The 72,089-nt window shown below is 31.4% G+C and overlaps 3 protein-coding genes and 1 long non-coding RNA gene across 4 annotated transcripts; all 4 read left to right on the top strand.

Moving 5' to 3' along the window:
- The first annotated feature begins 19,342 nt into the window (after positions 1 to 19,342).
- Positions 19,343 to 22,071, top strand: LOC123196423 (zinc finger BED domain-containing protein RICESLEEPER 1-like). Its single transcript, XM_044610450.1, has 4 exons — positions 19,343 to 19,482; positions 19,558 to 19,692; positions 19,955 to 20,032; positions 20,244 to 22,071. The coding sequence occupies exons 1-4, from the start codon at positions 19,447 to 19,449 to the stop codon at positions 22,023 to 22,025; spliced, it is 2,031 nt and encodes a 676-aa protein (XP_044466385.1). The 5' UTR covers positions 19,343 to 19,446; the 3' UTR covers positions 22,026 to 22,071.
- A 172-nt stretch (positions 22,072 to 22,243) lies between these two features.
- Positions 22,244 to 44,248, top strand: LOC123196425. The gene is made up of 2 exons (XR_006497698.1): positions 22,244 to 22,351; positions 44,085 to 44,248. It is a non-coding gene; the product is annotated as an uncharacterized LOC123196425 (long non-coding RNA).
- A 9,380-nt stretch (positions 44,249 to 53,628) lies between these two features.
- On the top strand, positions 53,629 to 56,358 carry LOC123196424 (zinc finger BED domain-containing protein RICESLEEPER 1-like). Its single transcript, XM_044610451.1, has 4 exons — positions 53,629 to 53,758; positions 53,834 to 53,968; positions 54,242 to 54,319; positions 54,537 to 56,358. The coding sequence occupies exons 1-4, from the start codon at positions 53,723 to 53,725 to the stop codon at positions 56,310 to 56,312; spliced, it is 2,025 nt and encodes a 674-aa protein (XP_044466386.1). The 5' UTR covers positions 53,629 to 53,722; the 3' UTR covers positions 56,313 to 56,358.
- A 3,644-nt stretch (positions 56,359 to 60,002) lies between these two features.
- On the top strand, positions 60,003 to 62,787 carry LOC123195629 (zinc finger BED domain-containing protein RICESLEEPER 3-like). The gene is made up of 4 exons (XM_044609446.1): positions 60,003 to 60,200; positions 60,276 to 60,410; positions 60,672 to 60,749; positions 60,961 to 62,787. Exons 1-4 carry the CDS (start codon positions 60,165 to 60,167, stop codon positions 62,740 to 62,742), a joined length of 2,031 nt encoding a protein of 676 aa, XP_044465381.1. The 5' UTR covers positions 60,003 to 60,164; the 3' UTR covers positions 62,743 to 62,787.
- Positions 62,788 to 72,089: the final 9,302 nt, after the last annotated feature.

Here is a 72,089-nt window from a genome sequence, read left to right as displayed (position 1 = left end):
ATGCATGCCTTGGAATTTAGCCGATTCAATAGGAGAGCATTGTACACTGATTTGTTAGATTAATTAGGGGTATGCATTTAAACAAATTTTGATAATTGAGTGCTCGAGTTTGTTTGAAGTTAAGGTGAATTTAATTAACCCATGAGTTTTGAGCCAAAAAAGATTGAAACATTCATATCAATCTATGTTTTCTTTGATGAGTGATATTCTTCCATGTGAATATATCTCTAGAACTTGCTTTGAACCGTTTCGAGACCACATTGAAATATGCATGCATGAAAATGATAAAGGCATTCTTGTTTAAACCCTTTAGCTTAAAAAGCCAACCTATTTTAATTTCCCTAGTTAGCCCCTTGAGCCTTACAAAACCCTTGATTCTTTGTGTTAAAACCATATTACAAACCCAAGCCTTCAAGTAAAAATCCTCACCCAACCATGAAAATTAGCAGGGCATTTAAACTAAAAATTTGTTACTGGGTGAATTTGCTATCTTAAAGAATTTTAAGTGTGGGGGAAAAGGGGACTTAAATTCTCTTAGTTACTGCCTTATGTTGTTATTGTTACTGCCCTATGTTGCTAGCGTTATTATCAATTCTCTTAGTTATTCAAAAAAAAAAAATGTTGAAAAAGAAAAAAAAAAGAAAAAGAAAAAGAAAAGAAAACAGAGAAGAAAAAAGAAAAAGACAGAAAAGAAAAAAAAAAAAAAGAAGCTGAAAAAGAGAGAAGAGAAAGGCAATAACAAGTAGCAAAGACATGTGGTGAATGTGATGGCTTTAGCTTTACATTTTTGTTCCCCTTAGGTGTTTAAATGTTTTGTTAATATTCATGGTTTTAACCTTTTGTATCCATTAATCCTCACCTTTACCCAAAACCCCATTACAACCTAAAATAAAGTCCTTTTTATTTATGCATGTATATAATCTAAGTGGTGGAGATTTGGTGTATAAGCAAGCTTATAGTAGAATGTTTGCATTGGAAGAATTTGAGCAAAACACCAAACCATTAAACACATGAGTGATATGAGTGATAACTGTGAGGATGATTCACCAAAGCTTTATACATGTTTTAGAATGCGATTGTCTTGATTTGTCTTTGTGCATACTTCCTTGTAAAGTTTGATAATGATGTGTGTTGATGCTTGAATCTTGGTTGGGTTGAATCTTAAGGTATGCACACTTTTTGGTATCGTGAGAAAAGAGATTGATGGAACATTTTTGTGTTTGTTTTGTTTTGTTTTTGTTTTACTCGAGGACGAGCAAAAAAATAAGTGTGGGGGAATTTGATAAGGCCATTAATTGTTACTATTTTGACTTAGAATTCTCTTGTGTTGTGTGGAAATTTGATTTAATCTAATAGAATTACTTATCTTTTTGCTTTTAGGAAGCTTTGAGCAATTTTGGAATAAATAGGGCCAAAAAGATGAAAAACTGGAGCAGATCTATTAATCTGGAATTTTCGTAAAGCAGACTAGGCGTGGGCACGTGAAAGATGAGAGCAGAATCCGGAAAACAAATCTGAACGCCCAGATCAGCTGCAAGAGTCCAGAAAATATTAAGATTTGCTTCCTAGGAAAAGGATAATCACCAGCTGGAAAAGAGGATTAATTGAGCTAAATAAGGAATGATATTTTAGGAAGAAGGATATATATTAAAGATACATATCTTTTCCTTTCTTTTTGGGAAGATATGTATCACTTTGCTTGATTGGATTAGGAGATTAGGATTGATTTCAGTTTCTAGATTTTTAGTAGGAAGATAATATATATACTCTTATTTTTATTTGAGAATGATCAACCATTGTACTTAGAGAATTAGAGAGAAAAACATGGTCTACAGTGGCTGAATAATTTATCTTGGTTGAAGGGATCTGAAACCATAGAACTATAATGATTGTGAGATTTATTTTTGTTCTTTAATGCATCTTTTTATTTATTCGAGTATTGATTATCTTTCTGAATTATTTGTTTATGATTGTGTTGGTTGATTTCTAAGGCGCGCGATTAGTTTATCAATTAATATAATCTACGGCTAGTTTAGGTGCTGAATCCGTAATTGTTCAATCCATCTAATCGAAGTGGCAACTAAGTTTATCGTTTGCTGCGTCAGAAGCGATAATCCTAGGGAAATAATCAACTAGATTAAATGCAACGTCGTACGTTTGTGTTGTCTTGCTTCTTTGGTCTTTCTAATTCGTAATGCTATTGTTTAATTAAATTCGAGATCGTATCCGAATTATTAATCAATAAGGGTTAATTGAAATACATGTTTTTGGTTAACTAATCGTAAGGAAGGACGGGTTAATTTAATACCACAACGAATATTTGAATAATTAATTTGATATTTTGTTTCGATGATCGATCGTAGTTCCAATGGTGGATGTGACCGAAGACCAAGGTTTGTTAAATCGATTTATTCTTTTTAGATTATTTTACTGAATTTTTAATTAGTGTTTTTCATTATAATTTGCATTCACTTCAAAACCCCCCTTTTTATTTATTTGTTTCGATTTATTCATGACGACATACTAATCAAAGCTCTTCGAGGGAACGATCCCTACTTTCCTTTACTACATTTTTATTACAGGAATTTAGGATTTAATTTGGGTGTCACGACAGCACGTACCACCTATACCTGTAATTAGGAAAGAAAAGGAAGTGAGAGATAAGAACACTCAGTAAGGGGAAATAATTAAGTAAACTATCTCTTTTCTTGTTCTAACTCACTCTCGGGACTCAATCTCACTCATAACCCCCATAAGAACTCGAGGGGATAATCTAGTTCATGTTTTATTATTTGGGTCATACTTTGTCTCATCTGGTGTCTATTTGATACTTTTTAGAAGCTGACTGTAGAGATTTGACATTTTTCTAAGCTTGAGCTCTCTTCTTTTCTCTCACTACACCATTTCTGAATCTGAATTGAGCTCTACTATAAGCATGTTCTATTATGAGTAGACCCTACTATAGGTATATATCCTACTACAGACGTGCCCTACTGTGGGAGGTGTAATGTAAAGTGTCTCTTTATAGTTCATAGCATGCATACGTGCCTTATATCTTACTAATCTTGCTTCCATTTAAATCTATTCATAACTCACTAGACCATACTTTTGGGATGACCCATAAATCTTAAGCCCCTAATTCCTTTTCTTTTTTTTCTTCTTCTTTTCTTTTTCTCGCATTTCTTTCTTTTCCTTTCCTTTCTCTTCTTTCTTTTCTTTTTTTCTTCATGTCCTTTTTCCCCTCATTTTCTTTATTTCTTTCTTTCCAAAAACTGCGAAATACTGTTCACAGAACAGTCATTTGGCAGGGCAACCTTCTTTTTCATACAATTTAATAGCCCAAACGGTTTTTAATTCATACAAGTTATATATCGTTGAAAAGAGGATTCAAAGAGTTTTCCAAAAAGCTATAATAGCACCCATAATTCATAAGATAAGACAGTCAAAACATGGAACGAACTCAATGGTAAAATTGTAAATATTGTCCAACTCTTTGCCATAAACAAAATCACACATATAAACACCCCAAATGGCAAAACAACATTTCTCAACTTCAAAATCATCATTTATAACATAGATCCAAAGAACCAAAAGCTTAAAATATGCAACATATCAAGAATGATACCCCTTACCTTATTTCAAGACAATTTTTTTGCAAGTTGGCTTCCTTTTTCTTGTCTTGCTTCCTTTATCACCAAAATCACCTTAAATCAACACAAAAACATACAAGGCTTATAAAGTGCTTCCTTTTCTTTTCTTTCCTTACTTGTCTTCCAAAACTCTTTCAAATCCTTCTTTTTTCTTCAAAAAAACAAAGAAAAAGCATAAAGAAGGCTGGCTACTAGATGAGGTGGAGAAGATGATGGAAAAAGGGTAAAAGTTGCCTTTTTGACTTTTCTCCCTCTTTATATAATCCTTATCTCATTTTCTTTTTCTTTTTTCTTTTCTTTTTTTTTTAAATTTCTTTATGTATATCTATATATTTATATAGATATATATATATATATATATATATATATATATATATATATAAACACATACACACACATGCATGTGAACATATATATTTAAAACTGGAAATATCTCTAAATAAGGTCAAAAGACATAAATACCCCTAGAACATACCTAAGGGTATTACAACTCTTCCCCTCTCACAAGAATTCTGTCCTCGAAATTCACAAAAACAACTCTAGATGCTTCTCCTTCATGGTCTGCTCTATTTCCCAAGTGGCCTCCTTTACCTTTTGGTTTCTCTATAGGACCTTTACTAGAAGAATCTATCGATTCCTTAATTGTTTAATTCTCCTGTCAAGTATCTAAATTGGTCTTTCTTCATAACTAAGGCCTTCTGATAACTTAATATCATCTGTATTCATAACCTTGGAATGATCACCAAGGCACTTCCTTAACGATGAGTCATGAAATACATTATGAATCCTGTCCATACTCGTTGGTTAGCCAATCTGTAAGCCACTTTACCAACTCTCTTAATTATCTCATATGAACCAATAAATCTAGGAGCTAACTTTCCCTTCTTTCTGAATCTTATCAAATGCTTGAATAGAGCAACCTTTACAAATGCAAATTCACTTATATTGAATTCCAAGTCTCAGCGTCAATGATCTGCATAGCTTTTTCTGTCAATCCTAAGCCTATTTTATTCTCTGCCTTATCAATTGGGCATCATCAATCATTTTCTAAGTCAATTCGGGCTTGAGGAATCTGGATAACACATCTCTCTCTTCTATCTCATCCTAGTGAAGAGGAGAATGACACCTCTTACCATATAATGCCTCATAAGATGTTATATGAATAGTCGTCTGGTAGCTATTATTATAAGCAAACTCCACTAAAGGCAACATTTCTACCCATGTAGCTTTATGATCCAAGCAACAAGCTTTCAACATATCCTATAAAATTTGATTAACCTTCTCCGTTTGTCCATCTGTCTAAGGATGATAGGTTATACTAAATACCAAATTAGTACCCAAAGATCTTTAGAGACTCTTCCAAAAAGTTGATAAAAATCTTGTATCACGATCAGATACTATAGTCTTAGGTACACCATGTAATCTAATAATCCCCCTAACATATAATCTCCCCAGATGATCTGTGGTAATAGAATCTTTGATGCAATGCTATATGTAATCACCTAGATAGCATTGCATCTATTATGAACTCTAAAGAGTCGACTGATGAAGTTCATGAAAATATGCTCCTATTTCTATTTTGGAATAGACAGAGGCTGAAACAACCCTAAAGGTCTCTGGTGTTCGGCCTTAATTTATTGACAAGTGAAACATCTGGTAACAAACTTACCTATATCTTTTTTCATGTCTGACCACCAAAAATGTCTTTTTTAAATCCTGATACATCTTTACACCCCCATGGTGGACAGTGTAAAGAGAACTATGAGCCTCTGTAAGAATTCTCTGTCTCAATTTAGTTATCTGGGGAACATATACTTGATCTTTGAATTTGAGAATTCTATTCGATACTTGAAAATATGTCTCGAGACCCTCTTCCACTTTCTGAATATTTTGTTGACACCACTCATTTCTTGTCTGAGCCTCTCGAAACTTATTTATGAGAGTAGGCTAAATCTCTAATCTAGTGAGGGCTCAAATCACAAGCTCAATCTGCTCTTGCTCCATATCTCTCTGAATTTCTCTTTGGATCGTCAGTTGTGAATCATCACATTTCTACTGAGGGCATCTACAACCACATTAGCCTTGCCTAGATGGTACTTAATATCACAATCATAGTCTTTTACTAACTCAAGCTATCGCCTCTGTCTCATATTTAACTCTTTCTGAGTGAAGAAATATCTGAGACTCTTATTGTCAATATAAATATTACATCTTACCCCATACAAATAGTGTCTCCAGATTTTCAAAGAAAAAATTATTGCTGCTAACTCTAAATCATGAGTAGGATATCAGGTTTCGAATTCTTTCAATTGTCTTAAGGCATATGCTATCACCTTGTCTCGTTGCATCAATACTACTTCTAAACCACCATGTGAGGCATCAGTGTATAAATCATACTCAACTCCCTCATCTGGGAGTGCTAATATAGGAGCAGTAGTCAATCTTTTTTCCAATTCTTGGAAGCTTGTCTCACAAGCATCTGACCACTGAAATGGCATTGCTTTCTTTGTGAGGGTTGTAAGAGGTCTAGCTAATCTGGCAAATCCCTCCACAAACCTCTGGTAATACCCTGTCAAACCTAGGAAACTACGAATCGCCTTGACTGTCTTTGGTCTCTGTCATTCAACTATTGCCTTAATCTTACTAGGATCTACAGATATACCCTCTGCTGAAATCACATGCCCCAAAAAGGTAACTCTATCTAGCCAAAATTCACATTTCAAGAATTTGGCATACAATTTTTCCCTCTCAACCTCTGGAAGGTCAACCTCAAGTGCTGCTCATACTCCTCTCGACTATAAGAATACACTAAGATATCATCAATGAACACCATAATAAATTTATCTAGGTAGTCATGGAATACCCTATTCATCAATCCGAATGGTATCGCTACAAACTCAAAGTGGTCATACCTCATTCAGAAAGCTATCTTAGGTATATCCTTCTCTGCCACACTCACCTGGTGATAACTAGATCTCAAATCTATCTTGAAGAAGACCACGTATCCCTTCAACTAATCAAATAAATCATCAATCCAGGGTAACGGGTACTTGTTCTTAATTGTGACTTTATTTAGCTCTCTGTAATCAATGCATATCCTCATGGACCCATATTTCCTTCTCACAAATAGGATAGGAGCTCCCCAAGGAGAATGGCTCGGTCTGATAAAACCATGATCTAATAACTCTTGAAGTTGTGTCTTCAATTCTTGTAACTCAGTAGGGGTCATTTGATAGGGTGCTCTTGAAATAGGTGTTGTGTCAAGTGCTAACTCTATACTAAACTCAATCTCTCGCTCGAGAGCTAATCCTAGTAGCTCACTTGGAAACACATCTGGAAACTCACATACCACTAGCGTCTCATCAATAGTTGGGTCTGACTCAACCTTGCTCATTATATGAGTCAAATATCTTGTACACCCTTTTTTCAACATTTTACTAGCTTTCAACATATTGATCATCAAACTCTGGATATGACCCTCACCAAATTCGAATTGATTTTTAGCGTCCAGGTTAAATCTCATTTTCTTCTTTTTACAATCAATCTTAACTTCGTATCTCCCCAAAAATTTTATCCTTAAAATTATGTCAAAATATGGCATTTCAAACACAATCAAGTCCACTAGTAACTGTCGACCCTGAATCATAATACTCTGTCCTAGCAGCATCATCTCACTAATGACTGGCCCCCCATTAGGCAACTCAATCATAATCTTCTAGGCTATTCTAATGGGCTGTAACTTTAACCTCTCAAGTAAACTCTTGGCTACAAAATAATTAGTAGCCCCACAATCAACTTAAACATAAATAGGAGTATCAAGATAGAGAATCTGACCCGTGATTGATAATGGGTTAGCTTCTGCTAGTCTTTGGGTGATTGTATAAACTCTGGTTATAGCCCTTCTAATAGGTTGTTGCTGCTCTACTCTTATTGGGGTAGTTGTATAAAAACAAGCAATATGTCCAGGCTGACGACATCTAAAACAAGTTACCTGGTCTGTCAAACACTCTCCTCCATGTTGCTTCCCACATTTTTTATAAGCTGGTATCTTAGGTCTTCTTTGTTTCTTTACACTATTTTAATTCTTTTTCATGCCTCTGAACTGGAGAGGTCATTTACCTTTCTTGTCTCACTCTGAATGAGGGTCTCTCTATGTTGAAACTGAACCACTACTCATCGGGGCAACTGGTATGGCAGTAAAAGGTGTAACCTTTTGCCCTGTAGTCTGACCAAACTTTATCCTCACAAAAACCTCTGCTTTCAAAGCTCTATCGAGGGCCTCTACATAAGTCCTAGGTAGTTGCGCCCCATCTTGAGCTATCTCTGGATCTAGCCCGTACACAAACTTTTGCATATGTCTCATCTTTGTACTAGCTATCTCAGGGGCATACTAGGACAATAGATTAAACTTTATGGAATATTCTTTTACAGAATCTATCCCTTGCACTAGATTAATAAACTCTTCGGCCCTAATACAAGTAACATCGGTGCCCTTATACTCTACCTCAAATCGATGCTTGAACTCAGACATTGTCATCTCTGAGACATTGACCATCTCCCTGACTAAGTTTTACCATATTTTTGCCCCTAACTTGAAAAGGTAGGTGGCATATCTTACTTTCTCCTGATCGTCATATCAAATAGGGGCCATTACACTCTCTACTGATTCTAAACACTCTTCAGCTGCTCTTGGGTCCTTTGTACCATCAAAATTTTGAGGTTGGTGCATACTAGAGAGGTTAAAAATATGATGCAACTGAGTCCTCACTAGGGTTGTTGTAGATGTTGAAGTGACCTCCCTCATATCATGTCCTTAGATTAGTAGCGTATGCATCGTCTCACTTCCCTATGTAGGAGTACCTCTATGCTCTTTCATCATCTCTCTGAAAATATCTTGCATATCATGTGCACTGAGTGCCCCCTAGGGTACTTGGTGGACTATTCTTTCACTCTGGCTCTTCTAAAAGGGATCTACTGGTGTTTGACTCATAAGTCCTAAAAATGAACACATTAGTCCCATGAAACTCAGCAGGTATAAGTGAAAACTTAACTTATAGTGATCGGCTGCGAGGGTGATCAGCGTGGCTGAAGAGTATTCCATCTCTATGTTACTTTGATTACTTTATTTTGTTTTAGAAAACATCTTTTGGGTTCCCAAAAGCATGCTCTGATACCAACTTGTAACACCCCTCCCTAGAAGTACTACCCACCGAAGGAGAAATGTTACGAATTAATATCCAGAGCATCTATTTTTTTCTTTTAAAATACTTTAAAATAAACGCATCACTAAAAGTGTTTAGAAAGTATTCCAAGAAAACTAAAAATCTAGAAGCAAATAAAAGATGTATATACTCATATGAAAACTCATTTGAAAGTATCTAAAAATAAGGAGTAATCATTTACAATTGTACAATCATCTCAAAAAGGTCAAAAGTTGACAAGAGCATGTCACTGTATGCATGTAATATAAACCAGAGATAACTTGCTCCAGTCAGATCTATCTTCACTAACCTGACCCTGCCTCGCATCTACCTCGATCACTTGTACTTGCAATTAGGAAAGAAATGAAGTAAGAGATAAGAACATTCAGTAAGGGAAAATAATTAAGTAAACTATCTTTTTTCTTGTTCTAACTCACTCTCGGGACTCAACCTCACTCATAACCCCTATGAGAACTTGAGGGGATAATCTAGTTCATGTTTTACTATTTGGGTCATACTTTGTCCCATCTGGTGTCTATTTGATACTTTTTGGAAGTTGACTATAGGGATTAGCACTTTTCTAAGCTCAAGCTCTCTTCCTTTCTCTCACTACACCATTTCTGAATCTGAATTGAGTTCTACTACAAGCATGCTCTATTACGAGCAGACCCTACTGTAGGTCTATATCCTACTACGGACGTGCCCTACTGCAGGCGGTGTAGTGTAAAGTGCCTCCTCATAGTTCATAGCATGCATGCGTGTCTTATATCTTACTAATTTTGCTTTCATCTAAATCTATTCATAACTCACCAGACCATACTTTTGGGACAACCCCTAAATCTTAAGCCCCAAATTCCTTTTATTGTTTTTCTTTCTTTTCTTCTTCTTTTCTTTTTCTCTCATTTCTTTCCTTTCCTTTCCTTTCCTTTCTTTTCTTTCCTTTCCTTTCCTTTATTTTCTTTCTTTCTTCTTTTCCTTTTTCTCCTCCTTTTCTTTATTTCTTTCTTTCCAAAAACTGTGAAATACTGTTCACATAATAGTCATTTGGCAGGGCAGCCTTCTTTTTCATACAATATAACAGCCCAAATGGTTTATAATTTATACAAGCTATATATCATTAAAAAGAGGATTCAAAGAGCTTTCCAACAAGCTATAATAGCACCCATGATTCATAAGATAAAGCAGCCAAAACATGAGACGAACTCAGTGGTAAAACTGTAAATATTGTCCAACTCTTTGCCATTAACAAAATCACACACATAGACACCCCAAGTGGCAAAACAACATTTCTCAACTTCAAAATCATCATTTATAACATAAATCCAAGGAACCAAAAGCCTAAAATATGCAACATATCAAGGATGATACCCCTTACCTTATTTCAAGACAATTTTTTACAAGTTGGCTTCCTTTTTTTTGTCTTGCTTCCTTTATCACCAAAATCACCTTAAATCAACACCAAAACATACAAGGCTTCCAAAGTGCTTCCTTTTCTTTTCTTTCCTTGTCTTCCAAAACTCTTTCAAATCCTTCCTTTTTTTTTTCTTCAAAAAAACAAAGAAAAAACATGAAGAAGGCTGGCTGCTAGATGAGGCGGAGAAGATGATGGAAAAAGGGTAAAAGTTGCCTTTTTGACTTTTCTCCCTCTTTGTATAATCTTTATCTCATTTTCTTTTTCTTTTCTCTTTTCTTTCTTTCTTTTTTTTTTAAATTTCTTTATGTATATCTATATATTTATATAGATATATATATAAAAACACACACACACATGCATGTGAACATATATATTTTAAATTGGAAATATCTCGAAATAGGGTCAAAAGACATAAATACCCCTATAACATACCTGAGGGTATTACATAAATATTTAAGTCATACCATTTCATGATTATATTTTGCGTTTGGTCTGACGATTGGTCGAGTGAAGGAGCTTGGGCAATTTTCCTCTGTTAGTTGAAACCCTAACAAAGTTTGTCCCTCCTCCATACTTTGTTTCCCCATTGCCTTCTTTCTCTCGACACATTGTCTCATATGACGAGAAAGGCGTGTTTTTTAATATGTCTTTTGTAGTTTTAACTTTTTGTTATAGAACTTACATACGACAAATCATGTATCCCCTACTATTACAACCATGTCTTTGGGAAGACACTCCCAAATAGTAGATGTTTTTCTTTTCTTGCTGGGTGGGATAACTAGTTGAGTAGGCAAGCTAAATTTCCTCTTAGATATTATATCTTCCTACTCATCGACATCGTATTCATCTTCAACATCATTAGACTTTTCATAATCTTCTATGAATATAGTCTCTACTTTTGTATCATCTATTGAATCATGTAATCAAGGTTCATGAATTGCTATTCGCTTCCCCTTTAATAACCTTGAGGAACGGATTCATTTTTTTCGGGTTGCAGTTGAAATATGAGAGAAACCTCGACTAGTATTTCTTTGGTGCATCTGGATTACATAATGAAAAAATAAATATTAGTATGCAAAAAGCAAATTGATTATAAATTTATAATAGAATACATAATACATAAACAGGAATAGACAAGATATAATTATAATTATAATAGAAGATATAATTATAAACTACAATAGGAACAAGCAAGATATAAATTTATAATAGAAGACATAATACATGAACAGCCAAGTTCAGCATAGTGGCCTCCATTTACAAACCCTACAGAACATATTCAAATAGCATAAATTTTGTTTTAGCAGCCAACAATCACTAGATTTGGTAAACTTGAAGAATCTAACAAGCATAGCCAACCCCAATATAGTTAACTGAAACCAATTTTGTGGAAGGTCTTTGGCCTAAAAAGATGGTGATAGTACACTAAGAAAAGTTGTCCTAGCTAGGCTTGACCAGGACAGTCTGAAATTTGGTTTCTTCTATTATTTGTCAAAAATACAAGTATTGAAACAAAAACAACGAAAAGGTAACCACACATGGTTTTCCAAATTTAGTTACCAAACCAAACATTAGTATTAAGAATCTGGTGAATCACAAATGATATAGTAGGATACTTTTGGGCTTGTGCATAATTTTACAAATAGAAGATATGCCTATCACTGAGCAAGCATTAATATAGCTAACATAAAAGGTCAACCAGAAAATGAAGTTTCAAGTTTTGATAAGAAATCTTGACAGATCAGTCTTTTGATTAGCTCGAACATAGCTAATTCAACACAGCAAGTAAAGCATCGAACCCAGAAAAGCCGCATCCAACGTAAAGAAAATATAATGGTTTAAAAGAATTATCTATTAGCTTAGAGACAACTTCTTTGATGAGGGGTTTATGCGATTCAATGAAAGAATAGGTTTAACTAACATCTAAAACCTTAATAGCTAATCATGTAGAGTGGGAAAATCATCTCTATCAAACAAAAGGATCATCACAAGTTAACATCTAAAATGACCCAAAATTATAAATTTCCAATTTCAACAGAGAAAAAAAGTCCCAAATCAAACAAGGTATAAATCTCCTATTTCAAACACAGCAAGAAAAAATCGGTTGATTTACTTTGTTCACATCGCCGAATGAATAAAGGTTTGGCAGAGAATCATCGGAACAAATGCCAAAAGTTGTTGTACTCATGAACAACAGAACCAGATTACAACGAAGAACTGATGTGTCGTGAAAAGCAACAGAGGGCTTCGAAGTCGTGGTAGCTGAACAGAGGCAGTGTCAGCTAAAAGGATTATACAGTGGTAAGGATTTGATTGCAACGAATTAAGGCAGTCTTTTCAGTCCAAGGTTTAGTTAACTTTAGGTGTTTTTTTTTTAAATATTTTGAAGTGTTTGTAACGTGTAAGCGGAAGAAGGAAAGTGAAAACACATAAAGAAAGCGAGGTTGGTTAGATGCAATACCGTTTTTTGTAACTTTAATTTTGGCATTTAAGCAAGCCGGGCTCATGCTTGTCTTCTGTTTAAAATTTGAGCTTAAGTTTAGGCTCGTACTAATTTAGAAAACAAACTTGTTTTGAATCTACCCATACTTGCATCTCTTTGTACACATAAAGACATACAAAGAAGTCATACCAAGTCAAAACCATATAGTACACCTAAAAAAGAGCCATGTACACCCATGCCAAGGCAAATTTTAAGGCGTACAAGTCCTTGTACATAATAGTTACCTAGGGCTTTAGAATTTCAAAGCCCTATTCATATAAAGCCATGTACACCCATGTATAGTATTTTGCACACTTGTACATTTGTGTGGCATGAGGAAATTTTGGCCATTAGGAGGTATGATGGAGGTTAAATATTTATAAAAAGTTATCAAGTACACCATACAATTGGAACGTACATCTACACATATTTATATTTCAAGGGAAATAAGTCATTTTTGGATGTCAACAAATACTTTACCAAATCCAATGATCATATGAACCTTTCCAGTCATCCAAGGTTATAAATTCAAGCTTCTTTGAGTTTGAAAAGATTAGAGATCATTGATGTAAAATCCAAACTACTATTCTCTTTAAATTTCTCTCCAAAGCTTATCACTCATTTATTTGAGAGAAACCTTGTGCTTAATTTTTGTATTTGCCTCTATAGAGGAATTTTCATATCCCATCATTTGTAATCCATTTATTTAGGAAAAATCTTCTATCACTATAGTATTAGTCACAATCTTGGATCAACTAGTGTAATTGAGCAAAAATTATGGATAACTATTGTAATGAAGAGATTCTTTACAAGCGAAACTTCAAGTGAGTTGCTTAAAGAAGTGAAAATAAGAGGCTTGGGTTGAAGATCTCCGAACCATACTAAATCTTGAAAATTTCTTTTTTTTTCTCTTTACTTTAAGTTTATTCTTGTATTGTTTAATTTTGATCAATCTTATTTGTGTGAAAAGTTTTTAATTTGTATTAAGTTTTAAATAATCATATTCACCTCCTCTAGGATTATATTAGCCATTAAGGTGATTTTAGGAGCTCTATAGGATTAGCTATAGATAGAACAACACCAAGTTTAGTCACAAACTTCTTGATCCACAACGTTTCTTTTGCCGCATCTAACAAAGCAATGTACTCGGCCTCGGTTGTAGAATTAGTCATAATGTTTTGCTTAGAGTTTTTCCAACAATTACGCCACCATTCAAACAAAAAACAAATGCCTTTTGGGATTTAAACTCTCGCAATTAGTTTGGAAAATGGCATTACTATATCCTCTCATAGTGACCTTTTGCTCTCCTCAATAAACCAAAAACACATCCTTAGTTCTTCTCAAGTACTTTAGAATGTTATTGACAATTGTTCAATAACACTCACCAAAATCTAATTGATATCTACTACAAATGCTTAAAGCATATGAAATATCAACCCTCGTACATAGTACAACATATATGATTGATCCTATCAGTGATACATATGGTATTTGAGTTATCTTATCTCTCTCTTCTGATGTCCATGGACATATCTCTTTAAAAAGATATATGTCATGAGACATCGAAAGAAATCCTTTCTTAGATTCTCCCATGTTGAATCTCTTTAACACTTTATCTATGTACATGTTTTGATTTAGTCTAAGTAGCCTACATGCTCTATCACTATAGATTTTTATTCCAAGGATATAGGCTAATTCTCCTAAGTCTTTAATGGAGAAGTATTTGCATAACCAAGTCTTTATCAATTACAAGTTTGGTATATCATTTCAAATAATCAAGACTTCACTAAAATACAATATCATAAATATCATTTTACTCCGACTTACCTCCTTATATACATTTGACTCTTTTTTTTTTTTTTTATGAATTCAAATTTTATTATGATTTCATCAAAATGAATGTCCAACTCTTAGAAGCTTGCTTAAGTTCAAAAATGGATCTATGTTACTTGTATAATTTGTTCACTTGTCTATCAAGAATGAAATCGTTAGGTTGTGCCATATACACATCCTTAATGAGGTTTCCATTTAAGAAAGTTATTTTAAGATCCATCTGCCAAATTTTGTAATCGTAGTATGCAATAATCTCAAGCATATTTTGAATAGACTTCAACATTGCAATGGGCAAACAAGTTTCATCATAACCGATCTCAAGTTTTTGGGTGTGCAACCAACCATACTTTATAGGTATGCACATTACTTTCCATATCAATCTTTTTTCTGAATACCTATTTAAACCCCACAAGTTTTATCCCTTTAGGTGGATCAACTTATATCTATACTTGGATAAGGTAAACGAAGTCTATTTCAAATTTTATGGCTTCAAGCCATTTTGTGGCGTCGAGATCTGATACAACATCTTCGAAGTCATAGGCTCATCTTCATAGATGACTAGTACATCATCGTGTTTGAGTCAAGAGATAGTCAAATCTCTAGTGCTCGTGGCATACTCAGCTAAACCTACATGACTCATGTGTATTTTGAATCGATTATGGCATAACCTTCTCATAATGTTTGACAACTTCAAGTGGCACATATTCATGTCAAATATCTATTGTATCTTATGGTGTCAGAACTTCATTGAAAACTACATCCGTTCACTCATTCTTTTGGAAATGAGCTATTTTTCCAAAAAAAAGAATTCAATTCAAACAACAAAAACCTTTTGCTCATTCAGGTAGTGGAAGCAGTATCCTTTAGTTTCCTGTGGATACCTCACAAAGATATATGTTTTAGATTTGGAACTTAGTTTGTTGGAAGTCAATTTCTTGACAAAAGCTTCATTGTTCCAAAATTTTGGATATTGTAAAATGGGCTTTTGTCCAATCCATAACTTGTAAAGAGTTATGTCCACATATTTTGAAGGGCCACTGTTCAGTATGTAGACTATTGTTTCTATGGCGTAGCCTTAGAATGACATGGATAAGTCAATAAAGCTTATTATGTACCTGATCATATCTATCAAGGTTTGATACATCTATTTAAATACAGCATTATATTATGGTGTACCAAGAGAAGTAAATTGAGACACTTTTTTATGCTCCTTTACATATTCTTTGAGTTTAGAAGTAAGGTATTCACCTCCTCGATCACTTCAAAGGATCTTTATCCTTTTTCTTGACTGTTTTTCCATTACTTTCTTAAATTCTTTGAATTCTCAATGCATTTAGACTTATGTTTCATAAAAAACACATAGTCATATCTACTAAAGTTATTAGTAAATATGACGAAGTAAGAATTCTCATATTTGGCTTGCACTGTTAGGGAACCATGCACATCACTATGAATGATGTCTAACAATATAGTTGCTTTTTTATTTTGTTCAATGAAGGGTAACTTGGATATTTTTTCCAATAGACATGATTTGCATTCATCTTAAAACTAATGGTCAAATGATCGTAAAACTCTATCTTTATAGAGTTTTGAAATGTGTTTTAGTCCTATGTGATCAAGCCTATAATACCATAAATATGTAGTTTTTGAATCAAATTGTTTCATTCATTTATTATCAATACTAAGTAGTTTATTATCTAGATTAAGAACATACAAGTCATTAATAAATTTAGTAGTTCCATAAAGAATATTATTCAAACTAATAGCTATAACACCATTAGTAATCGAGAAATAATATATTTCCTTGTCTCATGTAAATACAAAAATTAAATTTCTAGAAACTAATAGAATATAATAACAATTCTTTAATTTTGACATAAGTACAATGGGCAAACTAATATAATAATATCCTATAGGTAATTTATGATGAATGTCCCATATGAGTCCAGAAAGGACTACAAGACAAGTTTAATCACCAAGTTATTGTCCATGATCACACCCAATGATGCTAACCTCTTAAAGCACCTACTACATGAGGGTCCACTTGGTCTCCCCCATCCATTTTGCACCAATACAATGTTGTAGGCACTTGATATTTCTCATATATTGCACAAGTTGTGAACATCTCATGGAGGTGAAGAAGAATGGATGGTGGATCCATATCCTTATGTTGCTTTTGTAATTCAAGTGTCATCAATGCTAACATAAGGCACTAGACATCGATAAAGTCATCCAGGTACTTATTAAAAACATCCTTTTGTTCTTAGGTGATATCTAAATCAAGCTCGAAAGGTAAAACTTCTTCAAGAATGTATAACCTTTTCTTTTGATGCAGTACAATCCAAAGATTTTGATACTAGTAACAGAAATTGTTGTCTTTAGTCCTGTTATCCTTTTCCAAAATCGTTTTAATGAATTATTCATTTAACATGGGCTTTGTTAAATAAATCGCTTACACTGCTTTCCTCAAGCCAACAACCCTTTCTATTAAACTCAACAAGTCTTATTGGACTTCCTAACGGGCTAAGATTCTATCGAATCAATTTTTCCTTTCACTCTGGTGAACAAGTTTGAATTGACCTAATTTTTTAGGTCAACAAACTAGTCACTAAAATCTATTATCTCAAGTTCAGCAATTATGCTTGAACAAATCATATGATGTCGATTGTGATTCTTGATTTTTAGTAAAGTGAATACTATATTTCAGCCATGCAACAACAATTGTATGTCCTTACTCAACCTATAATACACCTTCATCTTCAATTTAGCAAACAAGTTAGATTTACAAGTTAAGTTGGACCCAATACAAATAATCCTCAATTTTTCACTTGGTCAAAGTATATTTCACTTTGGCAAAAAATGTTTTAACAAATAGAAGCTTAATCGAGGCATTGTATTAGAAGGCTACGATATTTTTTCGATTGAAATTATCAAAATTAATTTTTTTCAATTAAAATGATAGAACTTTCAAATTTTTATCTTGAATAGACCAAACTTTTTTTTTTTTGGTGTTAAAAGAAACTAAACTTTTACTATTTTCTATAAAAGATCTCATAATAATTACCTTGTTTACAAAACAAATAATTGTATTTATTTGTTACCTTCAATAGGACATACTAATTAAAAGTTTAGTATTTCTATAGGAAAATTAGAAAGTCTGATTCTTTAAGTTCAATCTTTTCGATAGAAAATAAAAAGAATTGATAGTTCAATACATGTAGGTGTTGTCTTTTTGTATCTTTAAGCATTTTCTTGTTTCTCTCATTCTATGTTTTACCTAAAAAGGCAAAATCTTCATACCTCAAAGTGTTTTCACCTTATTCTCCCAACTGATAAAATGGAGGAAGAAAGAGAAGACAAGAATGAGTTTTAGTTATTTCAAGTGATAGGAATTTTTTTTTTTTATTTGGAAAATGTTATAATTGCTAGGATTGGATCCAAAACCTTGCAAGTGAAAATAGACATACTTACCAAGCCAAATTCAATTTTAATAAATGTAATCTAGATTTAATATTTATTGAATAAATAAGCAAAATTACATTGAATTTTTCTTTATATTTATTTAAACAAAACATAGTTCTAATCATCAGTTGATCTAGACAAAATCCTTCATCAGGTCAATATTTGGTCTGGGCTTGAAATTATTGCTTGAAACAATGAAAGAGTCTTTTTCTTTTCAAGTGAAAGAGTATAATATTGCTTGAAACAAGTTGGGTAGTTTTTGTAGCAGGAGAAGTCCAATAACACTTGTAGAGACTCGGAGTTCCAGTAAATCTAGTTACACTAAACAAGATAAATGATTAGCTTCTCTGATCACAATATAATGTTGCCACATAAACCATTAGATTACTTATGATAAAAAGTTGGGTCTCAACTTTATATAAGTAAAACCTAAATTTTTATTAAATTTTTATTTTTTATTAATTTTTACTGTTTTTATTAATAATAAAATTATTATTTAATAACAATATTTAAAAGAATTATAAATTCATCATATTTTTTCTCCAGTTTAAAAATTAACAATTTTTTCTCACTTTCTCCTTACACAAAGTTTACAATCTCTCTTGTCATTTTTCTAGCAATCAGAGTTGACCAACCTCTACCCTCTTATCTCTTAGACGAGGATGAATCATTGACCAACAAGACGTTGGTTGATGATTTATCAGCGAGGATTTAGGCATCACACAAATCGTATCGATCGAATGAAGGCTTAAACTTTCGTTTGATTGATATGTGCAGCACAAAAATCCTTGTTAATGAATTGTCAGCCAACAAACCATCCTTGTTTGAGAGATGGGCAGATAGAGGTTGGTTGGCTCCAGCCATCAAAGAAGTTGTAAAGGAAAAATATAAACTCTAAAGGGGAAATAGTCATTTTTTAAATTTTTGGAGAGGAAAAAATAAGAAAAATTATTAGTTTTTTAATTCAAGAGAAAAATGTGATAAATTTATAATTTTTAAATATTTTTATTAAATAATAATTTTTATCTTTGATAACAATAATAAAATTTATCAAAATAATGCGTATTTGGTGAAAATTTTTCAGAATAATGGGTATTTGGTGAACAGTTGGTTAGTCGTGGCCTTTGTAAAATCAATAAAAAGTAGGTTCAGTTTAAAAAATTATTTTAATTAATTTTTCTTATTTCTCCATAGGGTTTAAATATAATTATTTTTAATTAGTTATCCTTCTTTTCGTAGGAAAAGAAATAAATATGTGGACCCCATAACGCGCAAATCAAAGTAGTGATAAGATTCCTTCTTAACTTTTTGACTCCAAGCACCACCCCTCCTTTTTTAACTTTCTGACTTGCTCTGTATATTTGCACACAAAGCTCACTCTGATTTCTTACTCAAAAGCTTCATATGGAATTAGCGGGGAAAAAGATGGATCAAATTCAAGTAAGTATTTATTTTCTTGCCCATCTACATACAAAATTATGTCTCTCTGATGCGATGTGTGTGTGATCTATGTAGAAGGGAAAGAAACAAATCAGTGAGGGAATGAATTGTTTGCGGGATCTAGTAAAACGTTACAGCCAGATCCCAGAAAAGGCGGGAAGGGTTTCTGAAATCATGACCTATTTTCAATATCTTCAACAACAAATACAGGTAGTAACATTACATACTAACATGTACTTCATTTCTCTCCATGTTTTTTTTTTTAATTTTTTATAATTGTTGTGTACTGTCTGTTATAGTTCTTCATTGTTAAGTACCTGGAACTTCTGATCATCACAATAAGCACTCCCTGCATGTATTTCCCATTAAAGAAATACAAAAATAAAAATTGGGTCCATTCAATCTGTTGATGTTTTTGTTCCTGCTTTGTTTAATCTGAACTGACATAGCTTCGTCCATTAAATATGTGAAGGAAATTGAATCTGTAGCACAAAAGGGAGGAGCACCTGTCTCTTTCAATGTCTATAGAGCAGATCTACGACGTCGACAGGTTCCTTAAACGCTACTCTTCATTAATGTTCTCACTCTTAATTACATGATAATGATAATGTTTTAGTAAAAATGTTTTTTCTATAATTATTTATAATATATGCCTCAATTAAAGAAAAATAATAATTGACTTGGTCGATTTAAAGAGAAATTATCAGTTTGAATTTGCATTTTATTATTTATTAGGTGTAGATTTGTTTCTATGTTAACAGAAAATCACTCAAATTAGAGAACAAGATGCCAACTTTGAACCTACTTTAAATCAAGGGATTGATCTGCTGATAAATCAAGAAGGGGACTGCTCATCAAGCTCTAAGCGAAAAAGGTGGTCAAATGTTTGGGAGCACTTTACAAAGTATGTAGGCAAAGATGAGAAGGAATGGGCTCAATGTAAACACTGCAAGAAAGAGTTTGTACAATTAAGTAAGAGTGAAATCACACATCTGAATAATCATCTAGAAAGTTGCCTAGGTTTGAGAAATCCAGCTGGATTAATAGATAAAACAGAAAAGGTAAGTGTGATTGATCAGGAATTGAATGACTCCAATTTGGTGCGAAGGATTATCAAGTATGGATTGAACGGTATAACGGACGATATACTTAATGTTTATGAACAAGAAAATGATAAGTTGCACAAATATTTAGATAAACTCCCAGGTTCTGTTAATGTAACAATTGAACGGGAAGGGATCCACTTTCCTGTTTGGTATGTAACAATCTGGTCTATTGATGATAATTGGGAATTGAAGAAGAGGACAATTCATTTGGAGAATGATGATATGAAGAAGAGGATTATTCATACTGATGGCATGGGAGGTTTAAATGAAAATCCTTTGAAGCATTTGTTTCAAGATTGGAACATAGACAAAAGAAGTTTGTCTATGCATGTTGACGATACTGGAAAATTAGACGTTACCAAGTTTGACAAGTGGCTTCATGAAAGAGCTTCACTTCCTTGTATTGGGATTTATCGTAGATGTTATACTTTCTTAGTGGATTTTGAAGGTAAAGTTATCGACGAGTTGTTGAAAAATGAGATTGAGATTTTCACGAAAGTGTGGGATCTTCGATGCTACTGCTTGACATCATCAAACAAATATATGTATGAATTAGCAGTAGAAACAGTGTCCATGGGTATAAAAGGAGCTTCCATATTTTTTGGTAGTTTTACTTTGTATTACGATTTGCTTGATTGGATAATGAGAAATAAAGAAGCATTTTGTGAATTTGAGCATACAGATCCTGATTTCAAGTCTATCGGTTTTGATTGGGATGATGCAACTTCACTGCACAGCTTTATGGTTGTGTTAAAAGATATGGAAAATGATATTGAGGAACTGCTGGAATCTGAATGTGAATCTAAATTGGCAAATGAGTGTTTCCCTATAATTTATCACTTTTTTTCAAAATTGCTACGGTTCAAAAAAACTGAGAATCAGTACTTTCGCCTTGCTGCATTACGTTGCAGAGAATGTTTTGATGAATATTGCGGCAACTCTAAGATGTTATATGTAATCACAGTGATTCTGGATCCAAGATTTAAAGTGGATATTGTAGAGCATTTCTACAAAGAAATTTACGATAATGAGGCAGACTTCCACTTTAAGAAAATCTTTGATAGTGTTGTAAATATTTACAATGACTATGCAAAGGATGTCAAATCGATGGGGAGAGCATATGCATTTTCACAGCATGCAAATGAGTTTGTTTCAACAAAATCAGAATTTGACCGCTATTTGCAAGACTCCAGGGTTCCTTTGTATGAAGAGTTTGATATATTGGAATGGTGGTGTGTGAATTCTCCAACTTATCCAATACTAGCTACAATGGCTCGTGATTTCTTATCAATACCTATTGTTAAGTGGATTGAGTCGGTGTCTCATCGTGTGGAGTGTGAAATTGAAGATATTTATACTAGTAAGTTGGATGTTGAATTAAAACGTGCTTTGATATGTTTAAAGATTTGGTTGAACTACCCTGTAAATTTAGAATGAACTGAAGTTGCTGAAATAAAAATATATGTTTTGTTTTTCCCATTTACTAAATTTCTCTTTCAACAGAATATCCATGAAATTAAAATTAAAACAAGCGGTCAATATTTTATATAAAAATATATATATTTCAATTATTTCTGTTAAAAAGCATATTAGAATTGCTAAAAGATAAAACAGAAGAAATATAAAAAGTAAAAAATATATTTGAAGGATTTCTTTAATGCTACTGTTCATTAATTAATGTTGTATTACGAATGGTTTATGACATTTTCTTTTCTTTAGCACAGCGAGACGCATTTGTGTCTAATTCGTTCGTCAATGGACAGGTAACCATTCCTCTCTCTCTCTCTCTCTCTCAATTGTATTATAATAATAATAATTAAGCCAAAGGACTATTTCCTACCAAGGTATGCTGCAATTTCAAGATTTTATCCTTTATCTTCGATAATACCAAATATCCACCTGTAAGCAGTTAAAATTAAGAGAACTCTAATCCCTTGAAATTTTATCTCTTTTTGTCTCCCTAAATTTTAAAAGCTAAAAGTTTTCCCCAGTTTTACTTTTAAAAAATTGTAGTTTCACCCTAAGGTTTCGTTTTGAAATCTTCGGCTCTATTATCAACGACCTCTGCCTCCCGAAGCATCCTCTTCTTCTAACGATCTTTTTCCTCCCATTTAGACGTTCGATTGACATCGTAGAAGCCTTGGAAGATGAAGCCGAAGATGAAGCTGTTGTCTTTGTCTCGAAAAACAATCCTCTTCCCCGACGAAGTTCTTTGTCTTCTACAGCTTCTTCGATGTCGATCGAACGTTCAAATGAGAGGAAAGAGATCGCTTGGAGGAAAGGATGCTTCAGGAGGGAGAAGTCATCAGCAATGGAGCCAAAGATGTCATTGAAGATTTCAAAACAAAACCTTAGGGTGAAATTATCATTTTTTAAAACTTAGGCTGAAGGAAACTTTTAGTTTTTAAAGTTTAGGAGGGCAAAAATAGATTCTATTTTAGTTTATTTTTAATATTATAGAAAAAATAACGATTTTACTCTTACTATCGTTAATTTTAACTGCTTATGGGTGGGTGTTTAGTATTTTCAAAGATAAAGGGTGGAAACTTGAGATTTCAACATACCTTCGGTGGGACATAGTCGTTTGGCCTAATAATTATCATAAATCAAAATGAGCCATCTAATTTATTAGACGATGATGGAGAATTCATATATTTAAATAATAAGGTAATTTCTAACTCAGTGATAGGTTCTTCAACAAACTATGAGGATATATTGGTAAATCCAAATTAGTGGTTGGTGCCAAAATTGACACCGTATGAAGTTTTTAGAAAAACCTCACAATAGATATCTACGGCTCATGGAGTAGAGGATGTATATGAAAAACATTCAATTTAATGAGAGAAAAATTATTCTTTGGAATGAGGAATGACTATTCAAGGTAGGTGAGTTAGTGAGACAGGCAAAAACCAAGTATCAATATGTCCAACTAAAAGCTGTACAAGAACTATTCAGTGGAGTTATGAATGTCTCAATCCAAGTAGCTTTACTAGACAAACGATAGACTACCTTGGAATTAGAATTGAGAAAATTTGTGAGCAGGTTGATATTACTCTTTCAACACCTAAGAATTTATGTTCCCCAAGAAACTCAATTTCTGAAAAAAGGTCAAGAGGAGATATGGGGAATGCAAGACCTAGTGCACCGGTAATTAATATATTAAGGAAAGATAAGTTCGATGATACAAATGTGGAAAGTTACATTTCGAGAAACTCTTCAACTAAGAAGATAATTAGATAAAAGTTTGTACAAATACTAGTATATGAAAAAAAAAAAAAGAAACTTCGTCAATGTGAATGATAATGAATCACAAGATTCATTGTCATGCATTAATATAAGAAACTATAGATACTTGTATCACAGTAGAACTGAAATTTCTAGAATATATACTTTATACATTAGATATTTTAGTAGATATAAGAGCGATAAAATGCATAGCTAGGAGATATTGCTTTCCACAAGAACTTTCTCCTTATTTTGATGAAATGTCATTAAAACTTTGGGAAAGGAACAAAATTTTTGTTAAAATTAAATTAAAGAATCCTAATGAGCGAATCAAAACCGATTCTCGTAGGTACTTTCTTGAAACAAAAAAACAATTTAGAAAGCAAATACCAGAGCTATTAGTTAAAGGACTAATACGAAAAAATAATAATCCTTACTCTTCCTCAACTTTTATGGTAATCAATAAAGCTGAATAGATAGGAGGAAAAGTTAGGATGGTTATCGGCTATAGGATACTTAATATTAAAACTATAGACGATGCGTATAAAATCTCTAACATATATGCTTTGTCGAATAAAACAAGATTTGGAAAAATCTTTTCTTGTTTTGATCTTAAGTTAGGATTTTGACAGAGCAAAATTACTAAAGAAAGTATACATTTGATAGCATTCACTTGCCCAAAAAGATTATATGAGTGGTTACTCTTGCCTTTTGGATTAAAGCAAGCGTCATCCATATTTCAAAAGAAAATGGACAAGATTTTTTTTGACTTTTTTGACTTTTGTGTTGTTTATGTAGATAATGTACTAGTTTTCAATAAAACTAAGAAAGATCAGATTATTAATTTAACACAAATAACCGAACAGTTATTTGAAAATGGAGTAATTCTATTCGAATGAAAGACAAAGTGGTTATAAACTAAGGTAAAATTCTTAGGAGTGGAAGTTAGAGGAGGAATCCAACTTATACCTTATACATTAGATATTTTAGTAGATATAATGTTAGACTATTTAAATGTGTTAGAATCTAAATACATATTACAACAATTTCTTGCACTAGCAACTCAAATGAAGGAATATCTCCTAAATTTGGCCAGGATAATAAATAGATTAACAAAGAAAGTTTGCTCAAAGATATCATAGGATTGGACCAATGAGGATATTAACTGTGTTATTCGAAGAAAGAACTTGACTGAGAACTTACAATATCTTACTCTCCCAAAAGATTCAAACTCTATGATAATAAAGAGTGATATCTTTTATCACTACTAAAGAAGAGTTCTAAAAACCAAGGGAACTGATAGCATTGAATGGATAGTTTACTGCATTGAAAATAAACTATCCTACACATCAAAATGAGGTTTTAGCAGCAAAGGAATGTATCGATTGATTTTGATTATTCATAATCAGTCAAGAATTCACATTAAGGACAGATTTGAATATCAACTTCATTCATGAAATTGTCTTTAAAGGATGATAAAATCATATTAATTAGATGACAAATTTGGTTTGCTAAGTATAGCTTAAAGATTAAATACATATCTAATAAATCTAATTTTATCGCTGATTTTTAATCCAAACCTATACAAGAACATGGATCAAAAGAAAACTGGAAGATGCTTCGCATGTTCTAAATGCAAATCTGTATCTCATTTATAGAGAAATTGCCTAACCAAGAAACTTGTCCAACATGAACCAAAAATGAAAAATCTGGACATTGTCATAAAACAAGTAATAGTTGTTTTACAAGGAACACTATGCTAAACAAGACAAACTTATTGTTAATAAACAAAAAACTGTTCACACATAAAAAACACTTGTCACACCATAAGGAATAATATGTTCCATGTCACAACATTTACTAGATACGAATGCTTTTGATCGACGAAATCTTAAGTACCAAAAAGCTAGCATAGCTAGTGTGGTGGATAAACAGCTAAAAATGTAGCAAAACATTGAAAAATGGATAGACTTTGAAACAAGAAAAATTGTTAAAAGGAACTTTGAAGTCGGAGAAACTATTTGTAAAAACTCGATGCCTTATAAAGGGAAGCCAATAATTGTTGCTAGGGAAATTGATAAAAAGAAGAACTCCAGGAAGAAAAATAGAGAAAAGCCAAAGTCAGTTGATACTACTAAAAAGTAGGATACTGTCAAAAGACAAGAAAGGGAAAAGAAAAAACTACAAGAAATAATAAGTATTGTAGAACAATTTGAAATCTCTAAACTCCTAAAGCTAACTAAAGCCAATAAGGCATTATGGAAGGACTTGGAGACTTAGTGTCATGTAGCCGTTATAACAAGCTTATGCATAGAAGAGCTTAGTCGATTGACGCAAAAGGTTACGATCAAGCTAGAATGGCTTGAAGCTAACAAAGTGTATTATGAAGAAAAAAAGCTCATAGGAAGATCTATTCTTTAATCTCAATTGTTTTAAAAAACTAGAGTAGCTAGAGAAATAACAGGATTTGCTATGACCTATCTTGAGTTACTTACTTTAGAAACATTAATAGCACCACTAAAAGAAGAAGATGTAAATGCTCTTTTTGTAAGATTATCTGTGTTTTTAGATAGAGCTATAGAATTACATATTCCATGGAAACTCTTTAGAAAAGGAAATTTTGAGCAACTCTGAAGAAGAGAATGGATCGATGTAATGGAAATTGAAGTACAAAAAGCAATGGTGGACTCGAAGATAGCGAATGCAGTGAAATAAGCATTTTGTGTTCTAGACAAACGGATTCATACATTCACGTCTGTTATTTCTTTAGCTAACATTCAACATGTACAAATAAGAGAATTTATTGTAGGAGAACCATGGTATGAGATAATAGTTTGAGAAGACATCTCAACAGGATGGTTCGCACTATAACAAATGAAAGAAAAACTTGACAAAGAGGAATGATACTAGGGTAGAGTGCATATAGGAAAGTTATTGTAGATCCAACCCAAACTAAATAAACTTTTGAGGAAAAATACTACTGTTTACATAGATAAGGGAATTGTAGTAACTTTGCATAACAAATACGCAAAGGTTCAAAACATTATTTTCAAGGCAAACAGAGCCTAGTTACAAGAAATGGCAAATTGGTTTAAAATCTCTAACATTTCTCAACAGGCTTTGATGGCACCATGAAAGACATTCTTCAATTAGTTTTAACTCAAGAGGTCGAAGCCCAGATAAAAGCCCAAACTGAGGATAAATGGTCTTTTGAAAACTTCATGGACTTGATAGATAGGCCTACATCTGACTACGTCATGAAGGTGAGAGATTTAATTGACCCATAATAAATGACCAACACATGAATGTTACGTGGATCCAAATCTCGAACAATGAGTGGAATGACAAGATACTATCGACACTTTCACTAGGATTTACTTTTATAAAATATAGATTAGTGTGTTGGACACGTGGGAGATATAGACCCCAGTGTCTATTACAAAAATGTGTAAAATAATTATCGTTTGAGATTAGCTTTTTGTAAAATTATTAAAATATGGAATTTTGTGTCGATAGATTCAACAAGCATTAGAATCTTTCAAGAGTATAAAATTTAAGAGAACATTTCTCAATTTGAGTTAGTTATCTCAAATTGCATTGCAGTAATCAAGGTACTTTTAAATCTCTTCAAATTATATTATGTTTATGCATTTAATAATATAATTGTCAAATTTTCATGTTATATATGCATGGTATAATAAATCAAAATTGATTAAATTAAATTTTGATGATAATTAACAATTCATATTGATGATAGTTAAAATGGTATTATGAATTGTTGACCTGTATGAGAACAGGCATGGCACCTATAGGAACTCTCACTCATGAAAATTTTGTGAAGCGAAGTGAAGCTTTCTGCTTGTGGTGTGTTGCATAAGCTCTTACAGAGCTATGTTGCGGTCTTGATAGGTATCTTTGGGTACTTCTGCAAACAGGCGCATGAATGATAAATTGCTCCCAAGGTTTGCCCAAAATGGTATTAGAGTCATTAATCAAACTTTAATGATAATAACATTATAATTAAATTAAAAAAAAAGTTGTCTGACATTAGAACACATTATTGATTTCTTTGATAATAATATTAAAGATAATAATAAACTAAATGGAAACAAATGTTTAAACAAATCTTGTTTTCATTTAGATAATGGAATTAAAAATAATCATAGGTTTATTAAACACTATCATAGATAAAGTTGAGGAACTTAATCTCAAGGTAGATAATCTGGATAGGAAATTGAATTATATAATTTATCATATATTTTTAATGAGCCAAGAACTAACTAAACTAACGAAATTAATCTCCAAAGTTAGTTCTAATTTACAAGGGATAATTGCTCTAGAACGAATATTGACTATTCTGTTAAATAGGTAAAACCCTAGAATACTAGCCAGAAACATTGGTTTTACTGATACTATCATAAGGATAGGAAATTAGTTTATGTTATTAACTCTTAGCGACATAGAACAAGTATACCCAATTGAGGGATATACTAAACAAGAAATCCAATAGTGTACACTTGATCTCTATACCGAAAATTTAGATATTTAAGCAGAATATATGGAATGAGTAGGAGTAAAAATATTGTTAGATTTAGTTCAAAAGCTCTAAGACAAGGGGCTATACGAATATTGTAGTTTATACCTAATTGAATCACAACCATTGAGTCGCATGAACTAGAGTTTTGGAATCCATGGTTGGACAAAGTGGAGATTGTTATTAAATATTAGTATGAAGAATCACAAAATCCAAAAAAAACATGTGATATCACCTACCTAATTCCATACTAAGATGGAAGACAAAGAAACCCTAAAACAATTTGTTGCCAGCTTACAAAGCAAATATCATAGTCTACCTCCAAGATATGCAAATTTTATAGCGTAAAAATCTGAAGACTGGAAAAAAGCTAACAGCTTGTATCTTTAGGCAATAAAAGAAGAATATTTTGTTTCAAAGGAAGAAGGAAAAAGAGGGACTTTCAGAAATAACTCATTCGGATGTTGAAAAAATATGCAAATATTACAAAGAGAAACTGAAGAAACAAAGGAAAAACTTTGGAAAAGGGAAAAACTAAAAAGATTACTCTAGGACCTAAAATGGAAGATCTAGAGAATTTAATCTCTAATCGTAAGACATCTAACATTAAATATAATCCCTTAAAAGGAATGAAAAACCCCCCAACACTTTTTTAAGGGATTTCTTAGAGAAATCTCTAAGCCTAAATATACCTTTACGATTTATCCCTTCAACATAAGTCGTAAAGGTATGTTCAGGCATAAAGATTTCTCTAAGAAATCCCTTAAAAGAGTGTATTTCATTCCTTTTAAGGGATCATCCTTAATTTCAAAGGTCTTAAGATTAGATATTAGATTCCCTAGATATTTCATTTTAAGTTCTAGAGCAATTCTCTTAGATTTTTCCTTTTCAAAAGTTTTCCTTTCTTTCTTCTATTCCTTTTCGTAAAATTTGTTAATTTTTTTCAACATCCAAAAATGTTTTTTTTGAAATTCCTTCTTCTTCCTTCGGTTTTCCTTCTTCCTTTGAAACAAAGTATTTATTTTTTATTGCCTTAAAATACAAGTTTTCGACTTTCTCTCAGTCTCTTTGAGATTTTTGAGTTACAAAGTTTGCATATCCTAAAGGCAAAGTAGGATATTTATTTTGCACGCTGACAATGAATTGTCTTAGGGTTTCTTTGTCTCCTATCTCAATTTGGAATTAGGGCAGTGAAATCACAGTTCTTTTGGATTATGTGATTCTTCATACCAATATTCGATAATAGCCTCAACTTTGTCCAACCATTTATTGTGAAACTTTAATTCGTGTGACTCAATGGTTGTGATTCAGCTAGGTATAAACTGTAATATCTGCATAGCTCCTTGTCTTAGAACTTTATGAATTGCATCTAACAATTTTTTTACTTCTAATCATTCTAGATATTCTACCTGGATATCTGGATCTACAAATGTACATTGTTTGATCTCTTGTTTAGTATATCCCTCAATTATGTAACTTGTTCTATATCACTAAGAGTTAATGACATAGGGTAATTTCCTATCCTTATGAAAGTATTTGCAAAGCCAAAGTTTATGGCCAACGTTCTGTGGTTTTACCTATTCAACAAAATAAGCAATATCTATTCTAGAGTAATTATACTCTATAAATCAGAACTAACTTTAAAGATTAATTCTTGTAGTTTAGTTAGTTTTTGACTCATTAAAAATACATGATAAATCATATGATTCAGTTTCCTATCAAAATTATCTACCTTGAGATTAAATTCCTTTAGTTTATCTATGACAGTGTTCAATAAACCTATGATAGACTTATTTTCAATTCTATGATCTAGATGAAACAAGATTTGTTTAAACATTTGCTTTCATTTAGTTCATTATTCAATAAAGCGTTCTAACATCAAACAACTTTATTTTTCATCTAATTATAATATTATTATCATTAAATTTTTATTAGCATAACTCTGACACCATTTAACTATCATCAATATGAATCGTTAATTATCATGAAAATTTAATTTAATCAATTTTCATTTATTATGTCATGCATATATACCATGAAAATTTGACAATTATATTTTAAATACATAAACATGAAATATAATTGGAAGAGATTTAAGAGTACCTTGATTAGTACAATGCAAATTGAGGGAACTAACTCAAATTGAGAAACTCTCTTAAATTTTATAGTCTTGAAAGATTTACAACGACTTTCCTTATATAGAAAGGTGAGCAAGGATTTGGATTATAAAGCTTGTTGAATATGTTGATACAATAATTACATATTTTAATAATTTTACAAAAGTTAATCCCGAAGGATTCCACTAACGCAAAACAATAATTAATTTAGATATTTTTGTAACAGGCACAAGGGTCTATGTCTCCCACATGTCCAACACACTAATATATATTTTATAAAAATAAATCATAATGGAAGATTGTCAGCAGCATCTTGATCACTGATCTTGAAGTATTGACAGCATCTTGTCCTTCAAGTTGTCGTCTTCTATTTAGATACACGTAAAATTCCACATGTTGATCATTTATTATAGACTAACCAAATCTCCCACCTTTTTGGGCTTAATCAGACGTAGGCCTATTTAATGAGTCCATGAAGTTTACAAAAGACCTTTCATCCTCAATTTGGGCTTCTATTTAGGTTTCAATCTCTTGAGTTAAAACCAACTGAAGAATGTCTTTTGTAATGTCCATCAAAGCCTATTGAGAAATGTTATGGATTTTAAACCCATTTGTCATTTCTTATAATTGGGTTTTATTTGCCTTGAAAATAGTGTCTTGAACCTTTGCATATTTGCTAGGCAAATTACTATAATTTTCTTGTCTATGTGAACAATAGTATTTTCTCTCAAAAACTCATTTAGTTTGGTTTGGACCTACAATAACTTTCCTATTTGCACTTTAGTCTAGTAGCAATCCTATTTGTCAAGTTTTTCTTTCATTTGTTGTAGTGCAAACCCTCTCATTGAGACGTCTTCTTGAACCATTATGTCAAGTTTTTCTTTCATTTATGTGCTGCTAAAAGAATACTCAGGTACATAAAAGGAACTATGGAGTATGAGTTACGGTTTTCAAAATATAATAGTGGCAAATTAATTGACTACTCAGATATTTATTGGGTAGGGAGCTTAGATGATTTTAAAAGCACATAAGGGTATTGTTTCTCTCTTGGTAGTGCAGCATTTAGTTGGAACTCAAGGAAACAAGAGGTGGTTGCACAATCTTCAACTGAGGCAGATTATATTGTTGTTGCAAATGCAACAAACCAAGCCATATGATTGCGAAAACTCCTATCTGATTTAAATCAAGTTGAACCAGAAAGTATGACTATTTTTGTAGATAACAAGGCTACAATTGCCATCACCAAAAATTTTGTTCATCATGGAAGAACTAAACACATCAATGTACAACTTCACGTCATCTGTAAAGCAAAAAGGATGGGAGAAATCAATTTAGTGCACTATAGCTCTAAAGATCAATTGGCTGACATCATGACAAAGGCTATTGCTAAATCTCAATTTGAATCCTTAAGAATGAGACTTGGAGTTGTCAAAAAAACCTCAAAGGAGGAGTGTTAGAGACTTAAGGTTATTTGTGTCTTTAATATAACCCAAGTCAGCATAACTATTTTGTTAGTTTATGTTTTTGTCTAAAATGGATGTTGATCCATATTTTATGGAACTTTTGCTGATACAAGTATAGTTTGCCTTACTTCTTGGCATTTGAACTTGTACTTTGATGTATATAAATGACTTTATTTGGGAATGAAAACTGAACTCTCATTTACTCACTTTTCTGTTTTCTCTAGAAAAAAACAACCTTAGAAATCTGTTTTTCTTTTTTACATCCTCTTTTCATCTAGAAATTGTTAATCTTTTAGTCTAGCGATTTTTCTAGGTTTTACAATAGTATTCACCTTTCGAACATCATCTACAACTATCAAGAATTTTTTTCCCACTTACTACCTTCTGCAGGTCAACTTGCATTCCATTTATATCACATAGAGCCTTTTAATAACCCAAGGAGACTCTTTGAGATAGTGAGAATATCAAAATTGATTGAAACACAAACCCAAGCTTTTTCCTCAAACTTGAAAGCTTATGGTTCGTTGTGATTGTACACCTCTTGAGCTATTGTCGTCTTGCCCAACCCTCCCATGCCGACTATGGTTATCACACAAAAGTTGTTACCACCTGGTAGATCGTTTTTCACCATCGCAACTAGTTTGGCTCTGTATTCATCACTATGATAAACAAAAGTTGTTACCACCTAGTATATCACTTTTCACATTGAACAAAAGACCAGAAAAATGAGTAGGGAGGCAACTAAATCCCTTGCTAGAGCTTGCCAGTCGTTCTACCTTCAGTCTACGTTGCAAAAGCTTCATAGGCAAACTCATCGAGCACATCTTCAGCATCATAAGCCTAGTGTTGAAGATTGTGAAACCATTCTTTTAAGGGCCCATCCGTCAATTGCATGCCTTCTACACAATCAAGCAGCTTTGCAATCATTCTCAATTTTGTTCTGAGCTCTTCCAATTCTAAATCTACCCTTCCAACAAGTTGCCTGGCAAAGTCCCTCAACTCATCAGACCCCAATTTTTTAAATAGCCCCTAGAAGAGTTCAAAGGCAAGGAACTCAACCAAAAATGACATGGATTCAAGAAGAAATCTCAGAAAGAAGAAAGGAATCAGGATTATTATAACAAGAGAATTAAGAGCTTAATTAGCCGAGAGAAACTGGTCACTTTTCTCTAAAAATGTGGAAATATTGAACTCAAGATGCAAGAAATATTTTAGAATGATAAAATAGGAAACAATTAATTTATTTCTACCGGTAAAGTTTTTTTTTTTTTTACATTTTTTTACACAATTTTGGATAATATATTTATCATATGATTAAATTATTTTGAATTAAAAATTAAAAAAACTAATAATAATGTGATATCAAATTTATATACATGATGGCAATTGATGATTGAAACCCATCACCCTAGTCATTATTAACTTTCCTTTACCCCTTTCTAATTTCGCAGTTGGGTTTTCTTCAGCTGAATGAATTAATCAATCAATCAATTTACAGTGGCCGAAAACAAGCATACCTCTTCATCAAATTCCATTTCACTTACCAACTCTATTGAATCCGGTCCACCCATGATGGGTTGACCCGATCCATTACAGTTACAAATTCAATATTAACCCATGATATGCAATATTTCAATTTTTCCCTTAGCAGTTATTAAAGATAACTGTCACTCTCCCTCTTATTTAATAAAGTGTAACTTCAATTGGGAGCAGAGAACACTTACGCTAAAAACACAAAAGAAATACAGAACTCTTTCTATTCAATTCTCTGGAAGAATTCTTGCAGAAATGAGGAAGCAAATCAGCAAAGTGTGTTGTGGATACTCCCAGAAGTGCATCGAATCACCAAATCATCATCAATTGTCAAATTCAGCAAGCTGGGTATGTTTTCTGTGATCCTAGAATTGGTATTATTAATGCTTTCATTGGTATTAGAGCCATGTTATATCTGTGCAATTGTGATGTTGGTGATATAAACATGATTAGGAAGCATGTTTAGAGATTAAATTTACGTGAACAATAATTTTTTTTAAATAATGAGTACAAACGTTTTTGCTTATTAATGGATTCATTGCAATTTTTGTGAAATTGATGCTTAGAATCATGTTAGGATGAATTTTGGATATTAGTTGCATGTTTAATTAGAAAAAATTGCACTGAAACCGCATGAAATTGGATGAAATTCAGCGGTCTATGTTTCACCCAAAAACCGTGACTTTTTTGCATTTAATTTGTCGAAATCTAGCAACGAATGATGAAACTTAATCTACATATCACGGGCATCAAAAGCCCTATGAAATCGTCATCCGAAGGTGGCTAGAAGACAGGCAATTTCACTGTCAAAATATTAGGGTTCATATTACATCGCGGGTAGTAATCGAATTGGGAAAACCTGATTATCTGACCCGATTGGTCAACGGGCTAGTCAAACCTGATGGTCAATAGCTTAACCCATTTAGTCAACTAGATTGACCTAACCTAGATCCTGACCCATGGGATAACCCAGTCAACTATTGATCAGTCAACAGTCAAATAATTGACCAATCAATGGTCAATATTTAATTGCGTGCATGCTCGTGGCGACACGTGATGACCTAGTTCTGATGCGTGGAGGCATGTGAGGGCACGTGTATTGAGTTGTTTGGTGCGTGGAAACACGTGAGCTAGTGTTTTAGTGAGTGGGAGCATGCGTTTGCTTCTATTTATGCTCAACAACTCATATTAGCTCAAATTTTATTCTGTGTGATTTGTTTATACATGAATTGAACACTTATAGGTGTTATTTTGATCATGGTTTTGAATTACACATTGCTAAACATGTGAACATGTGTTGTTTATACTATTATGCGTATATAATTTATTATTATCCATTTGTTAGTTATATATAAGGTGAACATGTTGACTAAGGACTACTATCTGAACTATAAAAGGAATCCAGAGCATAACTTCTTCACTTACATTTGGACCATGACTGAAAGAATATTAGAATTGAGAACTGAGGGCATATCCCTAACTCATAATGAAAGGATTTATGGACTATTGATGTTATTGCCTGATAATTGGACCAATATAATCACTAATATTATCCAAGACGATAAGAATGTATTGAATTTCTGAGATTGCTTGTATGAGTTACAAAAGGTAGAAGAGCGGAACATTGTTATGAATACAAGAAAAACAACAGCTATTTCTATTTTCCCAAATCAGTGGAGTGCGAGGCATGTTGGCTATCGCAAACAGTGCAGAAACTTTATATTAGATAAAGTTACTCCAAGGATTGTTGAAAAACCAGAAGAAGTTTATCGTCCCCGAAATTGGTATCGAGTTGAAGATCGATTGATTGTTAAAATGTCATGTTTTAATAATTATAAACCACAGATCAAAAAGAGTTCAGATTCCAGTTCAAGTTAAGAATAGTCATAGTCATTGAATTTTATGTCCATATTTATTTTCATGCGTATTTGTTTATTTATTAATTATGGTTATGTTGAACTCCATATTGATAGAATATAATATATTTTATGATTATTTATGAGAATTCTAAGACTGGTAGAATTTAATTATTCTCGTCTAGAATATACATTGAAGCGATTGGATTAATTGTTAAAATGTGAAAGATTTGTGTCATAGACAATGATTGGAAACATATTGAACTTTCGACTATACGCCTTATGTGACATATTTTAATTTTTAATGCACAATTGCGACAGTAAAATGTATATATATCTTATTGTTGGTGTTGTGTTGCGTATCTCTGTAGTTATATATTGAAATGACTTTGAAAAACATAATTACCGATTTAAATAAAAGAGAAAGATTGAATAGCGACAGTTATAAAATATGGAGAATGAGAATGCACTATATCCTAGATGAACATGATGCCTTGGAAGCTGTTAATCAGGTTATGAAAGAGCCCCAGCTGACTAAGAGGTAGAATCCTAATAATGCCCAACATAAGCGTGATATAGACACTTATAATTTTTGGAAAAAGAAAGATTCGACTGCCAGAGAAATATTCATCAGCTCAATGAATGATGATATTTCTCATCAGTATGAGCAATATGAAACTGCAAATACTATGTGGGTGGCATTGAAAGAAACGTTTGGAGGAATGACTGTCTCTAAACTACAACAGTTGACCATCAAGTTCGATACATATAAAAAAGTTCCCAATAAACCGATAAAGCAATATTTGAGAAATGTCAAACATGATAACTGAGTTCAAAAAAGTTGGGCATGAACTAATTGATGAACAGCAAGTACAGGTTGTTATACAATCTCTTCCTGATAGTTGAGAGCGCATGAAAGTGAACATGACCCATAATAATAATATTAGGACTTTTGATGATATTGCTAGCTATCTTGAACTAGAATCTGAGCACCTAAAAGCTGCTAGACCAAATGCTCATACATATGTTGTTGAGTCTAGTTCGAAGAAGTTTTCTAAATATAAGAGAAAATGGCAAAAATCCGAAAAAAGGAAAGAGATCGTCCAAGGACCTGTGAATAAGAACAAACGGTTCAAGCGCAAAAGAAGCAAGTGCTCTGGGAAAAGAGATAAGTCGAAACTGACTTGTTATAACTGTGATAACAAGGTTCATTTCGCCTGTGAATGCACGAAGCCGAAAAAGGTATTATCTTATCTTATCTCAAATTGTGAGATTTATGTTTCTAGTACCCTTTTTTAATGAATCTCATCCTATGTGGATTATAAACTCATAAGCCACAGACTATGTAGCTTGTGATAGAGACGTTTTCGTAGAATTTCGTCGAATACCAAAAGAAACATGGTGGATATATGTAAATAATAATACCAAAGTTAAAGTAAAAGGAATGGGTACATGCAAATTGGTTTTGTGCGGTGGTTAAACTTTGTACCTACATAACATTTTATATGCTCCAAAAATTCGATGAAATCTGGTCTCTGTAATAGTTCTATTAAAACTAGGATATTGTTTTATTTTCTCTGGAAACTTGGTCAAACTTTATTATAATGATGTGTTTTATGGATGTGGATTTCTGTCTGAAGGTTTTATGGTGTTGGACATATTAAATTGTATTAATAATAATTTTGTTAGTTTTTCTTTATTTGCAACTTTTAAAAGTCTAGATATGGATGCAAATAAATGACATGCTAGATTAGGGCATATTGGCCAAGAGAGAATGAGTAGACTAGCCTGTGAAGGTTTATTAGGACCTATCACGAAATTAGATTTGCCTATTTGTGAGCATTGTCTAACAGGAAAAACTACTAGAAAACCTTTTGGCAAAGCTGTTAGAGCTGAAGTTCTTCTGTAACTTGTACACTTAGATATTTATGGCCCTATGAATATTAGAGCTAGAAAAGGAACATTTTATTTCATCACTTTCATAGATGATTATTCACGTTTTGGTTATGTTTATTTGATCTTTCATAAGTCAGAAGTAATAGATTGCATTAGACATTATATGAATGAGGTTGAGAATCAGTTAGACAAAAAAATAAAAGTCTAGAGAACTGATCGAGATCGTGAATATTTATCCACCGAATTTAAGGAATTATGTAATGAAAAAGGAATTATGAGGCAATTGACGATTCCTAGAACTCTGTAACAAAATGGTGTAGCGGAGAGACTAAATCAAACATTGTTGGAAATGGTTAGGTCTATGATGACGTAAACGAATCTTCCAATTTCATATTAGGGAGATGTTTTATTAACTGCGACTTATATACTTAACCGTATGCCCATTAAGTTAGTAACTTCCATACCTTATGAGTTATGGATAGGAAACTTGAATTAAATATGATGCGCCCTTGGGAGTCTATTGCATATATCTATGACACATTCCATAAATTTGAAAAATTAGATCCAAGAGGCAAGAAATGTATCTTTATAAGATATTTTGAACACTCTAAAAGGTACGTGTTCATAGGAGATGACTCTGATGAAAGAATGACTGAAATAGTTACTAGAGATACGACATTCATAAAAGATGAATTTCCTAAAAAGAGTGATATTGATAAAAGTCTTTATTTGTATGAAACAGAAGAAGTATGTGGAGAAGGTTCATCCCAACGACCATCAATTATGTCACAAGAGATGATGTCTCTACCTGTTACTAATAGTGAGAGCAATGAGGTTATACTCCAACCTATTTCAGATAGTGAGAGCAAATATCCTCAATTGCATAGGAGCGAACGTTCTCGAATCTCTAAGAGACATTTCGAAATTGAAAATGAATTTTTCATAACTATTCCTCCAGAAAACGATGAGCCTAAAAATATCAAAGTAGCTCTATCATCCCTCAATAAGGAAAAGTGGCAAGAAGCATTAGAGGAAGAAATGAAATCTATGGAACTTAACCAAGTTTAGAGTCTAGTGGACTTACCATCGAGTTGAAACCCATTGGGAATAAATGAATTCTCAAAATTAAACGAAAGACAGATAACTCAATAGATAGATACAAATCTCGCCTAATGGCAAAAGGCTATACCCAACAAAAATGTATGGATTATAAAGAAACCTTTTCGCATGTTGAAAGGTTTACTTCAATTCGTGTCATTCTAGCTATAGTAGCACACTTAGATCTAGAATTGCATTAGATGGATGTCAAAACAACTTTTCTTAATGGAGAGCTTGACAAAGAAATCTACATGAATCAGTCTGTAGGTTTTGTGGTAAAAGACCAAGAGCGTAAAGTATGCAAGCTCCAAAAATCTATCTATGGCCTAAAACAGGCATCAAGACAATGGTACTTAAAATTTCATAAGGTGATATTGTCTCATAATTTTAAGATGTTAGAACAAGATCATTATGTTTATGTGAAAATGTCTGATGATAAATTTGCAATTCTATCTCTTTATGTGGATGATGTGCTGATAGTTGGGAGTGATTTGGAATATGTGATAATTATTAAAAATTGGTTATCTATAAATTTTGACATGAAGGATATAGGTGAAGCAGATTATATTTTAGGTATAAAAATCAAAAGGGATCATTCAAAGAGACTTTTGGTTCTATCACAAGAGCATTATATCCAAAAGATTCTAAAACGATTCAACATGTCCTGTGTCAAAAGGAGATTCATTGAGTCAAGATTTGTGTCCAAAGACTTAAAACGAAATAAATGAAATGTCCCTAGTACCTTATTCAAATGCGGTTAGAAGTCTCATGTATGCGATGATGTGTACTCGTTCCGATATATGTTTCACTATCAGATTGGTTAGTCAATATCAATCGAATCCAGGAAGGGAACACTAGAAAGCTGTAAAAAGGATATTGAGATATCTGAAAGGCATTGTGGATTATTGTTTATGCTACCAAGGAAAGGATTTGCGTATCGTTGGCTATTCAGATGCTGAATAGGGTGATGATTTGGACCAACACAAATCAACTTTAGGTTATGCTTTCTTACTCCAAAATGGCATCATATCTTGGAGCAGTAAGAAACAAACGTGCATAGCCTTATCCACAATGGAAGCAGAATTTGTAGCATGTTCTACTGCTGTGCAAGAAGTTGTTTGGTTGAAAAGATTTTTTAAGAATTTGAGTGTATTGGATGCAATAGTTGGTCTAATAGTTATACATTGTGATAATCAAGTTACGATAGCTTTCACAAAAGATCTCAAATTTCATAATAGAACCAAATATATCCACACCAAATATAACTTTGTCAGAGACATCATTTCGAAAAAGGAAATAATAGTACAATATATTTCTACATGTAACATGATTACTGATCCTCTAACTAAACCGATCTCAAGAGATGTATATCTTGCACATGTTAAGTCTCTTGGCTTACGTAAAATATGATAGATGACTTGTTGAGTATATATTGTACTTGCAACACAACGTTAGAATATCAAAGAATTTAAATTTATTTTATGTGTTTGAATTCATGGTGTTTATGGAAATACACATTTTTTTTTTTGAAAACTCAACAAGATGATAATGTTATACAAGTTTGATTGGTTTTCTCACATGAGCAATCGCCTTTGTCGCTGAAGAGAGCGTGCAAAGATGAGACATGTTTATTGAGAATGATGCTGCTAAAATAGCGCACCTAGAAAATGAGAATTGCTCAAGAAATGAGTTATTTGATATGTCGCCTTGATGATTAATCAAGATGAGGTCATAACTTGATAGATTTGAAAATGAACGATTTGGATTCCCTACGTCCAAATAATTTATGAATGTCAGATGTGAGTTCTTAATAGATAAAGATACCTGTAAAATTGGAGAGATGATTAAGAACTCAAGTTAGGCGTTGAATGCAACGACTGAACTAAGATCTGTACAATATTGGTAATGACATTTTAAAAAGATACACATTGTAGCACATGATTCATACCATGTGTACATAAATAAGACAACCATTTAAAGTAGTGGAAGGATGAATCTTTGCTCTTTCACTATGTGAGACTTTATGAGGATTACCTCATGATGGTACCTTTTGACTCTTTGCTGTTATTTGATGTTTATTCTTAGTGTTGCTATCTTAGCTTAGAACCTATGACCATGAATGATTCGGTCTATGGAACATGACTAAAAAAGCAGCTAAGTTTAAATTGAGAATTTCGAGTAGAAGAGGAAGATTTATATATTATTTGTGTCCATTGGTCGGTCGATCATGTCACTCATACAGGACATTGGACTTGATCATGGATACATCGGAATATAACACAATAATAAATGAACGATTAAAAGGAGCTAGTGTTATCAAGTAAGTTTGAGGTGCTATGAGACTAACGCTTTATTTTTATTTTGGGTTGAAGCGACTATGTTATTCGTAACAGATATATAGTAAATTAGCTCTTAAGTGCAGGTTGCTCACAAGGTCGCACTATACATTTGCTAGTATGAATTGCTTTGTTCTGTAAGATTTCTGTAGAAGAGTATTATGATTCGGATCAACCCCATCATGTGTGAGTGGGAGATATTGGATCCGATCCACCCATGATGGATTGACCCGATCCATTAGGGTTACAAATTCAATATTAATCCATGATATGCAATATTCCAATTTTTCCCTCGACAGTTATTAAAGATAATTGTCACTCTTTCTCTTATTTAATAAAGTGTAACTTCCATTGGGAGCAGAGAACACTTATGCTAAAAACACAAAAGAAATACAGAACTCTTTCTATTCAATTTTCTTTAAGAATTCTTACAGAAACGAGAAAGCAAATCAACAAAGTGTGTCGTGTATACTCCCAAGAGTGCATCGAATCACCAAACCATCATTAATTGTCAAATTCAGTAAACCTGATATGTTTTCTGTGATCCTGGAACTGGTATTATTAATGCTTACAAACTCACATACTTTCTTCTCTCCTTTTTAATAAAGAATGCCACAACTTTTCGTATTTTCTTATTAAAAAGACTCCACATGCCTACATATAATAATTCTTCAAAGGACAGTCTTTGCTTTGCCAACTTGCAGCCGTCTGGACTCCATCACCACATCGGTTGATATTACGATAAAGAAAATTCACGTCGGAATTATTGATGAGTTTCAAGGAAATTTTTTTCCAAAGAGGATAAGTTATTTACAGGTCCATGAGGAAACTTGGATGAAATCTGGCTTGTGACTATGTAATCGTTGCTCTGCCTACTTCCAACAATAATGAAAGTCAGTGTGGACTCCAGTGTTAGATGCCCATATCTATTGTTCGCGAACCAATTTAAACATCAATTAATATCAAAAGAGAGCATTCGTTTTTTAATACAAGAATGGTATATATATATAAAATCTATTACTATCTAATTAGAATTATTTTATTTTTAATTTAAAATTATTTAATTATTTGATATAACTTGTTAACTATACATTTATTTCTATATTCAAAATAAATATACATAATTTTATTAATATTAAAATTTTAGAAATAAAGAAGAAATTTTTCCTCCATTTGCCATTACTCTTGAGTTTGTGAAGAATACAATCGTTATACCTCCCCAAGTGGATGAAAATATGTGCATGTATATTTAAATTATTAATAAAATTACATGTATATACTTTTAAGTTATAATTATATATACAAATAATTTGTTATCAAATGATTAAGTAATATTAAAATAATTATAAAATAATACTTAATTATATTATAATATATCATCTGCGTATCAATTATGTATTCAAAAATATATATATACATATAATATTGTTCTTAAATTATAGAGATCTAATTTTAAGCCTTTGCAAAACCGAATCACTTAGAGCAATGGAAATCACAAGCACCAAATATACAAGATTAGAGACCCAAATAGGCTCAATGAATGTCTATATAAACCTCATATATTTTTTCTCCACCGAGAAAACATTTATAAAAAAAATTGGGAGATAACCCTTAATTTTCTATTCTATTGAATTTAGAGATTAATTACAAACCTATAAATGGACCACTATACTTGCACTATATCACAGGTTGCTCACTCTCATGCTGCTACATGACAAACCGTAAACCCTAAACCAAAAGCTAAGTTAGCTTCCCCATTCCAGGTACACAACGAAAGTAACAAAGATTAATTGTTGGAGCAAAATATGTGAAGGATAAGAACACAGAGAAAAGGAGTGCGGTGTGTATATTGGGGCTATGAGCTTTGTATTATGTGTGTCCTGTTGCATGTTACAAAGGTTGTATTGTAGACATTAGCTTAGGCAATATCTAGATACAAACCCCTATATATCCTGAAAAATCTAGTCATGGCACTATACAAGAAAAATATCTCAAGTCCTGGAAAAATCTAGATTGCACATTGTGTACCCAAAATATCAACCGACAAGCCAAGCAATTCTAGATGTTTCACTAGAAATATCTGTAATCTGCATAATTCATGATTTGTATATTTGAGACTTAATTTCATGTACTTCAGACATTAGAAACATGTTAGGATTAATTGAGAATGGTTAGAAATTGATTGAAATCGTGTTAAGGCCTAAAAATAGCGTAGAATAGGTTTTTCAAATGCCATGTACAATCATTTTTTGGTTAGTCACAATCATGGCATTTCTAGAATTTGCATATTCGTACGCCATATATACTTCTACATGGTATGTAATATTTCTGTGGCAAACATTGAATGGATATATGGAGGTCATGTGTGACTGTTCATACTCATTGATAGGATGTGGGGTACACCCATGTATCAAGATGCATAGTTATACAGAGACCAAAATTACAAATTTATCTATAGGTTTTGTATATGATCGTGAAGAAGAAGAACAGTACTCTTGTATAAAGAAAGATGTACACCTATGCACCCAACCATGCACGCCTGTACATCCATGTGCTAGGCATGTACGTCTATAAGCATTTGGTCATGCATGCAACATGGACTTACAATCATACACTTGATAGTGTATGGCCATACATAGTAGAAATAAAGGATTGAAAAAGTATTGAAAAAGTAAAGTATGGAAGAAGTTAAGTTTATGAATCTTGGAAACATTGGCTTGGTTATGGGACTCTAAAGCACTAGCATGAAAGGATAGTATTAAACTTGGTATGGTGAAAGTTGTTTCCAAACACATAGTTTGATAGCTCAAGATTGCATTCATGCTTACCATGATCATACCATAGATAGTTGACCATGAGATTTGTTGCAATCACTATGTGTCATTAAAGTTGTTACGAGGGAGCACCTGTGAAATACATTTTACATCAGTCGTAGTACGGCATTGTGGTTCACAATAGGAGCTAGTCACTCGTAGTATGGTATAATGGGTCATAGGAGGCTCGAGCTATAAGTCATAGTCCAATACGTAGTTGGTTAGTAAGTGTATTCACGTGGCCAAGATGCTTAACCCATATATCGATTTAGTCCAATCAGTGAGTCAATTATGGTTTTAGTTCAGTTATAGTTATGTATAAGCTTTCACCTAAGTTAATAAGAATTAACAAGTCATCTTAGTTAAGATTCCGATGGATCGTTTGATGACTGAGATGAAATATTAAAATTTTTTAAATACATTTAAGAGACCATAATAGATATCAAGTCATAGTTAAGAATGATTAGGTTCACATTATCAAAGTAAGAATTATAAGAAATACTTCAATGACCAACTTAGGGTGGATCGATTCAAAGGGTAAAATAGGAATTATAAAAATGTAATATCAAGTTCCTACCTATTTGGTGATTGTCACTCACAATTTTATTTTTTTACTATTTTGTAGGTGCCAGGAGAGAGTGATGGTTATAGTGCTCAAGGTCAGCTAACATGGGTAGTCGAGAGGGCAATATGTTCTTTTTATTGTGTTTATATGTATTTGGAGTATTTTATTTAGATACTTTGTATTTGGGACATAGTTGATGTTTTTATTATTATTATTATTATTAATATCCTTTGCACTTCCTACTGATGTCTTAAATAAAGAGTAATTTTATCATTTTCAAATTATATGCAGAATGAATGAATGTTTAATTTAAGTGAATGCATCCTCTTGTAGATAATGTAAGTAACGTATCCTTCCAAATGACAGTATTTTTGAAGGAAGATGTTATAAGTAAGTACACCCATTCACAGACAAAAATAAATTAAAGTAAATTACATAAAATTATTAATATATATCTATAATTTATATGAGTTGTATTTTACTTATCAATTTTCATTTATTGTAAAATCATTATTATAGAGTAACTTGAATTTACTCAATTATTGGCAAATTACAACGTTTCACACTGAATTATAGAAGGATTCGATAATGTTAATTCATCATGCCTGGTTAAATTTGACCAGCACCAGCATGCCATTATACCAGCATCAGATACAAAAACACCATGATATAATATTAGATCGAGTAATTTTCACCCTAAAACATGATGCTACAAACTGGTATGAAAATTCCTAAGGTTCCATCATACACTATTCCATCCATAACACAGTTACGTACAAATAAACATGTAAATCACCCTATCGTTAAAGCAAAAGCCCATCCTAGTATCTAGCATATAACATTATAATGTCATAAAACTTAATCAAACATAGACTTTTACTTGGTTTTCGGCTGGAAGATTTGCTGCCATTTTTCCCTTCTTTACTTGGCAAGGGGCCATGCTCCTCAACCTTAGAGACACAATTTTATCCATAACCATTGCTTATGAAAGAGCGTATATCAATAGTTCAAATTCATTCATCAAATCCATGAAAACCAATTAAACAGAAAAATGTTTAAACCCAATAAACCTGGTTTCATTTCATTTAACTTAAGCAGTTTACATACTATTTTATTTAATATTAAAATTAGAAACATTAAAAATTTAAAATCAAAACTTTAAAATTTTAAAATCTACTACTAAAATCAAACTTTTTCAAAACTGAATACATGTTTCTCTTTCATATTACAGAAATTTCTTTCTTTATTAGAAGATTGACGAAAAAGAGAGAGAATCTTTCTGCATAAGTCTTTGCATGGTCACGTTAATGGCGGTATTTTGAAAAAAAGAATTACTGTTATAATATTTTCATTTAAAGTTTGAGATGAGTGGTATATATGTATACACAGTTTGAAGAGGAGGCTAAAAAATTTAATAACCGTTAATTTTATTTCTCATAATGGGTTTCTATGATTCATGTGATTTTTTTATTAAAAAATAATAAAAATTACAATGAAGATAGATAGATAATTTAGAAAATTACAGGTATAAATTATTAAGTAACATTATGTATATATATTTTTTGTGCATAAATATACACACACATAGATTTATCATCAAATAATTAGATGTTATTTTATCATTAATTTAAAATCATTCAATTACATCATAACACATTAATGCATATACACATTTGTATATAAAAAGTGTGTACACATAATTTTATTGTAAATTAATATTATGTTTAATAAAATTGTGATAAATAAATAATTATCGTGATTTGTTGACAATAATAAAATAATAATACAATATTATTCTAATTAAATGCCCTTAAAAATTAATGGTATAAATTAGCCGAACAACATTACATATATATATTTTTTGAGCAATACTATACGTATCAACTTTAAGTATATAAATTGGTACACAATTATAAATATCATCATGTGATTAGATATTATTTTATTATTAATTTAAAATTATTCAATCATATAATAAGACACGATAAATGTGTATTCAAAATAGATATACATAATTTATTGATTTTTTTTATACACAAATAGGTAATTATTAATTTAAAATTATTTAATCACATGGTTATACATTATGTATACATCCAGTTATACTCAAAAGTATGACTAATATTTTTGTTAAAATTAATATTATGTTTGATCAATTTAATTTATTTATATATTTTTTAAAATATTCTTTATATTAATAATATTTTTAAATTGTTTGAAATGGTTAAACATAAAATTAATTAACTAAAATAGTTTTTAAAAGTTATTATCTTTTATTTATATATATTTTAAAATACTTCTTATACTATTTATTTATTTGATTGAAAATTATTAAAAAAAAAGTCTAAGTTTACATGATAATATTATTATATCTATTACTTCATTTTAATAATAAAAAATTAATTCCACAAAATAATATTAAAAATCAATAAATAATAAAAAATCTCCTATTCCTCGTATAAATGTTTGGTGACTCATTGAATATTGAAATGTTCACCAGAGATGACCAATCATCCTTGTAATTTTTAAAATTTGTTTCCCACCCAAATTATAGACTAATTTCAAATTCACACCTCTAACAGATGAAAAAACTTAAACTCTTATCTATGGCTAAACTTCAATTTATTTTTTCTGTTAAAAGGAGGGGTAAAATAGTTATTTTACTGTTTATATTAAAAATTATAAAGTTTATTACTTTTCACCCCCAGATTTTAAAAACTAATATTTCACTTTTACTTAAAGTTTTAAACTTTAAAAAGTAACATTTTCATCCCCAAACCTAGGGTTTTCATATTTTTCAAAGCTCAATCACCCCCCATAACTTTCAAAAATAGCAGTTTCATCCCCACTCTTCAACTTCATCTTTCGACGTCATCTCTGGCTTCCTCCTTCTCTTGGTGTTACGATGGTGGTGTAATGAAGATATTTCTCTTCGTCGTCCTTCGTTTGTTCTTTTAGATCTAAATGACGAAACGTTGTCCTTCATCGTTTGTCATATTGTCCTTCATCGTTTGTCCTATTGTCCTTCATCTGTTCTTTTAGATCTGGATGACGTTTTGTCATCCATATTTGAGCGACAAAGATTTGTCCTTCGTCATCTTTTGTAGTTGGAAAAGGAAGATCAGTGAAAAGAGTCGACCATCAATGATGGCTAGAGAAGGAAGCAAACCATAGGGGTGAAATCTAAACTTTTCAAACTTTAAAGATAGGTTGAAATGTTAGTTTTTAAAACCTGAAGGGAGAAATGATAAAAATTTTGAAGTTTTAAATTTTATAAGTAAACTCAAGAGTCAAATATGAGTAATAAAGAAACTTTAGTTTATAATAATTTTTTTATGTGGTTATAAATACATAAGGGTTTGTACTATCAAAATTTGGAGTCAAAATCAACTCACGATGAATCAGATATATTTTATGTGAATTATTAATATCATAATATTATGCATTATATTATCATAATAAATAAACAAATTTAAAGTTATATTGGTGTTTTATAGTAGTAAATTTGAGAATGTTTGATAGATAATTCTCATATCAATTAATTGAATAATTATATAATGTTATAAAGTGTTAATTCAATTCTTAATAATTATTTATTCGATTATAGTAGTTTAGATTGACAATGATCGGTTGAACTAATTGAATTAATCAAACTGTGAACTAATGTTTCGATTATCAATCCGATTTTAAAAGAATTGTGAATTATCATTCCTAGCTTTATGGATATAAAAATTAGAATGAGGACCCTTTTATTTTAAATTGGACTAAACAATTTTAATCTAGTTTTATTAATTATATAAATATAGTTAACATCTCAAGTTAATACTCATTATACTCTTATCTATAATTTTAAAAACCCTAATCTCTTAAACAAAATTTCATTTTATGTTTTTCATGTATAAATCAGTTCAAAATTAAATAAATATTGCATCCAAAACACCTTAATCGTCTATGGACAATATTGATGAAACTTTTTCTATTCATATAATCAACAAAAGCGAGGATAATATTGTTTAAACCAATTAAAATTTTTATTTTAATTAAATTTCTTATTTTTATATATTAGGGTTTATATATAATTATTTTAATTAGAGGAAGGGATTATTTCTCACCCAAGTTTTAATGTCAAAATAAACATACATTTACGGAGTTTGAACAACTCAAAATCCTATCTATAAACTAACTTTTGTTAAAATTTTCTATTAGAAACAAAAATAAAATCGTTATTTTATCAATAATATTAAAAAATATAAATTTCATTAAGTTTTTCTCCCTAAGTTTTAAAAAATAACAACTTCACCTCTACTTAAAATTTTTTAACTTTGAAAAGTTATATCCTCCCATCCCCCAAAAACTAGAGTTTATTTTCTTATCTCTCCGATGCGAGGAAAAGTTGTTTGGAATTGACAAAAGGACAAGGCTTTGTCAATTCTAGACGAATTGACCAAGCAACAAGGCTTCGTTGATTCATTTGAATTGAAATGTCTTTGTCGATTTGTTTGAAATCGATAAAGGTACGTTTTCGTTGCACACGGAATAGAAGATGGTGGTCAGTGTGTTTTCAAGCAAAAGCAGGGATAAATTCAAACCAAGCCAAACATGAGCTCAGCTCGATTTACATGTAATTGAGCTCGAGCTCAAGCTCGATTCGAGCTCGAGCTTTATACTAACTTGTTAGTAAAACGACATTATTTTAATACATATCAATCAAACCAATATTATTTTGTATCAAAATTTTTAGTGCGTGAGCTTAACGAGCTAAACACTCCAAAGCTCGACCTCGAAAATGTTGAAGTTGTAGGCTCAAGGTCGTTTAAAGTTAGCTTGTTTTGAGTTTATTTGAATCAAGTTTGAGCTCAAGCTTAAATTAGCTCAGTTTGAATCCAATCCTAGGCGAAAGCATCATCATCGATGGTCAGAGAGGGTAAAAAAATAAGCCCTATGTTTTAGAGGAGAAAATATTACTTTTCAAAGTTAGAAAACTTAAGGTAGGGGTGAAGTTATTAGTTTTAAAACCTTGGGGGGAAACTTAATGAAATTTATTTTTTTAATATTATTAATAAAATAACGATTTTATCTTTACCTCTAACATAAAATTTTAATAGAAATTAGTTCATAGATAGAGCTTTGATTTTTTTTTAAATTTCATAGGTGTGTGTTTGTTTTGGCATTAAAACTTGGGTGAGAAATAGTCATTTGGCCTTTTAATTAATTTACACGCAAACATAGTTAAGGCAATTATGTGTCTGAAGGACTGGGTCAAAACTAAATTCAAATTACAGAATCGAGTCATAGAAAATATATTTGAAAAATTTTAAAATCTTAACGTTGAAGATGAATAGATAAATGATATATATATCGTATTTAATTTGTAATTGTACAATATATAAATTAATTTATTTATACTATGTTATAATATTTTTCATGATGTAACTATGATATTCCTCCGTCACAAGTGAGAAATTATCAACAAAATATTTGAGATATTATCTTGGGTTTTAATAATTGAAAAATGATTTTTAAAACATAACTTAAAAAGAATTTACTTAAAAAATGTTTTTAAAAAAATTAATGGGTCAGCCCACAAGCCCGACCTATTATTGTAGGACCTGACCCAACCTTATGTATATAAGGTCAAGTCACGGGCCTCACACTTTTATCAAGCTAGGCCAGCTTACAAAACTCATTACTGTGCAAGCCTATTCGATAGGCGTCGCAAGCGTCAGTCAAGCCCATTACTGCCACTAAATGAACGTTCCTATGCCCTGTCGCATGAAAAATGGGTCTTTATCACCCTAGATCACATAAACCGCTTCATATTCCCATTTGGATGCTCGAAATATAACAATTCAATATAATTCATGCATCTGATTTCAAAATCATAATATTTAGATTTAGTAGATACATTATCCAATCTCGAAGCTTATAACATAACACTGATATTGCATATTCCTTCAATCAAATCACTCATTTCATATTCCAGAATTATTCTCTACATGACAACATGCATTCCAATCATTTAAACCCAGAACCAAGAAGCGATTTCCTCTGCATACCAATCCTCCGTTGTTTGCTCAAGTCTTTCAAATGGCAAGAACTCCTCTGACAATCTCCTTTTGGTAGCAATCAAGGCCTTTGACCTCTCAAACTCTCTATATTTCTCTCAAATTCTCGGTGGTCTCTGTGATAAGGAAAAGTAGTGTGTAAAAATCCTTCACACTTAATACATCAGGACTCGTATAATTTTTAAAATAAAATTGTCACACACAATTGTGCATTCTCTGAGCATTATCATAAAACGATTTCAATCGTTAGAGGTCATACTCTTTAACCTTCAAAGACATGATTTTATGCATAATTATTTGCTTATGAACAGTTGTACATCAATAGTGCACAATTGTTCATCGAATCCAATTACTATTTTACCTCTTTTTTTTATTGTTCACGCTGCAAGAACAATGCTAACACATGAACAAGCACACAACCAATATGTACGGCCATTCAATTTCACGTTTTTTAAATTTAAAATAATTTAAATAAAATAAATGAATCAAAATATCTTAAGATATACTTTTGGGTGTTACATAATTTCTATTTAAAGATTCATAATAGGAATTTTCCACAACACTAATTTTCTATTCCTCTTTCTCAGGAAGGACTATTCATAGTTCATGTAATCATACCCGAGCCACCAGTTGATTTACTTGATATAAATGGAATTAGAAATTTTGGCAAGGATATAACTAGAACTTCCCTGTAACAATAGAGGACATATTCAGAGAGTGCGGTGACGATAGTGAACAAATCAACAAAGTTGAACAGAGCGTAGAGCAAGATCAATAGAGTTGAGCAGCCAGAAAACTCAAAAATGGGATTTGTCCATAAAAATGAATTAAATTTCAGGTTTATATAGCTATGACAGTTTCAAAATGGCCAAACCACTATTTCCCACCCAAGGTATGCGCTTTTGTCAAGTTTCCCCCTATTAACTTTGAAAATATCATTTACCCATCCGTGGCCAGTTAAAATTAACGATTTTAAGGGTAAAATCATCATTTTGTCTGTATTATTAAAAATAAACTTAAATTTGATTTTATTTTCTTCCCTAAACCCTAAAAACTAACAATTTTCCCCAACCCAAGTTTTAAAAAACTACATTTTCCCCCCTAGGGTTTTCAATTTTTTGAGTTAGTTTTTCGGCATCGTTTCTTCCTCTCCGGCGACCTCCAGGCCACTCCTCTTCCTCTCTGGCACGGCCTCCTTCCGACGGTTGTCCTGGAAATTGTCGTCGACGAAGACGACTCGTCTTTGTCAAAGACGAAGACGATTCATCTTCGTCAGAGATGAAGACGTCGTCTTCGTCTCGATGAAGAAGACTCGACGACTGTGCCTAACATAATCGTCGGAAGGAGGCTGCGTCAGAGAGGAAGAGGCGTCGCCTGGAGGTCATCGGAGAGAAAGAAACGACGCCGAAAAACTAACTCTGAAAAATTGAAAACCCTAAGGGGGAAAACACTGTTTTTTAAAACTTTGGTCGGGAAAAATTGTTAGTTTTTAAAATTTTAGGAGAAAAATGAGATAAATTTTTTAAGGGTTAGGTTCCGTTAAATTTAACTAGCTACGGGTGGATAAATAGTATTTTCAAAGTTAATGAGAGAAAACTTAACAAAAACGCATACTTTGGGTGGGAAATAGTCTAGCCGTTTCAAAATTATTTGAAACTTTAAAAGAGTATTTCAGTCATTTATGCAACAAGTACATGCAGGGTGGGGGCTTATCTACCTTGGTCTTGCCCCGTCTTCTCTTGTAAGAATTTCTATTGTGCTTGTTTTTATTTACATTTTTATTAGCAAATCTTACTCCCATTTTGTGCAAGGCAAGTCGAGAACCCTTTTAAGAAGCTAAATTGTCACCCCTAGCTTTATTGATATAAAAGTTAGAATAACGATCATTATTTAATTGGATCAAACAATTTTAACCCTTTTTTTTTAATTATTATACAAATATAACTAAGATTTTAGAGTTTTTTTTCTATAAATCTAAGATACAGTAATCGAATATATAATTACTATTATAGTTAAATTAAAGTTTTATAAATATAACAAAGGCTTCACCAGTTTACATGTTTTACCAATTTTTTTAACCCTTAAGATTTAACTAAGATTTTAAGTCAATACATGTTTTACCTTCATTTATATCTTTAAGAAACTTAGCCTCTCAGACACAATTCCATCCATGTTTTTGTTTAAAAGTCAATTCAAAATTAAATAAATTTTGCATCAAAATCCCCTTACCCAAGTAAGTATATCATTATACTGCTTATTATTTTATTTTTCAAATTGAAATTAAAATTTTAAATTTTATTATATGGTGTACAATCTTACTCTAATAATTTGAAAATTATTGTTATTTTTTATGTTTTTTATTTAATTTAGTTATAAAAATAATTTATTTGTTTCAAATATGTTTACATTAAAATGAAAAATTGATTGGATTTATGAATTATAAAATCTCAAAAATCCGATTGAAACACAATTACGTTAGGTTTTTTTGGAAGCAGTAGGCATATAGGTGTCACGCCTTGGCGATAAGCTTGTGGACAATTTCGACAAAACCTTTCAGTTTCTATGTGGCCAAATGACTATTTCCCATCCTTTGTTTGGTGCAAAGTCAACGTTTTTTTCCTATTAACAGTTAAAAACCTAAATTTTTATTCCTCTATTAAAATTTATTATTATTATCAATAATAAAATTATTATTTAATAAAAATATTTAAAAAAATTATAAATTTATTATATTTTTTTCAAGTTTAAAAATTAACAATTTTTTTTCACCTTCTCTTTACATAAAGTTTAAAAAATAACTATTTTTCTCCTAAAGTTTATAATCTCTTTTGTCCTTTTTCTAGTGATCAGAGTTGATCAGTCTCTACCCTCTCATCTTTTGGATGAGGATAAATCATTGGCCGACAAGAGATTGGTTGATGATTTATCAGCAAAGATTTGGACATCACACAGATTGTATCGATCGGATAAAGGCTTACACTCATCGTTCGATTAATCTATGCATCGCAAGGATCTTTGTTAATGAATTGTCAATCGACAAGCCATCCTTGTTCAGGAGATGGGAGAGTAAAGATTGGTTAGTTTTGGTCATCACAAAAGTTATAAAAGAAAAATATAAACTTTAGAAAAAAAATAGACATTTTTTAAACTTTGAAAGAGAAAAAAAAGAGAAAAATTATTAACCATAAAATTTAAAAAAATATATAATAAATTTATAATTTTTAAATATTTTTATTAAATAATAATTTTTATTTTTGATAATAATAATAAAATTTATCAAAATAATGAGTGTTTGGTGAAAGAGTTGGTGAATCGTGGCCTTTGTATAATCAATAAAAAGTAGGCTCAGTTTAAAAAATTATTTTAATTAATTTTTTTTATTTCTCTATATTAGAATTTAAATATAATTATTTTTAAATAGTTATCTTTCTTTTCGTAAAAATTTAAGTTTTCGCCTGTCGGTGGAAAAGGAATAAATGTGTGGACCCCATAACGCGCAAATGAAAGTAGTGATAAGATTCCTTCTTTAACTTTTTGACTCCAAGCACCACCACTCCTTTTTAACTATTTTACTTGCTCTCTATCTTGCTTGGCACACAAAGCTCACTGCGATTTCTTATTCAAAAGCTTCATATGGAATTAGCGGGGAAAAAGATGGATCAAATTCAAGTAAGTATTTATTTTCTCGCCCATCTATATGCAAAATTATGTCTCTCTGATACGATTTGTGTGTGATCTATGTAGAAGGGAAAGAAACAAATCAGTGAGGGAATGAATTGTTTGCGGGATCTAGTAAAACGTTACAGCCAGATCCCAGAAAAGGCGGCAAGGGTTTCTGAAATCATGATCTATTTTCAAATTCTTCAACAACAAATACAGGTAGTAACATTACATACTAACATGTAGTTCATTTCTCTCCAGGTTTTTTTTTTTAAATTTTTTATAATTGTTGTCTACTGTCTGTTATAGTTCTTCATTGTTAAGTACCTGGAACTTCTGATCATCACAATAAGCACTCCCTGCATATATTTCCCATTAAAGAAATACAAAAAAAATTGAAAATAAAAATTGGGTCCATTCAATCTGTTGATGTTTTTGTTCCTGCTTTGTTTAATCTGAACTCACATAGCTTCGTCCATTAAATATGTGAAGGAAATTGAATCTGTAGCACAAAAGGGAGGAGCACCTGTATCTTTCAATGTCTATAGAGCAGATCTGCAACGTCGACAGGTTCCTTAAACGCTACTCTTCGTTAATGTTCTGACTCTTAATTACATAATAATAATAATAATAATGTTTTAGTAAAAATGTTTTTTCTATAATTATTTATTATATATGCCTCAATTAAAGAAAAATAATAATTGACTTGGTCAATTTAAAGATAAATTATCAGTTTGAATTTGCATTTTATTATTTATTAGGTGTAGATTTGTTTCTATGTTAACAGAAAATCACTCAAATTAGAGAACGAGATGCCAACTTTGAACCTACTTTAAATCATGAGATTGATCTGCTGATAAGTCAAAAAGGGGACAACTCATCAGGTTCTAAGCGAAAAAGGTGGTCAAATGTTTGGGATCACTTTACAAAGTATATAGGCAAAGATGAGAAGGAATGGGCTCAATGTAAATACTGCAAGAAAGAGTTTGTACAATCAAGGAAGAGTGAAACCACACATCTGAATAATCATCTAGAAAGTTGCCTAGGTTTGAGAAATCCAGCTGGATTAATAGATAAAACAGAAAAGATAAGTGTGATTGATCAGGAATTGAATGACTCCAATTTGGTGCAAAAGATTATCAAGTATGGGTTGAACAGTATAACGGATGATATACTTAATGTTTATGAACAAGAAAATGATAAGTTGCACAAATATTTAGATAAACTCCCAGGTCCTGTTAATGTAACAATTGAAGAGGGAGGGATCGACTTTGATGTTTGGTTTGTAACAATTTGGTCTATTGATGATAATTGGGAATTGAAGAGGAGGACAATTCATTTGGAGAATGAAGATATGAAGAAGAGGATTATTCATATTGATGGCATGGGAGGTTTAAATGAAAATCCTTTGAAGCATTTGTTTCAAGATTGGAACATAGACAAAAGAATTTTGTCTATGCATGTTGACGACACTAGAAAATTAGATGTTACCAAGTTTGACAAGTGGCTTAATGAAAGAGCTTCACTTCCTTGTATTGGGATTTATTGTAGATGTGAAATTTTCTTAGCGGATTTTGCAAATAAAGTTATATATGAGTTGTTGAAAAATGAGATTTTTACGAAAGTGTGGAATCTTCAAGACTACTGCTTGACATCATCAAACAAACATATGTATGAATTAGCTGTAGAAACAGTGTCCATGGGTGTAAAAGGATCTTCCGTATTTCTTAGTAGTTTTCCTTTGTATTACAATTTGCTTGATTGGGTAATGAGAAATAGAGAAGCATTTTCTGAACTTGAGCATACAGATCCTGATTTCAAGTCTATCAATTTTGATTGGGATGACGCAACTTCACTGCACAGCCTTATGGTTGTGTTAAAAGATATGGACAATGATGTTGCAAAACTGATGGAATCTGAATCTGAATCTAAATTGGCAAATGAGTGTTTCCCTATAGTTTATCACTTTTTTTCAAAATTGCTACAGTTAAAAAAAACTGAGAATCGGTACTTTCACTTTGCTGCATTACGATGCAGAGAATATTTTGATGAATATTGCAGCAACTCTAAGCTGTTATATGTAATCACAGTGATTCTGGATCCAAGATTTAAAGTGGATATTGTAGAACGTTTCTACAAAGAAATTTATGATAATGAGGCAGACTTACACTTTAAGAAAATCTTTGATAGTGTTGTAAATATTTACAATGATTATGCAAAGGATGTCAAGTCGATGCGGAGAGCATATGCATTTTCACAGCATGCAAATGAGGTTGCTTCAACAAAATCAGAATTCGACTGGTATTTGCAAGATTCCAAGGTTCCTTTGTATGAAAAGTTTGATATACTGGAATGGTGGCGTGTGAATTCTCCAACTTATCCAACACTAGCTATGATGGCTCGCGATTTCTTGTCAATACCTATTGTTAAGTGTGCTGATTCGGTGTCTCTTTGTTTGGAGTATGAAATTGAAGGTATTTATGCGAGTAAGTTGGATGTTGAATTAAAACGTGCTTTGATATGTTCAAAACTTTGGTTGAACAACCCTGTAAATTTAGAATGAACTGAAGTTGCTGAAATAAAAATATATGTTTTGTTTTTCCCATTTACTAAATTTCTTTTTCAACAGAATATCCATGAAATTAAAATTAAAACAAGGGGTCAATATTTTATATAAAAAATATATATATATATTTCAATTATTCCTTTTAAAAAGCATATTAGAATTACTAAAAGATAAAACGGAAGAAATATAAAAAATAAAAAATATATTTGAAGGATTTCTTTAATGCTACTGTTCATTAATTAATGTTGCATCAGGAATGGTTTATGACAATTTCTTTTCTTTAGCACAGCAATAAGCATTTGTATCTAATTCCTTCGTCAGTGGACAGGTAACCATTCCTCTCTCTCTCTCAATTGTCTAATAATAATAATTATTATAAATTAAAAATCTAAATGAGTCATCAAATTTATTAAACGATGATGGGGAATTCATATCTTGAGATAATAATGAGATAATTTTTAACTCAGTGATAGGTTCTTCAACAAACTACAAGGATACCATCTGAAGTTTTTGAAAAAACTTTACGATAAATATTTAAGGTTTTCGGGGTAAAGGATGTACATGAAAAACTTGTAAAAGAAGTCCTCATTCAATCAAATGAAGGGGAAATTATTCTCTAGAATGAGGAAAGATTATTCAAGGTATGTGACTTGGTGAGACGGACAAAAACCAAGTATTAATATGTCCAACTAAAAGCTATACAAGTTTCGGATGCAAGGACTATTCAATGGAGGTATGAATGTCTCAGTCCAAGTAGCTCTATTAGACAAACATTAGACTACCTTGAAATGAGAATTGAGAAAATTTGTGATGAACTTGATATTACTCTTCCGACTCCTAGGAATTTATATTCCCTAAGAAACTCAATTTCTGAAAAGAGGTCAAGAGGAGATATAGAGGATGCAAGGCCTAGTGCACCAGGAATTAATATATTGGGAAAAAATAAGTTCGATGATGCAGAAGCATAAAGCCACATTTTGAAAAACTCTTTGCTTAAGAGGATAATTGAATAAAAGTCTGTACAAATATCAGTATATGAAAAAGAAGAAGAAATTTTGTCAACATGAATGATAATGAATCATAAAATTCATTGTCATGCATTCGTACAAGAAACTATAGATACTTGTATTATAGCAGAATTGAAATTTCTATAATATAAACTTTATACCTTAGATATTTTGGTAGATATAGGAACGATAAAATGCATAGCTAGGAGATATTGCCTTCCAGAAGAACTTTATCCTTATTTTGATAAAATGTCATTAAAACTTTGGAAAAGGAACAAAATATTTGTTAAAATTAAACTAAAGAACCTTGATGAATGAATCAAAACTAATTCTTGCAAGTACTCTCTTGAAACAAAAAAACAATTTAGGAAACAAATACCAAAGCTATTAATTAAAGGACTAATTCGAAAAAGTAATAGTCCCCACTCTTCTTTAGCTTTTATGGTAATCAATAAAGCTAAACAAATAAGAGGAAAAGTTAGGATAGGTATCGCCTATAGGACACTTAATAACAAAACTAAAGACGATGCGTATAAAATCTCTAACAAATTTGCTTTGTTGAATGAAATAAGATTTGGAAAATTCTTTTCTTGTTTTGATCTTAAGTCAGAATTTCAGTAGACCAAAATTACTAAAGAAAGTATGCATTTGACAGCATTTACTTGCCTAAAGAGATTATATGAATGGTTAGTCTTGTCTTTTGGATTAAAACAAGCGTCATCAATAGTGCACAATTGTTCATCAAATCCAATGGCTATTATATTATACTTTTTTTTTATTGTTCACGCTGCAAGAACAATGCTAACACATGAACAAGCACACAATCAATATGTACGACCATTCAATTTCACGTTTTTTTAAATTTAAAATAATTCAAATAAAATAAATGGACCAAAATATTTTAAGATGTTCTTGTGGGTGTAACATAATTTCTATTTAAAGATGCATAAAAGGAATTTTCCTCGACACTAATTTTCTGCTGCTCTTTCTCAGGAAGGACTACTCATAGTTCATGTAATTATACCCGAGCCACCAGTTGATTTACTTAATATAAATGGAATTAGAAATTTGGCAAGGATATAAGTAGAACTTCCCTGTAACAATAGAGGACATATTCAGAGAGTGCGGTAACGATAGTGAACAAATCAACAAAGTTGAACAGAGCGTAGACCAAGATCAATAGAGTTAAGCAGCCAAAAAACTCTAAAATGGGATTTGTCCATAAAAATGAACTAAATTTCAGGTTTATATAGCTATGACAGTTTCAAAATTATTTGAAACTTTAGAGAGTATTTCAGTCATTTATGCAAGAAATACATGCAGGATGGGGGGTTTATCTACCTTGGTCTTGCCCCGTCTTCTCTTGTAAGAATTTCTATTGTTCTTGTTTTTATTTCCAATTTTTATTAGCAAATCTTACTCCTATTTGACGCAAGGCAAGTCGAGAGCCCTTTTAAGAGGCTAAATTATCATTCCTAGCTATATCGATATAAAAGTTAGAATGAGGATCATTATTTAATTGGACTGAACAATTTTAACATAACTTTTTTTATTATACAAATATAATTAAGATCTTAAGAAATTTTTTTTATAAATCAAAAATACAATGATTGAACTTATAACTATTATATTAAATAAATTAAAAATTTATATACATAACAAAGACTCCACTAATTTATATATTCTACTAATTTTTCTAACCCTTGGGGTTTAACTAAGAGCTTAAGTCAATACATGTTTAATCCTTATTTATAACCTCAGGAAACTTAGCCTCTCAAACACAATTCCATCCGTGTTTTCATCTAAAAGTCAATTCAAAATTAAATAAATTTTGCATCAAAATCCCCTTGCCCAAGTAAGTATATCATTATACTGTTTATTATTTTGTTTTTCAAATTGAAATTAAAATTTTAAATTTTAAATTTTATTATATGGTGTACAGTCTTACTCTAATAATTTGTAAATTATTGTTATTTTTTTATATTTTGTATTTAATTTAATTATGAAAATAATTTATCTGCTTCAAATATATTTACATTAGAATGAAAAATTGATTGGATTTATGAATTATAAATCTCAAAAATCCGATTGAATCACAATAACGTTAGTTTTTTCAGGAAGCAGTGGCATATAGATGTCACGCCTTATCGATAAGCCTGTGGACAACTTCGACGAAACCTTTCTATTTCTATAAGGCCAAACGACTCTTTCCCACCCTTGGTTTGATGCAAATTACACATTTTCCATTAACTATTAAAAATCCAAATTTTTATTTTTTATTAAATTTTATTATTATTATTAAAAGTAAAATTGTTATTTAATAAAAATATTTGAAAAAATTATAAATTCATCATATTTCTTCTTAAGTTTAAAAACTAACAACTTTTCCCTCCGCCTTTCCCTCACCCAATATTTGTAAAATGACTATTTTCCTCCTAAGATTTACAATCTCTCTTATCATTTTTTCAGCAATTAAAGTTGATCAATCTTATCCTCTTATTCTAGGACAAGAATGAATTATTGGTCGACAAAAGATTGATTGATGATTCATCAACAAAGATTTAGACATTACACAAATCGTATCAAACAGATGAAAGTTTAAACCCTTTGCCTGATTGATGTATGCATTGCAAGGATATTAGGGCTTAAATAATCATCCTTCTTTTCGTAAAAATTTAAGTTTCACTCCAATTTTTAATTCGCCGGTCGGTGGAAAAGAAATAAATGTGTGGACCCCATAACGCGCAAATCAAAGTGGTGGTAAGATTCCTTCTTTACTTTTTGACTCCAAGCACCATCACTGCTTTTTCAACTTTTTTACTTGCTCTCTATCTTGGCACATATGGAATTAGCGGGGAAAAAGATGGATCAAATTCAAGTAAGTATTTATTTTCTCGCCCATCTACATACAAAATTATGTTTCTCTGATGCGATGTGTGTGTGATCTATGTAGAAGGGAAAGAAACAAATCAGTGAGGGAGTGAATTGTTTGCGGGATCTAGTAAAACGTTACAGCCAGATCCCAGAAAAGGCGGGAAGGGTTTCTGAAATCATGACCTATTTTCAATATCTTCAACAACAAATACAGGTAGTAACGTTACATACTAACATGTAGTTCATTTCTCTCCAGTTTTTTTTTTTTAATTTTTTATAATTGTTGTCTACTGTCTGTTATAGTTCTTCATTGTTAAGTACCTGGACCTTCTGATCATCACAATAAGCACTCCCTGCATGTATTTCCCATTAAAGAAATAAAAAATAAAAATTGGGTCCATTCAATCTGTTGATGTTTTTGTTCCTGCTTTGTTTAAACTGAACTGACATAGCTTCGTCCATTAAATATGTGAAGGAAATTGAATCTGTAGCACAAAAGGGAGAAGCACCTGTATCTTTCAATGTCTATAGAGCAGATCTACGACGTCGACAGGTTCCTTAAACGCTACTCTTCATTAATGTTCTCACTCTTAATTACATGACAATGATAATGTTTTAGTAAAAATGTTTTTTCTATAATTATTTATAATATATGCCTCAATTAAAGAAAAATAATAATTGACTTGGTCGATTTAAAGAGAAATTATCAGTTTGAATTTGCATTTTATTATTTATTAGGTGTAGATTTGTTTCTATGTTAACAGAAAATCACTCAAATTAGAGAACAAGATGCCAACTTTGAACCTATCTTAAATCAAGGGATTGATCTGCTGATAAATCAAGAAGGGGACTGCTCATTAGGCTCTAAGCGAAAAAGGTGGTCAGATGTTTGGGAGCACTTTACAAAGTATGTAGGCAAAGATGAGAAGGAATGGGCTCAATGTAAACACTGCAAGAAAGAGTTTGTTCAGTTAAATAAGAGTGAAATCACACATCTCAATAATCATCTAAAAGGTTGCCTAGGTTTGAGAAATCCAGCTGGATTAATAGATAAAACTGAAAAGATAAGTATGATTGATCAGGAATTGAATGACTCCAATTTGGTGCGAAAGATTATCAAGCATGGGTTGAATGGTATAACAGATGATATACTTAATGTTTATGAACAAGAAAATGATAAGTTGCACAAATATTTAGATAAACTCCCAGGTCCTGTTAATGTAACAATTGAAGAGGAAGGGATCCACTTTCCTGTTTGGTATGTAACAATCTGGTCTATTGATGATAATTGGGAATTGAAGAAGAGGACAATTCATTTGGAGAATGATGATATGAAGAAGACGATTATTCATAACGATGGCATGGGAGGTTTAAATGAAAATCCTTTGAAGCATTTGTTTCAAGATTGGAACATAGACAAACGAAGTTTGTCTATGCATGTTGACGGTGCTATAAAATTAGACGTTACCAAGTTTGACAAGTGGCTTCATGGAAGAGCTTCACTTCCTTATATTGGGATTTATCGCAGATGTGATACTTTCTTAGTGGATTTTGAAGGTAAAGTTATCGACGAGTTGTTGAAAAATGAGATTGAGATTTTCACGAAAATGTGGGATCTTCGATGCTACTGCTTGACATCATCAAACAAATATATGTATGAATTAGCAGTAGAAACAGTGTCCATGGGTATAAAAGGAGCTTCCATATTTTTTGGTAGTTTTACTTTGTATTACAATTTGCTTGATTGGATAATGAGAAATAAAGAAGCATTTTGTGAATTTGAGCATACAGATCCTGATTTCAAGTCTATCGGTTTTGATTGGGATGATGCAACTTCACTGCACAGCTTTATGGTTGTGTTAAAAGATATGGAAAATGATATTGCGAAACTGATGGAATCTGAATGTGAATCTAAATTGGCAAATGAGTGTTTCCCTATAATTTATCACTTTTTTTCAAAATTGCTACAGTTCAAAAAAACTGAGAATCAGTGCTTTCGCCTTACTGCATTACGTTGCAGAGAATGTTTTGATGAATATTGCAGCAACTCTAAGCTGTTATATGTAATCACAGTGATTCTGGATCCAAGATTTAAAGTGGATATTGTAGAGCATTTCTACAAAGAAATTTATGATAATGAGGCAGACTTCCACTTTAAGAAAATCTTTGATAGTGTTGTAAATATTTACAATAACTATGCAGAGGATGTCAAGTCGATGGGGAGAGTATATGCATTTTCACAGCAAGCAAATGAGGTTGTTTCAACAAAATCAGAATTTGACCGCTATTTGCAAGATTCCAGGGTTCCTTTGTATGAAGAGTTTGATATATTGGAATGGTGGCGTGTGAATTCTCCAACTTATCCAATACTAGCTACAATGGCTCGTGATTTCTTATCAATACCTATTGTTAAGTGGATTGAGCCGGTGTCTCACCGTTTGGAGTATGAAATTGAAGATATTTATAATAGTAAGTTGGATGTTGAATTAAAACGTGCTTTGATATGTTTAAAAATTTGGTTGAACTACCCTGTAAATTTAGAATGAACTGAGGTTGCTGAAATAAAAATATATGTTTTGTTTTTCCGATTTCCTAAATTTCTCTTTCAACAGAATATCCATGAAATTAAAATTAAAACAAGGGGTCAATATTTTATATAAAAAATTATATATATTTCAATTATTTCTTTTAAAAAGCATGTTAGAATTAGTAAAAGATAAAACAGAAGAAATATAAAAAATAAAAAATGTATTTGAAGGATTTCTTTAATGCTACTGTTCATTAATTAATGTTGCATTAGGAATGGTTGATGACACAATTTCTTTTCTTTAGCACAGCGAGAAGCATTTGTGTCTAGTTTCTTCGTCAGTGGACAGGTGACCATTCCTCTCTCTCTCTCTCTCTCTCTCACTTGTCTAATAATAATAATTATAAATAAAAAATCTAAATGAGTCATCAAATTTATTAACCGATGATGAGGATTTCATATCTTTAGATCATGATATAATTTTTAACTCAATGATAAGTTCTTTAACAAACTACTAGGATATATTGGTAAATCCAAATTAGTGGTTAGTGTTATAATTGACACTGTATAAAGTTTTTGGAAAAACTTTACGATAGATACTTAAGACTTATGGAGTAGAGGATGTACATTAAAAACTTGTAAGAAAAGTCCTCATTCAATTAAATGAAGGGGAAATTATTCTTTGGAACGAGGAATAACTATTCAAGGTATGAGACTTGGTGAGACAGACAAAAACCAAGTATCAATACGTCCAACTAAAAGCTATACAAGTTCGTATAGAGGGACTATTTAGTGGATGTATGAATGTCTTAGTCCAAGTAGCTATACTAGACAAATGTTAGACTACCCTGGAATCAGAATTGAGAAAATTTGTGACTAGGTTGATATTACTCTTTCAACTCCTCAGAATTTATATTCTCTAAAAAACTCAATTTCTGAAAAAAGTTCAAGAGGAGATATAGAGGATACAAGGCCTAGTGCACCAAGAATTAATATACTGGGAAAAGATAAGTTCGATGATGTAAATGCAGAAAGCCACATTTTGAGAAACTCTTCGCTTAAGAAGATAATTGAATAAAAGTCTGTACAAATACCAATATATGAAAAAGAAGAAGAAATTTTGTCAATGCGAATGATAATAAATCATAAAATTCATTATCATGCATTAGTACAAGAAACTATAAATACTTGTATCACAGCAGAACTGAAATTTCTATAATATGAACGTTATACCTTAGATATTCTGGTAGATATAGGAACGATAAAATGCATAGCTAGGAAATATTGCTTTCCATAAGAACTTTGTCCTTATTTTGATAAAATGTCATTAAAACTTCGGAAAAAGAACGAAATATTTGTTAAAATTAAACTGAAGAACCTTGATGAACGAATCAAAACCGATTCTTACAGGTACTCTCCTGAAACAAAAAAACAATTTAGGGAGCAAATACCAAAGCTAGTAGTTAAGAAGCTAATACGGAAAAGTAATAGTCCACACTCTTCTTCAACTTTTATGGTAATCAATAAAGCGAAATAGATAAGAGGAAAATCTAGGATGGTTATCATCTATAGGAGACTTAATAACAAAACTAAAGATAATGTGTATAAAATTTCTAACAAATTTGCTTTGTTGAATAAAATAAGATTTGGAAAAATCTTATCTTGTTTTGATCTTAAGTCAGGATTTTGGTAGATCAAATTTCTAAAGAAAGTATACATTTGATAGCATTCACTTGCCCAAAGAGATTATATGAATAGTTAGTCTTGCCTTCTGGATTAAACCAAGCGTCATCAATATTTCCAAGGAAAATGGACAAGGTTTTCTTCAACTTGTCTGATTTTTGTGTTGTTTATATAAATAATGTACTAGTTTTCAGTAAAACTAGGAGATCATACTAATCATCTAATATAAATAACCAAACAGTTCTTTGAAAATGAAATAATTCTATCTAAATGAAAGATAGAGTGGTTATAAACTAAGGTAAAATTCTTAGGAGTGAAATTTAAATGAGGAATTTAACTTCACGACCACATCTTAAAGAAATTGTTAGAATTTTCAAATGTGTTAGAATCTAAATACATGTTACAACAATTTCTTAGACTAGCATACCAAATAAAGGAATATATCCTAAATTTGGCTAAGATAATAAACAGATTAATAAAGAAAATTAGCTCAAAGGTACCATAAGATTAGACCAATGAGGATATTAACTATGTTATCTAAAGAAAGAACTTGACCGAGAACTTACAATATCTTACTCTCCCAAAAGATTTAGACTCTATGATAATAAAGAGTGATGGTTTTTATCACTATTAGAGAGGAGATCTAAAGGCTAAGGGAACTGATGACATCGAGTGGATAATTTGATACATTTCAGGTAAAATTTGCTACATTGAAATTAAACTATCCTACACATGAAAATGAGGTTTTAGCAACAAAGGAATATATTGACTGATTTGGATTATTCATAATCAATCAAAAATTCACTTTAAGGATAGATTTGAATATCAACTTCATTTATGAAACTGTTTTTAAAGGATGATAAAACTAGATTAATTAGATAAAAAATCTGGTTTGCTGAATATAGCATAAAGATTGAATACATATTTAATTAATCTAATTTTATCTCTGATTTTTTATTCAGACCTATACAAGAAAATGGATCAAAAGAAAACTGGAAGATGTTTCGTATGTTCTAAGTGCAAATCTATATCTCATTTACAGAGAAATTGCCCAACCAAGAAACTTATGCAATAGGAACCATAAATGAAAAATCTGGATACTATCATAAAACAGGTAATGGCTGCTTTGCAAGGAAACGTTGTGTCTGAACAGGACTAACCTATTGTTAATAAACAGGAAACTGTTCACACACAAAAAACACTTGTCACACCATAAGGAATAATACGTTCCAAGTCACAACATTTACTAGATACGAACAATTCTGATCGATGAAATCCTAAGTACCAAAACGCTAGCATAGTCGATGTGGTGGATAAACAACTAACAATGCAGCAAAACATTGAAAAATGGATAAACTTTGAAACAAGAAAAGTTGTTAGGAGGAACTTTGAAGTCAAAGAAACTATTCATAAAAAGGCAATGCCTTATAAAGGGAAGCCAAAAATTGTTGTTAGGGAAATTGACAAAAAGAACTCCAAGAAGAAATGTAGAGGAAAGCCAAAGTCGGTTGATACTGCTAAAAAACAGGATACTATCGAAAGACAGAAAAAGGAAAATAAAAGACTACAATAAATAATAAGTATTGTAGAACGATTCAAAATCCCTAAACACCCGAAGCTAACCAAAGCTAGTAAGCTATTATGGAAGGACTTGGAGACTTAGTGCCATGTAGCCGTTGCAACAAGCTTATGCATAGAAGAGCTCAATCAATTGATGCAAAAGCTTATGATCATGCTAGAATGGCTTGAAGCTAACAAAGTGTATTACGAAGAAAAGAGCTCGTAAGGAGATCTATTCTTCGATCTCAAAATGTTTTAAAGACTGTAGCTAGAGAAATAGCAAGATTTGCTATGACCTATCTTGAGTTAGTTACTTTAGAAACATTAATAGCACCATTAAAGGAAGAAGATGCAAATGCTCTTCTTACAGGATTATCTGTGTTTTTAGATGAAGTTATAAAATTACATGCTCCATGGAAACTCTTAAGAAGAGAAAATTTCGAGCAACTCCTGAGAAGATGGATCGATGTAATGAAAATTGAAGTACAAGAAATAATGGTGGACTCAAAGATACCAAATGTAGTGAAATAAACACTTAATGTTCTAAACAAATGGATTCATACATTTACGTGTGTTATTTTTCTAACTAACATTCAACCTATACAAATAAGAGAATTTATTGTAGGAGAACCATAGTATGACATAATAGTTTGAAAAGACATCTCAATGGGATGGTTCGCACTACAACAAATGAAAGAAAAACTTAACAAAAAGGATTGATACTAGACTAGAGTGCATATAGGAAAGTTATTGTAGGTCCAATCCAAACTAAATGAATTTTTGAGGAAAAATACTACTGTTCACATAGACAAGAGAATTGTAGTAACTTTGCTTAACAAATACGCAAAGGTTCAAGACATTATTTTCAAGGCAAACAGAGCCCAGTTACAAGAAATGGCAAATTGGTTTAAAATCTCTAACATTTCTCAACAGGTTTTGATAGACACCACAAAAGACATTCTTCGATTAGTTTTAACTCAAAAGGTTGAAGCCCAGATAGAAGCCCAAATTGAGGATGAACGATCTTTTAAAAACTTCATGGACTCGATAGAGAGGCCTACATCTGACTACACCAAGAAGGTGAGAGATTTGATCAACCCAATAAATTACCAATATATGAATGCTACGTGTATCTAAATCTTGAACAACAGTGGAATGACAAGATATTGTCGACACTTCCATTAGGATTTATTTTTATAAAGTATAGATTAATGTGTTAGACACGTAGGAGATATAAACCCCAGTGTCTTTTAAAAAATAAGTTAAGTAATTATCGTTTTATGTCAATCAAAACCTTCAGGATTAACTTTTTGTAAAATTATTAAAATATGTAATTTTGTGTTGACGGATTCAACAAGCATTAAAATCTAGATCTTTACTCTCCCCTCTATATAAGGAGAGTCATTGTGAATCTTTCAAGAATATAAAATTTAAGAAAAAATTTCTCAATTTGAGTTATCTTAAATTGCATTGTTCTAATCCAGGTACTCTTGCAACTCAAATTGCATTGTTCTAATCCAGGTACTCTTAAATTTCTTTCAATTATATTATGTTCATGCATTTAATAATATATTTATCAAATTTTACATGTTATATATGCATGGCGTAATAAATGAAAATTGATTAAATTAAATTTTGATGATAACTAATGAATCATATTGATGATAGTTAAAATAGTATCACAAACCGTCGGCTTGTATGAGAATAGGCATGACACTCACAGGAACTCTTACTCATGAAAATTTTGTGAAGTGAAGTAAGACTCTCTGCCTGTGGTGTGTTGTATACGCTGTTACAGAGCTATGTTGTAGTCTTGATAGGTATCTTTAGGTGCTTCCACAAAAGGGCACATAAATGATAAACTACTCCCAAGGTTTTCCCAAAATGGTATCAGAGTCCTATTAATCAAACTTTAATGATAATAACATTATAATTAAATAAAAAAATAAAGTTGTTTGATATTAAAACACTTTATTGATTTTTTTTATGATAATTTTATGAATAATGAACTAAATGGAAGTAAATGTTTAAACAAATCTTGTTTTCATTTAAATCATGAAATTAAAAATAAGTTTGTCATACGGTTATTGAACATTGTCATAGATAAACTTTAGGAACTTAATCCCAAGGTAGATAATCTAGATAAGAAACTGAATTATATAATTTATCATGTATTTTTAGTGAGTCAAGAACTAACTAAACTAGGAAAATTAATCTCCAAAGTTAGTTTTGATTTATAAAGGATAATTGCTCTGGAGCAGGTATTGACTATTCTGTTAAATAGATAAAACCCTAGAACACTAGCCAGGAACATTGGTTTTGCGGATACTATCATAAAGATTAGAAATTACCCTACATCATTAACTCTTAGTGACATAGAATAAGTATACCCAATTAAAAGATATACTGAACAAGAAATCCAATAGTGTGTACTTGATCTCTGTAATGAAAATCTAGATATTTAGGCAGAATATTTGGAATGAGTAAGAGTAAAAAGATTGTTAGGCGTAGTTCACAAAGCTTTAAGACAAGGCGCTACGCGGATAATGTAGTTTATACCTAATTGAATCACAACCATTGAGTTGCATGAACTAGAGTTTTGGAATAAATGGTTGGGCAAAGTGGAGGTTGTTATCAGATATTAGTATGGAGAATCAAAGAATACAGAAGAACATGTGATATCACCTATCTAATTTCATACTGAGATGGTAGACGAAGAAACCTAAAACAATTCATTGCCAGCTTACAAAGCAAATATAGTAGTTTGTCTCCAAGATACACAAATTTTGTAGTGCAAAAATCTTAGGGAGACTAGGAGAAAGTTGAAAGCTTGTATCTTTAGGTAATAAAAGAAGAATACTTTGTTTCAAAGAAAGAAGAAAAACAGAAGGAAAAAGAGGGACTTTCAGAAATAGTTTATTCGGATGCTGAAAAAAAATGCAAATATTACGAAGAGAAACAAAGGAAAAACTTCTAACAAGGGAAAAACTAAAAGGGTTGCTTTAGGACCTAAAATGGAAGATCTGGAGAATCTTATCTCTAATCTTAAGACATCTAACATTAAAGATGATCCCTTAAAAGGAATAAAAAACCCCCTACACCCTTTTGAGGGATTTCTTAAAGAAATCTCTAAGCCTAAATATACCCTTACGACTTATCCCTCAAACATAAGTAGTAGAGGTATGTTCAGGCATAAAGATTTCTGTAAGAAATCCCTCAAAAGAGTGTAAGGAGTTTTTCATTCCTTTTAAGGGATCATCTTTAATCTCAGAAGTCTTAAGATTAGATATTAGATTCCCTAGATCTTTTATTTTAGATTCTAGAGCAATCCTCTTAGTTTTTTCCTTTTCAAAAGTTTTCCTTTGTTTCTTCAATTCTTTTTTGTAAAATTTGCTGATTTTTTCAACATCCAAAAAAGTTATTGTCGAAAGTCCTTCTTCTTCCTTCAATTTTCCTTTTTCCTTTGAAACAAAACATTTCTCTTTTATTGCCTTAATATACAAGTTTTTGGCTTTCTCCTAGTCTCTTTGAGATTTTTGAGTTACAAAGTTTGCATATCCTAGAGGCAAACTAGAATATTTGCTTTGCAAGCTGACAACAAATTGTTTTAGGGTTTCTTTGTCTCCCATGTCAATCTAGAATCAGGGCAGGTGATATCATAAATTATTTTGGATTATATGATTCTTCGTACCAATATTTGATAACAACCTTAACTTTGTCCAACTATTTATTCCAAAACTTTAATTTGTGTAACTCAATGGTTGTGATTTGGCTAGGTATAAACTGTAATATCCGCATATCTCCTTGTCTTAGAGCTTTATGAACTGTATCTAACAGTCTTTTTACACCTAACCATTCCAGCTATTTTACTAGATATCTGGATCTGTAAAGATCAAATGTACACTGTTTGATCTCTTGTTTAGTAATCCCTCAATTGGGTATATTTGTTCTATGTCACTAAAAGTTAATGACATAGGGCAATTTATGATAGGATCCGCAAAGTCAAAGTTCCTAGCCAACGTTCTGTGGCAATTATCCTCTATAAATCATAACTAACTTTAGAGATTAATTCCTCTAGTTTAATTAGTTTTTGACACATTGAAAATACATGATAAATCATATAATTCAGTTTCTTATCAAAATTATCTACCTTGAGATTAAATTCCTCAAGTTTATCTATGATAGTGTTCAATAAACCTATAACAGACTTATTTTCAATTCTATGATCTAAATGAAAACAAGATTTGTTTAAATATTTGCTTCCATTTAGTTCATTATTCAATAAAGCATTCTAACATCAAACAACTTTATTTTCTATTTGATTATAATATTATTATCATTAAATTTTGACTAGCATGACTCTAATACCATTTAACTATCATCAATATGAATTGTTAATTATCATCAAAATTTAATTTAATCAATTTTCATTTATTATACCATGCATATATGCCATGAAAATTTGACAATTATATTTTAAATACATAAACATAATATAAATAGAAGAGATTTAAGAGTACTTTGATTAGTGCAATACAAATTGAGAGAACTAACTCAAGTTGAGAAATTTTCTCTTAAATTTTATACTCTTGAAAGATTTACGACGACTCTCCTTATATAGAGAGGTGAGTAAGGATTCGGATTCTAAAGCTTGTTGAATCTGTCGATACAATAATTACATATGTTAACAATTTTACAAAAAGTTAATCCCGAAGGATTCCACTGACACAAAACAATAATTACTTTATATATTTTTGTAATAGACACTGGGGTCTATGTCTCCCATGTGTCTAACATACTAATCTATACTTTATAAAAGTAAATCATAATGGAAGACTATCGACAACATCTTGATCATTGATCTTGAAATATCGACAACATCTTGTCCTTCTAGCCATCGTCTACTATTTAGATACACGTAACATTCCACATGTTGATTATTTATTATAGACTGATCAAATCTCTCACCTTCTTCGGCTTGATCAGAGGTAGGCCTATTTAATGAGTCCATAAAGTTTACAAAAGACCTTTCATCCTCAATTTGGGCTTTTATCTAGGTTTCAGCCTCTTGAGTCAAAACTAACCAAAGAATATTTTTTGTAATGTCCATCAAAGCCCATTGAGAAATATTATTATATAGGTCTTAGGTCTAGTCTAACCTATAGGTGCGATGAGTCTAGCTAGAGCTGGTTTGCCTGCCCCACCCCCAGCACCTATATGTAGAATTATAGTGCATGCGATTATTTCTCTAGTGGATTTGAATCTACAGTCAAATGTGAGGGGTTGAAAATAATATTATGACTAAACCAGGAAAACTTAGTGACTATTACATGACATCATCATACAAATATGCGTTGGAATTTGCTGTAAGAAAAGTTGAGTCTATGGGTAAAAATGTAATTTTAATATAATGATGGATTTTCTGTTAAAGATTTTGATATGCTTGATTGGGTAATGGAAGCTCAAGAAGCATTTTGTGAACTTGAGCACATAGATTTTGATTTCAAATCTATCAATTTATTAAATTTGATTGGGATGATGCAATTTCACTTTACTACTGTTGGGAAGTGCTAGAAGATAAGAAAAGAAAATTGAATTATTTTAGTTTTTTTTTAATTCGTTTATTTTTGTTATACAATTTTTAATTCGTCAAAATTTAATAAAGAAAAAATTGTTAGTTTTTAAGTTTAAAGTTACAAATAAAATGATGTTTTATTTTTTTCAATATTACCGATAAAATGATAATTTTATTTTTTTAAAATTAAAAAATTTAATTAATTTTAATAATTTATAAATAGATATTTAAATTTTTAAAACTTAGTAAGTAAAAAATTTGAGATTTGACTAAACATAAAAATAAATTTTTTATTTATATATAAATAATAATATAAAAGGTTTTATTTTATTTTTTATATATATAATTTCATCCATTTTTTTGCGGCAGATAGAAGGTGGATTAGGTATTAAATATAATTTTGCATTAATTTAGTTAAATAATTTGGTAAAAATGAATTTTATATGACCTATATAAATTTGTTAGGTGAGTAATATAAAAAACTCGTTTATAAATTTTTTTTATACTTTATTCTAAATGTAGAAGAATTTATTCTATTAAAATTTAAA

This window comes from Mangifera indica, chromosome 14, assembly GCF_011075055.1.
Source record: "Mangifera indica cultivar Alphonso chromosome 14, CATAS_Mindica_2.1, whole genome shotgun sequence".
Taxonomy (NCBI): domain Eukaryota; kingdom Viridiplantae; phylum Streptophyta; class Magnoliopsida; order Sapindales; family Anacardiaceae; genus Mangifera; species Mangifera indica.
This window is presented reverse-complemented; position numbering and strand designations above follow the sequence as displayed.

Coding starts and splice junctions, on each gene's coding strand:
- LOC123195629 (XM_044609446.1), top strand. CDS start 60,165: ATGGAATTAGCGGGGAAAAAGATGGATCAAATTCAA. Junction 60,201..60,275: donor AAAAGATGGATCAAATTCAA/GTAAGTATTTAT, acceptor TGATCTATGTAG/AAGGGAAAGAAACAAATCAG. Junction 60,750..60,960: donor CAGATCTACGACGTCGACAG/GTTCCTTAAACG, acceptor CTATGTTAACAG/AAAATCACTCAAATTAGAGA.
- LOC123196423 (XM_044610450.1), top strand. CDS start 19,447: ATGGAATTAGCGGGGAAAAAGATGGATCAAATTCAA. Junction 19,483..19,557: donor AAAAGATGGATCAAATTCAA/GTAAGTATTTAT, acceptor TGATCTATGTAG/AAGGGAAAGAAACAAATCAG. Junction 19,693..19,954: donor ATCTTCAACAACAAATACAG/GTAGTAACATTA, acceptor AAATATGTGAAG/GAAATTGAATCTGTAGCACA.
- LOC123196424 (XM_044610451.1), top strand. CDS start 53,723: ATGGAATTAGCGGGGAAAAAGATGGATCAAATTCAA. Junction 53,759..53,833: donor AAAAGATGGATCAAATTCAA/GTAAGTATTTAT, acceptor TGATCTATGTAG/AAGGGAAAGAAACAAATCAG. Junction 54,320..54,536: donor CAGATCTGCAACGTCGACAG/GTTCCTTAAACG, acceptor CTATGTTAACAG/AAAATCACTCAAATTAGAGA.